The sequence below is a fragment of the Ruditapes philippinarum genome, unplaced genomic scaffold (genome assembly GCF_026571515.1).
Source record: "Ruditapes philippinarum isolate M1 unplaced genomic scaffold, ASM2657151v2 ctg561_1_1_1_1, whole genome shotgun sequence".
Classification (NCBI taxonomy): domain Eukaryota; kingdom Metazoa; phylum Mollusca; class Bivalvia; order Venerida; family Veneridae; genus Ruditapes; species Ruditapes philippinarum.
In genome coordinates, this window is record NW_026863904.1 from 2,932 (window position 1) to 75,020 (window position 72,089).

General features: G+C 33.1%; 2 protein-coding genes across 3 annotated transcripts; both read left to right on the plus strand.

Moving 5' to 3' along the window:
- The first annotated feature begins 11,554 nt into the window (after positions 1–11,554).
- Positions 11,555–48,815, plus strand: LOC132723762 (trans-Golgi network integral membrane protein TGN38-like). Its single transcript, XM_060708538.1, has 7 exons — positions 11,555–11,613; positions 21,551–21,610; positions 30,002–30,040; positions 30,582–30,623; positions 38,879–39,006; positions 41,084–41,119; positions 43,888–48,815. Exons 2-7 carry the CDS (start codon positions 21,607–21,609, stop codon positions 44,023–44,025), a joined length of 387 nt encoding a protein of 128 aa, XP_060564521.1. The 5' UTR covers positions 11,555–11,613; positions 21,551–21,606; the 3' UTR covers positions 44,026–48,815.
- A 3,401-nt stretch (positions 48,816–52,216) lies between these two features.
- Positions 52,217–67,619, plus strand: LOC132723763 (uncharacterized). Of its 2 annotated transcripts, XM_060708539.1 has the most exons (5): positions 52,217–52,394; positions 54,354–54,527; positions 55,276–55,465; positions 62,897–63,072; positions 63,920–67,599. In XM_060708539.1, the coding sequence occupies exons 2-5, from the start codon at positions 54,356–54,358 to the stop codon at positions 64,606–64,608; spliced, it is 1,227 nt and encodes a 408-aa protein (XP_060564522.1). In that variant the 5' UTR covers positions 52,217–52,394; positions 54,354–54,355; the 3' UTR covers positions 64,609–67,599. The 2 variants fall into 2 exon arrangements, with proteins under 2 accessions (XP_060564522.1, XP_060564523.1); XM_060708540.1 differs by lacking the exon at positions 52,217–52,394 and having other exon boundaries at positions 54,428–54,561; positions 63,920–67,619.
- The last annotated feature ends 4,470 nt before the right edge of the window (positions 67,620–72,089 follow it).

Here is a 72,089-nt window from a genome sequence, read left to right on the forward strand (position 1 = left end):
GAAAAACTGTAAGAAAAAACTTTTTTTAAAAAAGGGGGAAAGACTGAAGTTTAAAAATTTTTTGGCATAAAAAACACGCCTAGTCTTTTATACAATTATTTAAAATTTAAACTATACGGAGTAGGGGCGACATATAGGGATCACTTTCCGGGGCCTTGTCTTTTCCGTCTGTCTGTCCGTCCGTCAAAAAAATTTTCCCGGACTACCCCTTTTAAAAAACTCCCGGGTGCAATTTATCCAATTTTTAAGGAATGTTTAGTACCAAGTCTATTTGTGCTTATTGTCGGGCATTTTCCGGTTTAAATGTTTTTGTCAGAGTTAGGGCCCCTTTAATAATTTTTTAATTTTAAAGTTTGTCCGGATTTACTTTCTTATACCACAATGCAATTTCAATGAAACTTTACAGGATTGATCTGTAGCTCAAGTCCTTGCGCAAAATTGAAAAGGGGTTTTTCCCTTTAAAATGTTTTTTGGGCCCGATTAGGGCCCCTTTGATAAAAAGGTTTTTTTTTTCTGTGTTTGGGCCAGATACGGCAAAAGTTTGCCCGGGGAAAATTTACCCTAAAAAATTTACTGGTGAAATTTTTAATCCAAATTTTCGGGGAATGATCAGTCCCAATTTAAAGTTTTTGCACTGCCGTCTGTCTTCCCTTTCTGAAAAAAATTTGCCCAAAACAAAAATTTGGCCACATGAGGCGAACATGTGATTACTGTTTCGTCTTGTTCTTTTTTGAATTACATAAAATTTTTAACCCTTTCCCTTTCATATAAAAAGCGAAAAAATGCATTTTTCGCCCCCCCCCCCTTTTTTTTTGGGCCTTAAAAATAATAAAAAAATGTCCTTTTTGGGGCCCCCAAACCCCTGTTTTTGTTTGAAAAGGGTGTTGCAAAAAAAATTGAGCCTTTTTTCGGCGCTTTCCCCCCACCCAAAAGATAACAAGGTTTTTGCCAAAGGGGGGAATTCCCCCCTTTAGTTAGGGGGGTTTAAAGGGGGGGGCGGAGTCCCCTCATGCCAAAAAAATTTTTGGACTTTTTTAAAGGGGCTAAAAATCCCCCAGGTCATCATAATGTAAGTTTAAACCAAAGGGCTAAAAAAACCTTTGACTCAAATTCTAAAATCCTTGGAATTTTGCAGCATTTTGGGAAAAAAATTTTTGAGGGGAAAAAATAAAGGAAAAAAAGGTTTTTTTGGCCATTTTGAGATGCCCCCTTGTTCCCTTTGGTAACAAAAAAATTTAAACTGAGCAGTCGTTTAAAAAGGCAATGGTCCAGTAAACATTTGTCCCAAAATTTTTATTAGTATTAAAGCATTTTTCAAAATTTTCATAGCAGTTTGAACTTGAAAACAGGGGGTTTTTTTCAGGGGAAAAACGGCCTTTTTTACAAAAATGCTCGGGGGGGGAAAGGGGGTTTTAAAAATCTTTTTTTAAAAAAAAAAATTTAAAGGGAGCTAGAGTTAAGATGCTAAGCTTTGAAATACCCTTCTAGTGGGGGGTCTCCCAAATTTTTGTTAAAAAAAGCCCCAAGGTCAAAATTTTGGGGGGGGAAGGGCCCATTTTTTTTCCCCTTTATTGGGGCAGTAAAAATTTTAAAAAATCCTTTTTTAAAAACCCAAAAAACCCTTAGAGCTTAGATATTTACCCATAAAAACATCTTCAAATGGGTGTCTCCCAAAGTTTTTCAAATAAACCCCCGGGGTTTAAAAAATTGGGCCCCTCCCCCCGAGGCCTAAATCCCGGCAAATCAATTTCAGGGCCACCCATGGCCCTCTTTTTTATTTTAGGTAAGTTTTGATAGTATTATTTAAAAAGTCTACATAACAAAAAAAAAAACTACTAAGTTCTCTCTTGTGGATAAATTTATTTTTAAATTTTCTTTGAAAAAATACATAGTATTTAATTTTTTTATTAGATTTTTTTTAAGTTTTAGTCTTTTTTAAACATGGAAAGCTAAAAATTTAAAAAAATAAACACACAAAAAAAATTTTTTATATTACAAAGCTGGACAGTAATTTAAATTTGTTTAATTATTTAGGGAATAGTTTACTTGTCTCAAAAAAAATTTTTGGGAGACATTGTTTTTTCCCTTTTCGCCATCTGTCTGTCCTTCTGTTGGATGTCATTTTCGTCCATCTGTCCCCCCATTAAGTTTTGCCCGGGCCCTTACAGGTAAAAATCCCAGGGGGGATTTAAACCAAATTTTCCATTTCCCTTCCCTAGTTGTGCATTAAACCCGGGCACGCTCTGTTTTCGCTGCAAAAATTGGCCACCAAAGCTGAAAAAAGAAAAATTTTGCCCAAATTTTTAAAGGGTCTTTAAAAATTTGGGGGGTTTCACCCAAAACTTTACAGGAGTGTCAGTCCCTTTTCCCTTGTTTGGCACTTTTTCTGAATGTTTTTTTTTTCTGCAAAAAATGGCTCCCCAGAGCTAAAAATAAAAAATTTTGGGTCGGGCCCTTTCAAAAGGGTTAAAAACTATGGTGGGATTTCAACCCAAATTTTTTACAGGAGGGGATCAGTCCCTTTCCCTATTTTTTGAAATTTTCCCCTAATTTTTCTCTTTTTTTGGCCTAAAAGGGCCCACCAAGTTTAAAAAATAAAAAAATGTTGCCCGGGCCCTTCACAGGAAACTAGGGGGAAATTTAAACCCAAACTTTAAGGATGATCATTTTGGGGCCACATCCCCTTTCCCAATTTTTTCCCATTTCCCCTGCAAAAAATTTTGGTTTAAAAAAACCCTTGTTCAGTTTAAACGGGTTTAAAACAACTGGTGGGATTTCAACCAAATTTTAAACCAAAGGTGTTCAGTACCATCCCTAGGTGACATCCCCTGCATTTTCCCCAAAATTTTTTTTGGTTTTTCACAATTTAAAGCTACTGGGGGGATTTCATTAAACATCACATCATTTGACCATTCAAAACAGGGCGTCCACCCCCTCCTATTTTTTCCTAATATTTCCAAATTTTTGTGCCCTTTTGGGGCTATTAAAAAATTTCCTTTTTTTCCCTAAAAATTGGGGAAAAATTTCTTAAAAATTCCTATATTTTTGGAAATGGGTTTGAAAGGTAAGAAAGGGGGAAGGAACTTTTCAAAGGAAATTTAAAAATTTTAATAAATGGACAAAGAAACCTTTTATTTTTAGTAAAAGTTTTTTTCATTCCTACGGGGAATGGCCACTCTGCCAACCCCAAACCCAGTTATAATAAATAAATTTGAAAGACAAAAAAAAAAATGCCCCCTGAAGTATTTTTAGAGTTAGAAATGACCCTTTTTTTGTTATGCCCCGGGTTTCATTTAAAAACTGATATTCTTTGCTGTATTAAAATACTGAAAAAAACAAAATTAAATATAAATTTAAAGGAAAAACTGTTTCAATGTTTGAAAATATTTATCAACAGAGGAAAACTATCTCAGGGGAAATTTTTTTGGGTTGTGCAATGGTTTCTCAAATGATTTTTTTGATTTTTCAGGGCAGGGTTATCTAAACCCTTTTCCCGGGGCTAGAAAACTCTATCTTACACCCCCCCGTAAGACAATCAAACCTTTTTTTTAAAGACGTTTATTGACGGACCTTTTATGAATGAATTGCGTTCTTTTGGATGGGCGTCACTTAACCCTTTTTGAATGAAATTGTCAGTTTTATACCCACTATAAGTAAAAAATTTCGTTATGAAATATCCGTTTTTTATTTCTTTTGAAAAAAATTTTATATTTTTTATCAAGAAAAAAAGTCAAACACCGGCTGTTCCCGGGACAGACAGAATATCTAGCTCTGGGGGAAATTTTAAAGGCGGAAACTCGGGCGTTAGCCTTCCCCCCTTACCGCCGTAAAAATCCCCCCTTTAGCCAGGGTATTCCGGTCTTTTACCGGCAGCCCGGGGAAAATTCTTATAATTTTAAAAGCCAAATTTTACCTGAGGTAGTGAATGTTGTCTAGTTTTGTTTTATACATTCAAAGTAATATGTAAAAAAAAAGTTCTTTTTGAAAATGGTTCAACTTCTTTCTCAGCAGGTTTATGTTGCACCATTCTTAAACTTTTTCTATATCATTGATTTTTTAAAATACTCATTACTTTAAAATGTTTTTGTTGCACCATAAATTTAAAGAACAGTATAAAAAAAAAAGTATAAATAAGGGCATTATTATTTTGATAAATAAGATATGATTAATGCTTATTTTTACTTGGTGTTAAGATTATTTTTGGGGGCACCATGTTCAAAGTATTAAAAAAAATTTTCTAAACTTGTATTGCATATCATTTTAAAGGGAGTTTTTTCACTTCCAAATGTAGCATGTAAGGATGTAAGTTTTTGAAAGCATGCAACATTTTGTATTGCTATGTACAAGGAAGTAACTTCCTGTAATCTCTTCCTACAAGTCACTAGTATTTTTGCAAAAGCAAAATTTTTTTTTGTACTTTAAGCTTTGTTAATTTTATATGCTGCAGTTTTTTTTCATTGATGTGAAAAGTTAAACCAACTGTTTAGTTTTTAAAATATATCAAACAGTTTTGTACTTACTGTAGGTGAGTGGCAGGAAGAGGATAAACCTACTTTGGCTTTAATTATTTCTATTCCTATATTTTCCTATATTTGGCCATGAAAAAATCCTATATTTTGATGGCATTCCAAAATTTTTTTTTGGGAATAGTTAATAAGTGGACGCCCCTGTGCCATAGTTTTGGGAGACATGTTTTTGTGGACAAAAAACCCTTCTAGTTTTCATTTTTGCAACCATTTTTTATTGACTTTTTTTATATGCCCCAAAGAAAAATTTTGAGATATTATTTTATACCCCCGTCCCTCCGTCCGTCGTCCGTCTTTTCCGTACCCAAAAAAGAGGTACTTGTGTGACTTGGGGGAAAATGGTTTAAAGTAAATTCTCTTTGATCCTATTCATTTCGTTTTTTTCTTGGGGTTCTTTTTTTTAAACCTTTTTGTTGACTAAAAAAAGGGCCAAAAAAAAAAAAGGTTCCAAAATTTGTTTTCCAAAATTTTTGAGTACGTCCCCTTCCCTCTGTCCGGCAACCAAATAGGGTTAGGGGGGCCCTCAAAAAGTAAACAAAAACAAAACAAAAAACAAAAGAGGTCATTCCGTAAAAATAGAATTAAAGGGACCCGGGCCCCCCTATTTTAAAAATACCAAAAAAAAAAAAGAAATGGGGCCCTTTTTGTCCATTTTTAAATGGCACCCTCCGTCCTCTGTTAGCAATTTTGGTTTTCCCGGGGCATAAATTAAGTTTAATTAAAGGCCCACAAAAATTTAAATTTTAAAGGGGTGATTGTTCCCTATTTGGGGAGAAAACCCCCATTGATTTTTGGGGCACAGGCAAAAGGTTTAAGGTCCCTAGCCCCCTTTAAATTGAAAACAGTTTCTGGAGCATAAATTAAAATTCCCCCTTTTTGGCCCCCCAGTATTTTAAACTTCATAGGGTGATTGTCCATATTGGGTAAAAAGACCCCTTTTTATTTTTTAAGTCAAAAGGTAAAAAATCCTTTGCACCTTAAAACTGAAAAAAAAGTTTTTGGAGCTTAACTCAATTCCATGTGTCCCAAGTGTTAAAAAATTCATAAGGGTGATTGTCCATATTGGGTTAAAAAAACCCTTTATTTTATTTTCGGGTCACAAGTTTAAGGGAGCTATTAAACCCCAAAACTGGAAAAAAGTTTCCAGAGCATAATTTTTGTTCCCTTTTGGGCCCACAATATTAAAAATTTATAAAAGGGGGATTTCTATTTGAAGGGCGAATACTTTATTTAAATTTTTGTAATGTCTTACAAATTTTCTTTATCCTTAAATAAAAAAAAAAAATTTTTGGGCCCTATTTAAAGCCCCTCTACGGTTGGGTTCCTTTTTTCAAAATTTTTCCCAATTTTTGTTGGTTTTTTTGCTATTCCCGAAAATTTTTTAAAGTTGGCAATTATTTTTCCATTCTTTAAAGGATTGGGATTCATTAAATTTTCAAAATTAATCCTTCGGGGCAATACCTTCGAGAAACCCGCCTGAAAAAATTGGGGGGGGCCCCCCTTGATTGATTAAAAGGGAATTAAACCCTTTTTGGGAAATGTTGGTTTTCTTGATATTTTAGATCATCTGAGGACAGTGTCCTCAAAGGGGGAGTTTTTTGATGGCCCATTGGGCCCTTCGTCCATTTGGGCCCCTGTCTGTGCGCAACAAATTCTTTAAAACAATTCTTTTTTCCCAACCCCAAAGCCCAAAATTTTTTTGAAAACCCTTTTCAGAGTTTTTCCTTGCATGAAGCTCCCAAACCAAAATTGTTCAAAAATTAAGGGTTCCCTTTAAAACACTCTGTTAGCCGGGAACCAAAATTTTATTTTTTTTTAAAAAAATTTTTTAAAAAAACTTTTTTTAACAATCCGAAAACACTAATTTAAAAAAAAAATATTTGGGGATAAAAACCCTCTTTAGTTGGGGCCTTAAACCCAAATTTTTTTTTAAAAAAAAAATCCCAGGGGCAAAAATTGGGTCTTTCCCCAGGGGGTCATTTATTTTCCCTTTTTTTACATTATATGAGAATCTTTAAAAAATTTCTTGTGAAAATCCAAAAAGGGAAAAAGCTTAGATTTCTTGGGCGGGTTTTATTTTTTTTAAAAAGAAACCCTTTAAGTTAAAACCATTTCCCGAATTGGGCCCCTTTTCTCATGAATGACCCTTTACATTTTTTAAAGGGCAAATGTTTGAATGTGGTTGAAATTTTTTTTTTAAAAAGGTTTTCTTTGTTACTTATTTTTGATTTTTTTTTTATCTTTTAAAACCCAAAAATCCCGTGGACCCTTTTAAATAAAACCAAATTTTATAACCAAATTTTATTATGGCCTTCACCCTTTTTCAAAGACCTTGAAAAAATTGGGTGGTTGATATTTTTTTTGATTTTAAAAAAGTTTTTTTGCTCGAAATATTGTAAGAATAAGTTTGAGCTATTTTAGTCACCGTCAAGGGTTAAGGTGGAAACAGACACTTTCCGTGGGACTCACTAAATGTTCATTTAAACAAAGTTATTTTTAGTAATAATTGTTATTTATTTAAATCTTTGTGCATTAAAATGTCGTTGATCATCATAAAAAATAACATATTTGAAAAAAATGCCTTTGTAAAAATGATTGATTTTGAATAAAAATCCTAAAATTTTTAAAATCGTAAATATCCAAAGTCATTTTTTAATTTTTTTTGTCATCAAAACTTTTGGAAAATAACCATACTTATATTATCTAGGGAAACCGTGTCTCAAATTTTTTCTAATCTTTTCTCAAAAAAATATTACGTAACGTCAAACATTTTACTGCGACTTTTTTCACCATACATATTACGCAATTAAAGATATAATTAAGTTGCTATTGAGCAAACAAAAATCCCTGACACGGTTCCCTCCGTAAATGAAATTCCCTTTCATGTGCTTTAAACCGCCATGTTAATTGTTGATTATTAAAAAGTTATGCCGATTCAAAGTTAGTCCGACCCGCATCAAACGAAGTGTCATAAATCGGCTTTCTCTCTCGGACCCCTACGTTTCACCGCTAAATAATTGCATAATACACAAATATCGCGACCAGAAGAGGGTCACAAGTTGCCAGGGGTAACATACTCTAACAAATTTTTATGACCCATGACATCTGACCAATTAAAAAGCTGCTGATTAATATCAGTTTTATAGCCGAAATTTCTTCAATTCTTAACGTGATTTACTGTACGTCTGGTATTTGTCGCACATGTCACGTGACTTTGGTAAAATTTGAGGCATCAGTGGGGGAAATGGAACGCATTTTTGCGCCCCGCTAGCGGGGTATTTAATTGTTTCCTTTTTGAAGTTTATTATTATTATTCACAGCATTATTATTGTATTATACCAGTGTCACTCTGCCTGTGTATTCGTGTATGAAATTCCATTAAAAATATAAAATAAAATAACAAAAAACTAAGCTTCTGACAGTCTTTTAAAGTCCATGGTAGCATGTACAAATAAGAACGGGGATATTATATATTTTTTCCACGGAAATTGATAAATGCTTCACATATTTTAATAGAAATAAAAAGGTATTACCGATATTATGATCTGGCCCTTCCTTGACTTCTATTATGAATATCATCTATGCACGGCATAGAGATCCAGTTTCTTACCGGGTAGACAATAAATTTCATACTTTGTCCCAGATTTTATTAGTACTGTGTTCGATTTACTGGCCCGAAAACAATTTTATGTTTCACTGAATAATATTTTAATTTAATCTTTTTTGTTGTTTAGAGGGAAATAATCATCCTTAGACAATCTAAAAATGGTTTAGAAATTTGTCAGGGACACCTTACCAAAAGTCACATAGGCGTTCACAAAAAAAATCGTTGTCTGTTTTTGTTGTTGTTTTACTTGACATTGTTAGAAAACGAGGTTGAATGTAAAGTAAGCCCTTGAATCCGTACAAAAGTCTATCAACTCAACGTAATATCTATTAGATTAACGGGACAGACAAATTATTTTCACACATTATGGATATTTTCCGCTATGCTTAACTAAATTTAAACTTAAATTGGCCGACAATTTCTTAATTTATAAAAAAGGCTAAATGTTGAGATATTCATAAAAGATGTACGTTAGTTGTACGATACATGTATTATGAGAAGTATGGACCAGTATGGACCTGTAATTCACGGATATATGGGAACTACCGATTTCCCTCATTGATGCTCTCAACAGGGGGTGGAGCGTTATCGATAATCGACCAGGTTACGGCGAAATAGCAGATACAATAGTATAGGTTCCGTTTTAAAACGTTTAAAAACACATTTTTTGGACTAACTGCTTCCAAAATTAAATCACGAATGTGTTCAGAAAAGGTTGATAAATCCACTTAGCAAAAAATCTCATTTTAGGTATTTTCAGTGATAATTGACTCCGTTGTCACCTTAACCATTTATGTTAAAAGTCCATTGACATATGACTTTGAAACTTACACTTGTTCATCATCATGACCCTTACCTGTAGACAGGAGGAGGTAACTGTATCAAGCATTTTGACAGAATTATGCCCCTTTTTCGATTTTTCGAATTTACGTTAAAGTTTTTGTTATATGTCAAAAATATTTTCAAAGTCCATTGACTTAATTATAGCTTTTGAAACTTTGCACATTTGTTTACCATCATGACTCCAACCTGTTGACAGGTAGAGGTTAACTGTATCAAAATATTTTGACAGAATTATGCGCCTTTTTTGTGTCGCTTGAAAAGGCTGACATATAGGGGTTATAGCGGCGGCGTTCTTAGTCGGCGTCGTCAATGTCGTGTCGGCGTCCGCTAAAAGCTTGTCCGGAGCATAACTCAGTCACTATAAGTCTGATTGACTTCAAACTTGGTATGCATGCTTTCTTTCAATGACCCGAAGTGCAGTGCACAAGGACCGGTAACTCTGCAGTTCTTATTTTTTGAGTTATTGCCCTTTTGTTAATTTTCATACTTTAATTTTGTCCGGGGCCATTTCGAAGAAATTTCTTTCAACTAAAAAGCTATGGACTTGAAACTTCATAGGATGATAGATCTCATTAAGAAGAAATGCAGTGCCACAAGAACCAGTACTCTGCACTTCTAATTTTTGAGTTATTGCCCCTTTGTTAATTTTCATACTTTATTTTTGTCCAGGCCATTTCTCCTAATGTATAAAAGCCATGGACTTGAAACTTTTCATAGGATGATAGGTCTCATTAAGAAGAAAGTGCAGTGCACAAGAACTGGTACTCTGCATTTCTTATTTTTTGAGTTATTGCCCTTCGTTTATTTTCATACTTAATTTTTGTCCAGGCCATTTCTCTGAAAGTATAAAAATTATGGACTGTGAAACTTCATAGGATGATAGATCTCATTAAAAAGAAGTGCAGTGCATAAGAACTGATACTCAGCATTTCTTATTTTTGAGTTATTGCCCTTTGTTGCTTTTCTTACTTTATTTTTGTCTTGGGTCATTTTTCCTCAAGTAAACAAAACCAAAAAAAAGGGAAAGCCAAAAAAAAAAATGAAAGGGCGCCAAGAAAAAAAAAAAAAAATGGACTTGAAACATCATAGAATGATAGATCTTATTGATAAGAAGTGCAGTGTACAGAAACTGCTGCTCTGCACTTATTATTTTTTTAGTTATTGCCCTTTGTTATTTTTCATATTTCATTTTTTGTCCTGGCCCATTTCCCCTAAACTACATTGTTTACAAGGCGACACATCCGACTCGCTGAGTTCTAGTTTTTTTACTTAGAATGTCCGTTAAAGTTTTTTGTAATACCTCAAATATTTTCAAAGTCCATTGACATAATTATAAGCTTTGAAAACTTTGCACATTTTTTACCATCATGACCCCAAACCTGTAGACAGGAGAGGTAATCAAATATTTTGACAGAATTATATGCGCCTTTTTTTGACTTAGAATGTCCGTCGTTAAAGTTTTTGTAATACCTCAAATATTTTCAAAGTCCATTGACATATGGCTTTGAAACAAGTTGAAATTTTATACTCTTCTTTGAGAGCATAATAGACTCTCTCCAAGGCCTATAACTGTTAAATGGATTTAAAGAAAAATTTTACCCTTTTGTTTACTAAAGTAAAATTTTACATTTATCAAGGCTTTTTTACTATCAAGCACTAAGAAGAGTCGAGCGTTGCTGTAACCTACCCGCAGCTCTTGTATGCTATAATTTGGATTAATGTACAAATTTGATCTTGACCTTTATTTGACCTTGGTCAAATTATTGAAATTTACTGTTTATTTATGGATATCATTCATACTTGACAAAAGAACACACTTGACTAAATGGACATGTTGAATTATTTTGATATATGACTTTGAGCTTTGTTTGACCTTGACCATCAAGGTCATATTTTTAAAATTTGGTTAAATTGCCATTACCTTTTTACTTACAGATTTAATGAACCTTTTCAGTGTTTACAGTTTTATGTAAATTGGCTAACTTGTTATCCAATTGCTACACTGAGATAATACATAGTCACTGGTTGACCTGGTTTGCACAAAAGAACACATGGTTATGTTTGTGATACTGTTTGTGAGCAGTTAACCTAGCAATGAATGGAAAATATATGGCTAAATATTCCGCTACGAAAAACCGGAAAGGTCCATTAATACTTTGGACAAAAGAAAACATATTACAAAACCAATATGTTGAATTTTTTTATATGACCTTGGCCTTGAATTAACTTTGACCACCAATGTCATATTGTTGAATATTGCTTGACTTGTCATACTTAAAGATTTCTTTCAAAAGAACACATATGATAAAACAGACATGATTTTTTTCTGACCTTGATCTTTAATTCACCTGAACTGTCAAAGACATAATAAATTATATGAAATTTGAATTTTATTTGTTGTAGAAATATCATGTTTTGTGTAAATACTCTTTACAGTTTTTTTTGTGATATTTTAAACAAGATTGACACTGTATATTAATAACTTATATTGCAATTTATTTGTAAAAAACTTAAATCTAACATTAACATTAAAGATTTGATCAAAGCTTTTTGTAACTTTTAATCTAAACTGACATGTTTCTTTCTATTTAGCACCAACAACGTCTTCAACAGATGAATCATATTCTTATGATGAAGGTAAATTGTCATTTCAATTAATAGTCTTACACTTTATTTTTTTTTTGTACAAAGTTTTTTCTTTTCTTCCTATGTTGAAAATTCTGGTTGCTATGGCAACAAATAGACTGAAAATATGGCGAATTTTACACATAAACTGGATCCAGTGATAACTCAAAAAGTACTGAAAATATTTTTATGAAACTTGAAATATGGGTAGATGACAGTCTGGAAATTATGCACATCTTTTTATTTTCTTCCTACTTCTTCATTCCTTATAGGATTTACTTTAAAATCCCACATCGTAATAATATGACAAGGTTTATAAATCTAGAATCCATATTTCCAGAATTACCTCCTCCTTTGAATTTTTCTTATTCATTCTTTAACTTTCTCATCTCTTCATGGATTTTCTTCAAATCCAAAATAAACATTCATGATATCAACACCTACATTATATTTTTGTTTTAATTTTCATCTTTGTTACTTACTATACATAATAGTTAATGCTATATTTGAAAATTGTTTTTTTAGCTCACCTGTCACAAAGTGACAGGGTGAGCTTTTGTGATCGCTTTTCGTCCGGCGTCCGTCCGTCCGTCCGTCCGTCCGTCGTCCGTCCGTCCGTAAACTTTTACTTTAAATGACATCTCCTCATAAACCACTAAGCCAATTTCATCCAAACTTCACAGGAATGTTCCTTTGGTGGTCACCTTTAAAAATTGTTCAAAGAATTTAATTCCATGCAGAACTCTGGTTGCCATGGCAACCGAAAGAAAAAACTTTAAATACCTTCTTTTAAAAAACCATAAAAGCTAGAGCTTAGATATTTGGCATGAAACATCTTCTAGTGAGTGTCTACCAAGTTTGTTCAAATAAAAGCCCTGGGGTCAAAATTGGCCCCGCCCCGGGGGGTCATTGATTTTCCCTATATGCATATAGTAAAAACTTAAAAAATCTTCTTTTAAAGAACTCAAAGAGCTATGGCTAAGATATTGAGCATCAAACATGTTCTAATAGGTGTCTACCAAGTTTGTTCAAATAAAAGCCCTGGGGTCAAAATTGGCCCCGCCCCAGGGGGGTCATTGATTTTTCCTATATGCATATAGTAAAAACTTAAAAAATCTTCTTTTAAAGAACCAAAAGAGTTAGAGCTAAGATATTAAGCATGAAACATGTTCTAATAAGTGTCTACCAAGTTTGTTCAAATAAAAGCCCTGGGGTCAAAATTGGCCCCGCCCCGGGGGGTCATTGATTTTCCCTATATGCATATAGTAAAAACTTATAAAGTCTTCTTTTAAAGAACCCAAAGAGCTAGAGCTAAGATATTAAGCATGAAACATCTTCTAATAGGTGTCTATCAAGTTTGTTCAAATAAAAGCCCTGGGGTCAAAATTGGCCCCGCCCCAGGGGGTCATTGATTTTCCCTATATGCATATAATAAAAACTTAAAAATATTCTTTTAAAGAACCCAAATAGCTAAAGCTAAGATATTTAGCATGAAACATGTTCTAATGAGTGTCTACCAAGTTTGTTCAAATAAAAGCCCTAGGGTCAAAATTGGCCCCGCCCCGGGGGTCATTGATTTTCCCTATATGCATATAGTGAAAACTTATAAAAGCTTCTTTTAAAGAACCCAAAGAGCTAGAGCTAAGATATATAGCATGAAACATCTTCTAATAGGTGTCTATAAAGTTTGTTCAAATAAAAGCCCTTGGGTCAAAATTGGCCCCGCCCCAGGGATCATTGATTTTCCCTATTTGCATATAGTAAAAACTTATAAAATCTTCTTTTAAAGAACACAAAGAGCTAGAGCTAAGATATTTAGCATGAACCATGTTCTAATGGGTGTCTACCAAATTTGTTTAAATAAAAGCCCTTGGGTCAAAATTGGCCCTGCCCCGGGGATCATTGATTTTATTTATGTGTAAAGCAAAAACTTATAAAATCTTCTTTGAAAAAACCCAGATAGCTAGAGTTAAGATATTTAGCATGAAACATCTTCCAGTTAGTGTCTTCAAAGTTTGTTCAAATAAAGCGTTAGTGTCAAAATTGGTCCTGCCCTGGGGGACATTGATTTTCCTTATATGTGTATAGCAAAAACTTAAAAATCTTCTTTTAAATAAAACAGAATAGCTAGAGTTTAGATATCAAGCATGAGACATCTTCTAGTGAGTGTCTCCAAAGTTTGTTCAAATAAAAGCCCTGGGATCAAAACTGGCCCCGCCCTAGGGGTGTCATCGCTTTTAACTATATGTGTATAGTTAAAACTTAAAAAATCTTTTTTTAAAAAACTCAACGAGCTAGTCCTTAGCGTGTTTAGCGTGAAATATCTTCTAATGGGTGTCTACCAAGTTTGTTCAAATAAAAGCCCTGGGGTTTAAACTGGCCCCGCCCTGGTGGCCTATATACAGGTGAGCGACTTCAGGGCCATCATGGCCCTCTTGTTTTACTTATCTTCTTTGTGACTATAAATGGTATCTTTAAACTTAAAGTAAAACTCTTTATTTATCAATGTTCATAAATCTAGCATCGTTATTTCAAGAGTTATCTCCTCTTTAAGAATTTTGTATTTAAATATGTTATATTTTGGTAACACGGATGTTTAAAAAAATAACTTAAGAGTCTCCTTCAGTCTGTCTGTCTGTCTGTTCATAAAAACTGTTTCGACCTGATTTTTCCAACAAATTTACTTAAATTAGAGAAAAGTTGAAACATTAGTTATACTTATTCAACTTGAGAAAATTGGACCTTTTGATTATCTATTGTATAAACATAATTTCCAGACTAGGCAGGGAAACTTAACACATTACTATGTAAAAGACAAACTTAGAACTCAAAAGATTTAAGTTCATTTTTGTCATTCATTCACTGGTTAAATTGAATGGCCAATGGCCCGTCAGAATGTTGCTGGGGTTCTCACGTGTAGAGGACTTATAGATTGCTTGCAATACTATGATAATTGCTTGTTTCATATTATGATTACTATATACATTTTAGCATTTGTTAAAATTTATTAAAAAAAAATGCTTTGATAAACTTGTAATCGTTTGCTCATTTTGAAATAGAGTATTTAATAATTTTCACATTGAGTAATAAAGAAATGTGTCTCGTCATCGAGTAACAGGTGATCACCAATGCCTCTCAATTAGATCTATTTATCTATTTACAATAACATATAATCATTCAATAATTAAGTTACTTCTAAAAGGAGAAGATGCATATTTTGACATATGGCATATGGTTGAAATGATTCATTTTATATTAAATGTTGTATGATTGTGGTAGAGTGATACATGCATGCTCTATGAAGGTTTCAAAAGTGAAGATACTTCTGTATTATAATTATTACTACCTGTATTTTTATAATTAATGTTCTATGATCAGTTTGATGGGCTGTATGCACTTTTAAGTAACTATAAACTATGTATATTTGATGAATATATAATTGCCATTAATTGGTTTGATGAGTGATGTTGATAAAATATATTATTAGATGCTCATATACCAAAGTTTTCATGCTAAATATCCTATTAATTTTGTTTACACTTGCTCAATTATTAAAATAACAAAATCAGTAAGACTGCTTATAATAGTACAAAAGTACAAAATGTATATTCCTCGCCTTGGATTATGTTAATACATAAATACAAAATATATATTCTGCGCCTTTGCTTATGTTAATTTGTTCATTAGTCATAAAATTTACCTCGGTATAAATTTCTATGGAGTTTCTCTATGCATCAATGAATTATATTTAGATTACAAACTAGAAAATGTTTGAATATTTTATTAAAGCAGTGGCCCATTATATTGTGATTTGGCAGAGATTATATTTTAAAGGAGCTCCACAGAGGTAAAAAAGTCCCCCCCCCCCCCCCCAAAAAAAAAAAAATTCTTACGTAGATCAAGCATTTAAAATAAAAAAAAAATCTGCAAAGGAGAAGTTAAAAATATACTCAGAATTAAAGGCTCATTATGCCTTAGAAGTGCTTTTGTTTTTATTTCCTCAAAGCATTTTAGCTCATCAGAGTCGAAGACTCCGGGTGAGCTATGAGTATCAAAGGGGGATACTCCGGCGTCCTGCGTCAACAATTCTCTTCTACTCTGAAACTGCTGGGCAGATTTACCTTAAATTTGGTCTGTAGCATCCTTGTGACAGTCACACTTAAATTTGCTTATGTCATTTCAATTGGCTTTTTTTAGGGGTCAACAGAGCTAAAAATAGAAAAACCTTTAAACATCTTCTACTACAGATCTAAAAGATGCATGATCACCAAACTTTGTCTGTAGTATTCTTGGGTAGTCTTTTATCAAATTTGCTCATATTAATATGATTGGCCCCTTTAAGGGGTCTCTAGGGCTAAAAATAGAAAAACCTTTAGATATCTTCTTCTACAGAACTACTTGATGGATGATCCCAAAACTTTGTCTTAAGCATTCTTGGGTAGTCTTTTATCAAGTTTGCTCATATTAATTTGATTGGCCCCTTTTAGAGGCCACTATAGCTAAAAATAGAAATACCTTTAATTGTCTGCTTCTACAGAACAAATTGATTACCTTTGTCTGTTGCATTCTTTGGTAGTCTTTTATCAAGTGTGCTCATATTAATTTCATTGGCCCCTTTAAGGGGTCTCTAGAGCTAGAAAAAAGGGGGAAAACCTTAAGACATCTTCTTCTATAGAACTAATTGATGGATGATCACCAAACTTTGTCTGTAGCATTCTTGGGTAGTGTTTTATCAAGTTGGCTAAGATTAATTTCATTGGCCCCTTGTAGGGGTCCCTAAAGTTAAAAATAGAAATACCTTTAAATGTCTTTTTCTACAGCACTTATTGGTGGATGATCACCAAACTTTGTCTGTAGCATTCTAAGGTAGTCTATTATCAAGTGTGCTCATATTAATTTGATTGGCCCCTTTTAGGGGTCTCTAGGGCTAAAAATAGAAAAACCTTTAGACACCTTCTTCTACAGAACTAATTGATGGATAACCACCAATCTTTGTAGCATTCTTAGGTAATCTCTTATCAAGTTTGCTCATATTAATTTGATTGGCCCGTTTTAGTGGGCTCTAGAGCTAAAAATAGAAACACCTTTAAACATCTCCTTCTACAGAACTAATCGATGGCTGTACACCAAACATTGTCTATAGCATTCTTTAGCAGTCTTTTATCAAGTGTGCTCATATTTATTTGATTGGCCCCATTTAAGGGCCTCCAAAGCTAAAAATAGAAAAACCTTTGAACGTCATTTCCTATTGAAATCACCAAACTTTGTCTGTAGCATTCTTAGGTAGTCTTTTACAAGTTTGCTCATATTTATTTGATTGGCCCCTTTTAGGGGCAGCTAAAGCTAAAAATAGAAATACCTTTAAACGTCTCCTTCTATAGAAGTAATGGATCGATGATCACCAAATTTTGTCTGTAGCATTCTTAGGTACTCAAGTTTGTTCATATTAATTTGATTAGCCCCTTAACGGGGCCACTTAAGCTAAAAATAGAAAAAACCTTTGGCCATCATTTCATACTGAAATAATGTATAGATGATCACCAAGCTTTGTAGCATTCTTAAGCAGTCTTTTATCAAGTTTGCTCATATCAATTTGATTGGCCCTGTTTAAGCTAAAGCTTAAATGCACCAGGTCATGGCATTTCTTCAAATTATTGTTTAAACATATTCTATGCTCAAATTTAATATTAGAAAATATTGACAATGGACAATTTCCAACACTGTAAAACAATTGTTTCTGGTGAGTGACTAAGGGCCATCATGGCCCTCTTGTATTATTTAATTATGTGTAAGTAAACAATTCAGTATGTTATATTTTAGTATTTGAATATATTCCAGCGGTCACAATTTATTTTATTTTCCCTATATATTCAAAAAACTATATTAGCTTTGCTGCTCAGAGATATTAATGTTTGCTGTGTTGTCTTTATTGTTCATATATGCTGAATTTTGTGTTCTGTTTAAGCATTCTTTTGTTTGTTATTGAAGTCTGAAACTACATGTAATTATATGACTTACAATAATTTTCCTCAACTTTATGTATGCATATAGGCTAAGTCAGTTGTAAGATTTGCTTGAGATACTGATTTTACTTCTCACTCACTGTCCAGAGTCCATTGTTCATGTATGTTAGGTCATCCTTCAAATTAGTAATGAATTCTGTAAAGTGAATGCACATGTGGTCTATAAATAATTATATTAAAGCAGCATGCTTCCAGATTCGTACTTATTTTCATGAAAATATTGAAAATGTATTAGAAAATAAAATAATGTCCAGTGACTAAAGAAAGTTATTAACACATTGCAAACAGTGCCTTAAATCTATGAAAATTACCAGTATGAGGTCAATAGAATATGCAACGATAGCTCTTACTATGTTAGTCTTGCTGTAGTGGTAAAAATATTGCAAAATCATGTTAATTGCACATAACATGAAAATTTGCCTTGAATTGTGAATATTTTTGTGCCCCCACGTAAGTGGCGGGCATTTAGATTTACCCTTGTCCGTCCGTCCTTCTGTCCATCCGTCCGTTCACTTTTGTGTCACACATAACTCAAAAAGCATGAAACTTTACAGGAATGTTGATCAGCATGTGTAGTTGTGCACCTGGGTATTTTTGTCTGGATATTTTTAGTATTTTCAGAGTTATTGCCCTTGACTTTTTCAGAGTTATTACCCTTGACTTAGTAAAATTTTGCAATTTTCAACTTGTGTCGCATGTAACTCAAAAAGTATTTGCCTTAGAGTCATGAAAATTTACAGGAATGTTGATCAGCATGTGTTGTTGTGCACCTGGTTATTTTCGTCTGGATATTTTTAGTTTTTTCAGAGTTATTGCCCTTGACTTAGTAAAATTTTGCAATTTTCAACTTGTGTCGCATGTAACTCAAAAAGTATTTGACCTAGAGTCATGAAACTTTACAGGAATGTTGATCAGTATGTGTAGTTGTGCACCTGGGTATTTTCGTCTGGATATTTTTAGTATTTTCAGAGTTACTGCCCTTGACTTAGTAAAATTTTGCAATTTTCAACTTGTGTCACATGTAACTCAAAAAGTATTTGACCTAGAGTCATGAAACTTTACAAGAATGTTGATCAGCATGTGTAGTTGTGCACCTGGGTATTTTGGTGTGGATATTTTTAGTATTTCAGAGTTATTGCCCTTGACTTAGTAAAATTTTGCAATTTTCAACATGTGTCGCACGTAATTCAAAACGTATTTGACCTAGAGTCATGGAACTTTACAGGAATGTTGATCAGCATGTGTAGTTGTGCACCTGGGTATTTTCATGTGGATATTTTTAGTATTTTTAGAGTTATTGCCCTTGACTTAGTAAAATTTTGCAATTTTCAACATGTGTCGCATGTAACTCAAAAAGTATTTGACCTAGAGTCATGTAACTTTACAGGAATATTGATCAGCATGCGCTGTTGTGCACCAGGTATTTTCGTCTGGATTTATTTAGAATTTTTAGAGTTATTGCCCTTCACTTAGAAAATTTTTGCAATTTGCAAGTTACTCAAAAAGGATTTGACATAGTCATTAAACCTTATGGGCAGGTTGCTCAGCATATTTAGATTTGCACCTGGGGTTTTTGCTTGTGGATTTATCCAGTATTTGTAGAGTTATTTCCCTTGACCTAGGAAAAAGGTTGACAGAACAGTGGCGCGGTGGGGGCACCCGTGTCCTATGGACACATTTCTAGTTTACTTTTAAAACAGCACGCCTCCAGATTCACGCTAATTTTCATGAAAATTTTGAAAATTTATTTGAATGTATAATATTGTGAAATAACCAAAAGGAAGCAATTTGAACAGTATCAATGGCACTTACAACCTACATGTATTACCAAAAAGTTGTCAAAATATGCATAAATAGCCCTTAATGCGTTAGTCACGCAGTAGAAATATAGTTGTAAATATTGAAAACTCAGTCATTGACCACACATAACATGTAAAATATTACTTGAATCTTGAATCATTTTACATTTCCTGTAATCGTAGTACATATTTCTCAAGTTTGATTTTATTGAAATATTTTGGCTCACCTGGAGGCATGCAGCTTTAGGCTCACCTGAGTACAAAGTGGTCAAGGTGCGCTTTTGTTTCCACAATTTGTCCATTGTCTGACAGTGCATCCGTTGTTAACTTTTTAGCTCACCTGAGCTTGCTCAGGGTGAGCTTTTAGGATTGGTGAATGTCCGTCGTCCGTCGTACGTCCACAATTGCTTGTGAACACTCTAGCGGTCGCATTTTTGCTTCAATCATCATCAAACTTGGTCAGGATGCTTATCTAGTTGAAAGCTCGGATGAGTTCGAACATGGGTCATCTCGGATGAAAAACTAGGTCACAAGAGCTAAAAATAGAAAAACCTTGTGAACACTCTAGTGGTCACATTTTTGAACCAATCATCATCAAACTTGGTCAGAATGCTTGTCTAGTCAATTGCTTGGATGAGTTCGAACATGGGTCATCTCTGATGAAAAACTAGGTCACAGGAGCTTAAAATAGAAAAACCTTGTGAACACTCTAGTGGTCACATTTTTGACCCAATCATCATCAAACTTTGTCAGGATGCTTGTTTAGATAATAGCTCGGATGAGTTCAAATATGGGTCATCTCGGATGAAAAACTAGGCCACCGGAGCTATAAATAGAAAAATCTTGTTAACATTCTAGCGGTCACATTTTTGCATCAATCATCATCAAACTTGGTCAGGATGCGTATCTAGTTGATAGCTTGAATGAGTTTGAACATGGGTCATCTTGGATGAAAAAGTAGGTCACAGGAGCTATGAATAGAAAAACCTTGTGAACACTCTAGTGGTCACATTTTTGAACCAATCATCATCAAACTTGGTCAGAATGCTTTTCCAGTCAATTGCTTAAATGAGTTCGAACATGGGTCATCTCGAATGAAAAACTAGGTCACAGGAGCTAAAAATAGAAAAACCTTGTTAACACTCTAGTGGTCACAATTTTGACTCAATTGTCATCAAACTTGGTCAGGAAATTTGTCTAGGTCATTGCTGGGAATAAATCGAACATGGGACATCTCGGATGAAAAACTAGGTCACAGGGGCTAAAAATAGAAAAATCTTGTTAACACTCTAGTGGCTACTGTTGTGATCCAAATATTCTGTTAATTGGTCTGAAAATTTGTTTTGATGATTTCTAAGTCAAGATCGAACATGGGTCATCTTGGATGAAAAACTAGGTCACACTGCCCAAATATGGAAAAACCTTGTTAACATTCTAGTGGTCACATTTTCGACTCAATTATCATCAAACTTGGTCAGGATGCTTGTCTAGGTAATTGCTTGGATGAGTTCGCAATCGCATGTGAAACTAGGTCACCAGAGCTAAAAATAGAAAAATCTTGTTAACACTCTAGTTGCTACTGTTTTGATCCAAGTATCCTGGAAATTGGTCTGAAAGTTTGTTTTGATGATTTCTAGGTCAAGTTTGAATATGTGTCACCTGGGTAAAAAACTAGGTCGCACTGCTCAAATATGGATAATCCTTGTTAACACTGTAGTGGTCACATTTTTGACTCACCTGTCATGAGACTTGGTCAGAATGCTTGTCTAGGTAATTGCTTGGATGAGTTTGATAAGTCAGGTGAGCGATCTAGGGCCATCATGGCCCTCTTGTTTACATTCTGGTGGAGTACTCTGCAAAAATTGTTTAAATTAAATCCCTTGTTTCAGTGACAATAAGCCTGATGGCTATTTTCTTGTGTGGTTGTATCCACTGATTTAGCATTTGGCAGTTACTTGTAACATTATAAGTTAGTACTTGTTCACTCCAGTATTTTGTATGTGCCAATTTTTAAAGGATAATTATTTATGAACTATTTTAGCGAAATATAAATCATATGCTTCTGTATGTGAGACTGATTGGAAAACTTGTGTGATACTCTTATACTGATATATTCTTTATTGTCAGATTATTACACAGATTATGATGAGCAATTTAGAGATCCACCTCCATCTCCAAATCAAATGGGTAATATAGTAGAATATATACACAACTACCTGGTACATTTACCTTATTTAAGTGGGAAGTGCCATACACCATAAATTACGAGGGATGTTCGAAATGTATTGCTTATTTCTATCTGAAGTTTTCAAATTTCAAGTTAGCTCAAAATTGTTCATTTCATGCCCTCAAGTACTATCCACTTCTTGAAGGTGTCACGGTATGCTGATTTGGGCACAGTAATAAGGTACTGATGAATGGCAGATCCAAGTGCCTGTCGGGACTTGTATTCCGCCCAGCAAGGAATGATTTCAATTTTTGAAACAAAAAGAAATCACATGGGGCAAGGTCTCGAGAATATGGGGGGTGAGGCAAAACAGTTACTTTTTTTTTTCAAAATGCCGAAACTATTGCGGAGGTATGAGCGAGGTTATTGTCATGTAGAAGACGAATTGCTTAAAACTAGTGACAGGGCATTGTTTCTTATAATACTTTTTCAGTTTCTTAAGTACTATGTCTTAGTAGTACTTCCCAGAGATACTTTTGCCCTTTTTCACTGGCACTTTTATTGCGACTCCTTCACCAGAGAAGAAAATTGCATACAAAACCTTCTTTGCACTCAATGACTGTTTGGCAATTATTGGGCATTTGTTGAGTTTAGTGGCCCAGATTTTGTTGCTAACTTTTCTGACGGGCTCAAAATAATGGACCCAAGTTTCATCACCTGTGACGACATTGGCAAACTGTTTTTTGTCATATTTTGGAAACATTTGAAGCAGCTTTTTGGCCACCTTAACCTGTTGCCTCTTTTGCTCATTGGTCAACAGATGTGGTACCCATCTAGCAGAAATTTTTCTGACTTTCAAATGCTTCTTCAAAATAAAGTGAACCGTTGATAGTTATATGCCTATGGTGCATTTTTGGTGCATTTTTGATGCACTCTACACCAGACTCAAATTTCTTTTTCCATCGCCTCACTGTGTCATAAGATACACAAGAAGGCCCAAATGCAGTAGAGAGTTCAGTCATCAACTGCTTCAAAGAGCAACCCAGTTTTGAGTGTTCTTTGTTGTAAGCCCGTATTTTATCTTTTTTGTCCACGCTTCTACCAACCATTTTTACTACAGTGGTCAAGGTCTGTGTGTATTTAAATTGCAAGTTGTATGTCTTACACTTAGTCTAACATGTACATTTAAATTACACCTTTGTGTAGGTATTGAATTACCCTATACAGGTATGTATTGGTTTTTATCATGTCCCACGTGGATCACGAGATAGAGGACAATAAGCAATTCTTTTCGAACAGCCCTCGTATATATGAATCACTTTGTATTATTACTTTTTATTTTCAGTTCAACTGTAGGAGTGCTTATGTAACTGATACCTATTTCATATAATTACACTCTTTATTTTGTTCACCTAATTTAAGTGGGAAGAAGACAGGTGTCATACACCATATACATGTATAGGATTCACCTTGTATTATTATTCTTTATTTTCAGTTTAACTATTGGTGTGCTATTTTTATGCCCCCGGGCATATAGTTATTGAACCGTACGCCTGTCTGTCCGTCTGTCCGTACAAGGTTAACCTAGAACAGCAAGTTGGATTTTTCTTAAGTTCTACCTGTACCAATGGCTTCATAATTTACACACTTACTAATTCGTACAAAGTATATGATCTGGGCAAGTTACATACTATGGCTTCCATTTGCACCAAGTTATTGCCCTGGTTAACCTAAACCGGCAAGTTGGAAATATCTTATGTTCTATCTGAACTAATTGCTTAATAATTTCCACACTTACTTATCAATACAATGTACATGATATTGCCAAGTTATATAGATGTGCCATCCATTTTCCCAGTAATTTCCCTTTTTATCACTTTGAAAATAGGGCCTTGTATGGTTAACCTATTCCGCCAAGTTGGATTTATAAAAAAATTTCACCTAATTACTTAATTTTTATGCCACCGCAGCATCTGCGATGCGGTGGCATATAGCGATTCACCTGTGTGTATGTGTGTGTGTTTGTGTGTGTGTTATTTAGATTATATAGTGAACTTAAAAAATCTTCTTGTGAAAAACCACCAGTCCAATTTCAACCAAACTTGGCAGGATTGTTCCTTGGGTAAAGGGCTTACAAAGTTGTTCAAAGAATTTCATTCCATGCAGAAATCTGGTTGCCATGGCAACCAAAAGGGATTATAAGAATAAATTTAAAAAATCTTCTTGTAAAGACCCAAAAGGCCCAGAGTTTAGATATTTTTCATAAGGCATTGTCTGGTAGACCTCTAACAAGATTGTTCAAATTATAGCCCTGGGGTCAAAATTGGCCCCGCCCCAGGGGTTATTGATTTTCACTATGTACATATAGTAAAAACTTGAAATACCTTCTTGTAAAAACCCAAAAGGCCTAGAGATTAGATATTTTGCATAAGGCATCATCTGGTAGACCCTTACCAAGATTGTTCAAATTATAGCCCTTGGGTCAAAATCGGCCCCCGCCCCGGGGTCATTGATTTTCGCTATATGTACATATAGTAAAAACTTAAAACACCTTCTTGTAAAGACCCAAAAGGCTTAGAGCTTTAGATATTTTGCATAAGGCATTGTCTGATAGACCTCTACCCAGATTGTTTAAATTATAGCCCTGGGGTCAAAATCGGCCCGTCCCAGGTCATTGGTTTTCCTTATATGTATATAGTAAAAACTTAAAAAAAATTCTTCTAGCAATTGACAAATGCTAAAGGTTAGATATTTTGCATGAAACATTGTGTTGTAAAACTCTAGCAAGATTGTTCAATTATAGCCCTGGGGTCAAAATTGCCCCTGCCCTGGGGGTCATTGATTTCAATATATACATATAGTAAAAAATAAAAAAAATCTTTGTCTGAAGGTACAAGGCTTAGAGCTTTATATTTGTTAAATTATATCATCTAAAGGTACTCTACCAAAGTTGTTCAAATTTTGCCTCTTGTGTCAAAATTAGCCCCGCCCCTGGGAGCCATAGGTTTATCCTATATGTATATAGTTAAAACTTAAAAAATCATCTTCTGTAAATTTACAAAGGATAAAGTAAAGATATTTTGCATGAAACATTGTGTAGTGAACCTCTAGCATGATTGTTCAAATTATAGCCCTGGGGTCAAAATTGGTTCCGCAGGGGGTCATTGATTTTCATTATGTACATAATTTATTATAGTGAAAAAAAAAAATTTTGTCTGAAGGTTCAAGGCATAGAGCTTTGATGTTTGATATATAATATCATCTATAGGTCCTCTACCAAAGTTGTTCAAATGTCAAAAATTAGCCCTGCCGGGGGACAGTGATTCTCATTATGTACACGTAGTAAAAACAGAAAATAAAACAAATGTTTTCTGAATGGGAGAAAGCTATAGCATAGATATTTGACTTGAAATGTTGTTTGGTGGACCTGTATCAAGATTGTTATTAAACCCTTGGGTCAAAATTATGCCTTGCATAAGGGGACATTGACCTACTTTCTTGTCCTTTGATGTACATCAATGACATTTAAAAATTGAACTTTGACCTAGATTTTGATGATGCGACCTACTTTCTTGTCCTTTGGTGTACAGCTATGAAATTTGAACCATGCGGTGGCATAGCATTTTTCTCAAATGCAATCTTGTTTTAATGATATCTTTCATATTTGGTAGGTGGATACCTTTAACGGTATTCTAATTTTTTGTGGAGTCCGGCGTCTCTAGGTCAAGGTCATTTGTGTAAAAAAAAACAACTTAACATTTCTGCTCATACAGCCTTTATTTTTAAGTTAATGTCTTTCATGTTTATAATAGTCATACCAAGGGAGGTCAGGTCCTCTTCCTTTTCCTTTAGCAAGGGGTCATTTGGGTCAAGGTCACCAATGTCAGAAATAGATTTTTATGCTCCCCGAAAAATTTCGGGGGAGCATATAGTCGCCGCCTCGTCCGTCCGTTCGTCTGTCCGTCCGTCTGTTCGTCCATCCCCGTTTCTGGTCCGGGACATAACTTTGAAACAACAAGAGGTATCAACATGAAACTTTGTAGGTAGATAGATCTCATTGAGTAGGTGTGCAGTGCACAAGAACCGTAACTCTGCCTTGCCTAATTTTTGAATTATTCCCCTTTGTTTATTATTACACTTTGAACTTTGTCCGGGACATAACTCTAAAACTATAAGGGGTATCAACATGAAACCTTATAGGTAGATAGATCTCATTGAGTAGGTGTGCAGTGCACAAGAACCGTAACTCTGCCTTGCCTAATTTTTGAATTATCCCCCTTTGTTTATTTTACACTTTGAAATTTGTCCGGGACATAACTTCAAAGCTATAAGAGGTATCAACATGAAACTTTGTAGGTAGATAGATCTCATTGCGTAGGTGTGCAGTGCACAAGAACCGTAACTCTGCCTTGCCTAATTTTTGAATTATCCCCCTTTGTTTATTTTACACTTTGAAATTTGTCCAGGACATGACTCTAAAACTATAAGAGGTATCAACATGAAACTTTGTAGGTAGATAAATCTCATTGAGTAGGTGTGCAGTGCACAAGAACCGTAACTCTGCCTTGCCTAATTTTTGAATTATCCCCCTTTGTTTATTTTACACTTTGAACTTTGTCCGGGACATAACTCTAAAACTATAATAGGTATCAACATGAAACTTTGTAGGTAGATAGATCTCATTGAGTAGTTGTGCAGTGAACAAGAACCTTAACTCTGTATTGCCTAATTTTTTAATTATCCCCCTTTGTTTATTTTTACACTCATTGAGTAAGTTTTCAGTGCACAAGAACTGTAACACTGTCTTGCCTACTTAATTTTGGGGTTATTGCCCTTTGTTCATTTTGACACTTTGAACTTTGTCCGGGATATTACTCTAAAATTATAAGAGATATCAACATGAAACTTTTTTGATAGATATGTCTCATTGGGTGGAAGTGCAGTGCTTAAGAATCATTACTCTGCCTTGCCTTATTTTGAAGTAATTTCCCTTTGTTTATTTTTACCTTTTTGACTTTTGTCTGGGACATAACTTTAATACTATTTGAGATATCAACATGAAACTTTGTAGGTAGCTAGATATAATTGGATAGAACTGCAATGCTTAAAGAACCTAAACAAAGCCTGGTCTAATTTTGGAGTAACTGCCCTTTGTTCATTTTTACACTTTGAATTTTACCCGAGACATAACTATGATATCGTCAGGAAACTTAATAGATAGATAGATCTCATTGAATAGAAGTGCAGTGCAAAAAAACATAACTCCGCTTTGCCTAATTTTGGAGTTTTTGCCCTTTGTTCATTTTTTTATACTTTCCTGTAGGATGATAACTTACACTGTATTTCTCCTTTGGATGGAGTAAGAGGCCAGTTGGGTCAAGGTCACCAGTGCTAAAAATAGATTTTTACACTTTTGCCCATACAGCCTTTATATATTGACAGATTTTTTCATATTTAGTAGCAAAATAAGTTGCATGATATTCTTCCTTTGGATGGAGTTAGGGGTCAGTTGGGTCAAGGTCACCAGTTCTAAAAATAGAATTTTTACACTTTTGCCCATACAGCCTTTTTAGCTCGACTATTTGATAAGAATAAGTAGAGCTATTGCAGTCACCCAAGCGTCGGTGTCAGTGTCGGCGTCTGCGTCGGCGTAACCACTTATGTTAAAGTTTTTGTAATAGTTCAAATATTTTCAAAGTCCATTGACATATGGCTTTGAAACTTTGCACACTTGTTCACCATCATGACCCCAACCTGTAAACAGGAGAAGGTAACTCTATCAAGCATTTTGACAGAATTATGCCCCTTTTTCGACTTAGAATTTTTGTTAAAGTTTTTGTAATACCTTAAATATTTTCCAAGTCCATTGACATTATGGCTTTGAAACTTTGCACACTTTTTTACCATCATGACCCCAACTTGTAGACAGGAGGAGGTAACTCTATCAAGCATTTTGACAGAATTATGCCCCTTTTTCGACTTAGAATTTATGTTAAAGTTTTTGTAATACCTCACTCAAATATTTTCAAAGTTCATTGACATATGGCTTTGAAACTTTGCACACTTGTTCACCATCATTACCCCAACCTGTAAACAGGAGGAGGTAACTGTATCAAGCATTTTTTTTACTATCAAGCACTAAGAATAGTCGAGCGTTGCTGTCCTATCGACAGCTCTTGTTTTAAATATTGTTACTGATTAGAATCTGAGTCGGGGGCATTTGTGTTTAACAAACATGTTCTTGTTCTTAATTTAATGTTACAGGTAAATTCCAATGGATATTTGTATAAATTTCCTTGGGCAATGTGAATTATTTTATTTACCATTCATGTTAAGTAAATTATAGAATTGAAAGGAATTATGACCAGATGTAAACTGATTTTGATTTTGACTTCCAAGATACCTGCTTAAAAGAAATATGTTTTTATATTTCCGGAAAAGCAAATATGGGTCATGCATAAATAATTGCTGCACAGTTTAAATCCTACTAACTGACATTCTATGTAACAACTTTTTTGAGAATCAATCTAATTTCACTCTTAAAACATTTTATAGAAAAAATTCATTTAAAACATCCTTTAACCCTTTCCCCCATGAGCATTTTGTGAAAAATGGCCGTTTTCACTGAAATCCACATGTTACAAGTTCAAATTGCTATGAAACTATGAAAAATGCTTCAATACTAATCAAACTTGGCGCAAATGTTGACTGGACCATTGCCTTTGTAACGACATGCTCAGTCTTAAATTTCCTGTTACCATGGCAACAAGAAGACATCTCAAAATTGCCAAAAGTCACTATTTTGCCTCGATTTTTTCCATCAAAATTTATTTCAAAGTGCTGCAACTTCTCAAGGGATTGAGATAGAGTCAAAGGCTTTTCAGCGTTGGTTACACTTTACATTATGATCGACCTGGGGTCATTTTTAGCCTCTCACAAGTCCAAAATGTTCTTGGCGATGAGGGGGACTCTGCCCCCCTTCAAACCCCCCTAACAGAAGGAGGCACATCCCCCTTCTGGCAACCCCCTGATGTATCTTTTGGATGGGGGGCGGCGCGAAAAAGTGCTCATTTTTTTTAACAACATTTCTCAAACCAAAACATGTGTTTGTGGCCCAAATAGGACATTTTTTCACTATTTGAGGCCTAAATAAGGGGGGGGGGGTCGAAAGTGCATTGTTTCGCATATATATGAGGTAAAGGGTTAAACTATCAAAATTAAGAAATAAGAAGATCAAATGGTTCTTATGGTATGATTATTGAATAAAAATGTCTGCTATATCTATCTATTTTAAAGAACAGAGCTTGATCATTAATTTATGAACTATTGGTTTATCAATATTAAGACTAATAACAATTTTCCCCAGTTCAATGATGATTGGCCCCATTTCTTTAATCATTGTGGCATCATGTTCTTTCATTTTACTTCAAGAATGTTAAAATTAAAATTAAAATAATCTTGAAAAAGAGGAATTTTACCAATTAGTGGTATGCATTGAAATACTACATGTCTTTATTTTAATTAAAGGCCTTCATTTACTTATATATAAATTCAAATTTCTAGTTTTAGAAAATTAAGTAAGCCATTGTCAATAATATATAAGTCTCTGTTCTAAATAAGGAATAAACAAGTGTAAATTAAATAATTATCACTAATCTATAATTATTAGATCTTTTTAACCGAAAATTTCCTTATTCTATCTCAAAATTAAATGTTATTTTTAAAACGAATACCAAATGAATGCTAAAATATGCAAACCATAAACATTTGACAATCCAAATGAGTAAAGAAATGTTAAGTATAATGTGGGGCTAATCGTTAACTAAAGTTGGGTAAGTCATTATGGGGCGAATCGTTATACATTGTATAACCATTTAGATACATTGTATAACCATTTAGATTATGATATTAGCAGTGTTTGGGGAATATTCTTGTTTTTCAGCAGTTTAGTCTCTTGTAGGGATGATAGAGTCCTCATTCCTGTAGAGTTATATTACCTATATTAATAACTAACCTATGTTTATTATTTAGTTCAGGAAAAGAGGTGTTTAGTTTTTGAATTAATTATCTTGAAATCACTACAGGAAATTCAATGGTAAATTCTGTTTTCTTTCTCATCACTACCAAAGGTAATTAATCAGCCTTGTCTAATATTCATGTGAAAGGAGGTAGTTTTCTTCAATTCTAAAGATTTTATTACTTTGATAACCTTGAAGAATAACTCATGTGTGCAGTTTTATAAACATCCTTTTTCATTCTACAAAGGGAAGTTTATTTACTGAAAATTTGAAAAGAACATTACGCAATATGCCATATAATTTAGATTTGATACACCCAAGTTATTCTTCAGTAAAAGAAGAAAAAAAGAAAAAAAATGCATTTTTATTTCATTTCTTTTTATTTTTTTACAGATAATACGTTGGAGGACAATAATGCACCAAAACAAAATAGTAAGTTAATTATACACATACCACCAAGGCTACTAGTATATTAATCACTGCTTCTTAGTTTTACAACAGTTAGTATCACTTCAGACTTCAATTTTTTTGTTATTGCCCTTTGTTAATTTTCATACTTTATTTTTGTCCAGGCCATTTCTCCTAAAGTATAAAAGCTATAGTCTGTAAACTTCATAGGATGATAGATCTCATTAAGAAGAAGTGCAGTGCACAAGAACCGGTACTCTGCATTTCTTAGTTTTTGAGTTATTGCCCTTTGTTAATTTTCATACTTTATTTTTGTCCAGGCCATTTCTCCTAAAGTATAAACGCTATGGACATGAAACTTCATAATGATAGATCTTATTAAGAAAAATGCAGTGTACAAGATTTGGTACTCTGCACTTCTTTATTTTCTTTATTTTTGTCCTGGCCATAAATTCACCTAAACAATATTGTTCACAAGGCGACACATCCGACTCTCGTAGTTCTAGTTTTCGGTCATTTTAAGTTGAAATAAAAGAAAATAATTGCAATTTTATATTTATTTCAGATGAAGTTGTGGAGAATAAGAAACCAGAACAATCAAAACATAGTAAGTTAATATGTACAAATCACCAAGACTATATTTAAATCACTGCTTTATTATCCCCCACCGAAAGGCGGTGGGGGATATAGAAATAGTCTTCGTCTGTCTGTCTGACCTTCTGTCCATCCCTCCGTCTGTCCTTCCATCCGGCATTTTTGTCCGGAGCATATCTAAAAAAGTATTTGAGGTATCAACTTGAAACTTCATAAGTGGATAGATCATATTGAGTAGGAGTGCTGTGCACAAGAATGATAACTCTACTTTGCATAATTTGTGAGTTATTGCCCTTTGTTATTTTTCAAACTTAATTTTTGTCCAGAGCATAACTCAAAAAGTCTTTGAGATATGAACATGAAACTTTATAGGTGGATAGATCTCACTCAGGAGGTGTGCAGTGCACAAGAATGATAGCTCTTCTTTTCATAATTTATAAGTTATCGCCCTTTGTTATTTTTCATACTTAATTTTTCACCTGGTTGGAGCATTACTCAAAAAGTCTTTGAGATGTCAACATGAAACTTCATAGGTGGATAGATCTCATTGAGAAGGAATGCAGTGCACAAGAATGATAACTCTACTTTGCATAATTTTTGAGTTATTGCCCTTTGTTATTTTTCAAACTTAATTTTTGTCAAGAGCATTACTCAAAAAGCCTTTGAGATATCAATTTGAAACTTCATAGGTGAATAGATCTCACTCAGGAGGTGTGCAGTGCACAAGAATAATAACTCTACCCTTCATACTTTTTGAGTTATTGCCCTTTGTTTGCCCTTTTTTTTTTTTTCATACTTTATTATTTTTCATAGTGGAGCATAACTCAAAAGGTCTATGAGATGACAACATGAAACTTCATAGGTGGATAGATCTTATTGAGGAGGAATGCTGTGTGCAAGAATGATAACTCTTCCCTTTATAATTTTTGAATTATTGCTCTTTTTAGCTCACCTGTCACAAAGTGACAGGGTGAGCTTTTGTGATCACTTTTCGTCCGGCGTCCGTCCGTCCGGCGTCCGTCCGTAAACTTTTACTTTAAATGACATCTCCTCATAAACCAATAAGCCAATTTCATCCAAACTTAACAGGAATGTTCCTTTGGTGGTCACCTTTAAAAATTGTTCAAAGAATTTAATTCCATGCAGAACTCTGGTTGCCATGGCAACCGAAAGAAAAAACTTTAAATATCTTCTTCTAAAAAACCATAAGAGCTACAGCTTATATATTTGGCATGAAACATCTTCTAGTGAGTGTCTACCAAGTTTGTTCAAATAAAAGCCCTGGGGTCAAAATTGGCCCCGCCCCGAGGGGTCATTGAATTTCCCTAAATGCATATAGTAAAAACTTAAAAAATCTTCTTTTAAAGAACTCAAAGAGCTATGGCTAAGATATTGAGCATGAAACATGTTCTAATAGGTGTCTACCAAGTTTGTCCAAATAAAAGCCCTGGGGTCAAAATTGGCCCCGCCCCAGGGGGTCATTGATTTTCCCTATATGCATATAGTAAAAACTTAAAAAGTCTTCTTTTAAAGAACCAAAAGAGTTAGAGCTAAGATATTTAGCATGAAACATGTTCTAATAAGTGTCTACCAAATTTGTTCAAATAAAAGCCCTTGGGTTAAAATTGGCCCTGCCCCGGGGGGGTCATTGATTTTCCCTATATGCATATAGTAAAAACTTAAAAAATCTTCTTTTAAAGAACCAAAAGAGTTACAGCTAAGATATTTAGCATGAAACACGTTCAAATAAGTGTCTACCAAGTTTGTTCAAATAAAAGCCCTGGGGTCAAAATTGGCCCCGCCCCGAGGGGTCATGTGATTTTTCCCTATATGCATATTAGTAAAAAACTTAAAAAAACATTCTTTTTTAAAGAACTCAAAGAGCTATGGCTAAGATATGAGCATCAAACATGTTCTAATAGTGTCTACCAAGTTTGTTCAAATAAAAGCCCTGGGTCAAAATTGGCCCCGCCCCGGGGGTCATTGATTTTCCCTATATGCATATAGTAAAAACTAGAAAAGTCTTCTTTTAAAGAAACTCAAAGAGTATGGCTAAGATATTGAGCATGAAACATGTTCTAATAGGTGTCTACCAAGTTTGTTCAAATAAAAGACCTGGGGTCAAAATTGGCCCCGCCCCAGGGGGTCATTGATTTTCCCTATATGCATATAGTAAAAACTTAATAAATCTTCTTTTAAAGAACCAAAAGAGTTACAGCTAAGATATTTAGCATGAAACATGTTCTAATAAGTGTCTACCAAGTTTGTTCAAATAAAAGCCCTTGGGTTAAAATTGGCCCTGCCCCGGGGGGTCATTGATTTTCCCTATATGCATATAGTAAAAACTTAAAAAATCTTCTTTTAAAGAACCAAAAGAGTTACAGCCAAGATATTTAGCATGAAACACGTTCTAATAAGTGTCTACCAAGTTTGTTCAAATAAAAGCCCTGGGGTCAAAATTGGCCCCGCCCCGAGGGGTCATTGATTTTCCCTATATGCATATAGTAAAAACTTAAAAAACATTCTTTTAAAGAACTCAAAGAGCTATGGCTAAGATATTGAGCATCAAACATGTTCTAATAGGTGTCTACCAAGTTTGTTCAAATAAAAGCCCTGGGGTCAAAATTGGCCCCGCCCCAGGGGGTCATTGATTTTCCCTATATGCATTTAGTAAAAACTTAAAAAACATTCTTTTAAAGAACTCAAAGAGCTATGGCTAAGATATTGAGCATGAAACATGTTCTAATAGGTGTCTACCAAGTTTGTTCAAATAAAAGCCCTTGGGTCAAAATTGGCCCCGCCCCAGGGGGTCATTGATTTTCCCTATATGCATATAGTAAAAACTTAAAAAACATTCTTTTAAAGAACCAAAAGAGTTAGAGCTAAGATATTTAGCATGAAACATGTTCTAATAAGTGTCTACAAAGTTTGTTCAAATAAAAGCCCTAGAGTTAAAATTGGCTCTGCCCCGGGGGGGTCATTGATTTTCCCTATATGCATATAGTAAAAACTTAAAAAATCTTCTTTTAAAGAACCAAAAGAGTTAGAGCTAAGATATTTAGCATGAAACACGTTCTAATAAGTGTCTACCAAGTTTGTTCAAATAAAAGCCCTTGGGTCAAAATTGGCCCCGCCCCGGGGGTCATTGATTTTCCCTATATGCATATAGTTAAAACTTAAAAAGTCTTCTTTTAAAGAACTCAAAGAGCTATGGCTAAGATATTTAGCATCAAACATGTTCTAATAGGTGTCTACCAAGTTTGTTCAAATAAAAGCCCTGGGGTCAAAATTGGCACCGCCCCAGGGGTCATTGATTTTCCTTATGTGTATAGCAAAAACTTAAAAAGTCTTCTTTGAAAAAACCCAAATAGCTAGAGTTAAGATATTAAGCATGAAACATCTTTTAGTGAGTGTCTACAAAGTTTGTTCAAATAAAAGACCCGGGGTCAAAATTGGCCCCAGCCCGGGGGTCATTGATTTTCTTAATATGTGTATAGCAAAAACTTAAAATCTTCTTTGAAAAAACCCAAATAGCTAGAGTTTAGATATTAAGCATGAAACATCTTCTTGTAAGTGTCTTCAAAGTTTGTTCAAATAAAAGCCGTGGGGTCAAAACTGGCCCGGCCCCAGGGGTGTCATTGTTTTAAACTATATGTGTAAAGTAAAAACTTAAAAAAAATCTTCTTTTAAAAAGCCCAATGAACTAGAGCTTAGATGTTTAGCATGAAACATCTTCTTATTGGTGTCTACCAAGTTTTTGCAAATAAAAGCCCTTGGGTTAAATTGGCCCTGCAACGTTGGGGGAGATGGGTTGGGGGGGGGGGCCTATATACAGGTGAGCGAACTCAGGGCCATCATGGCCCTCTTGTTTATTTTTCATACTTTTTGTCCAGAGCTTATCTCAAAAAGTATTAGAGGTATCAACTTGAAACTTCGTAGGTGGATAGATCTCATTGAGGAGGAGTGCAGCACACAAGAATGATAGCCTACTGTGCATTATTTTTCAGTTATTGCCCTTTGTTATTTTCAGCTATCAGATTTCACATAGGTTTCAATAGCTTTTATCACTCCAGCCATAAGTTTTCATTACCAAAAGACCCCTTAAAATTGAACTATTCTGCTCTACTACATATATATTCTTCCAATGAGCAAACACATTCAGCAGGGGATGGCCATGATAACATGGCTCTTGTTGGTTTAACAACAGTAACTTAAGTTTTTAAGCCCCCAGGCATATTGTAATTGAACCGTCCGTCTGTACAAGTTTAACCTGTATCTGGGCAAGTAAATTGAGAAATTTTCTTCCTTTGGATGGAGTAAGGGGTAAGTTGGGTCAAGGTCACCAGTGCTAAAAATAGATTTTTACACTTTCTTTTCCTGAATTGACAAAGGCTAAAGGTTAGATATTTGGCATGGAACATTTTTGAAGTGGACCTCTACCAAGATTGTCTAAATTATATATTATATGGGATTAAAATTGTCCCGCCCAGGAGTCGGGCTTTTAGGTTTTCCTTATATGTTCATAGTAAAAACATAAAAAAATCTTCTCCTCTGAATTGATAAAGGCTAAAGGTTAGATATTTTGCTTGAAACATTGTGTAGTGGACCTATACCAAGATTGTTCAAATTATAGCCCTTGGTAAAAAATTCGCCCCGCTTCCTTTTATGTGTGTAGTAAAAACTTTTAAAAATCTCCTTGTTGGAAGGAACAAGGCTAATAGCTTAGATATTAGGCATACAATATCTATAGGTCCTCTACCAACATTGTTCAAATTTTGCTCCCAGTGTCATAATTAGTCCCTTTGGAGGGTCATAGGTATTCCTTATATTTATAGATAGTAAAAACGTTAAACAAAAATTTTCTCCCCTGAATTGACAAAGGCTAGATGTTCGGTATCTTGCATGAAACATTGTACAGTGGACCTCCACTGAGATTGTTCAAATTTAGCCCTGGGGTCAAAATTGGCCCGTCCCTGGTGGTCATAGGTTTTCATTATATGTATATAGTAAAAACTTCAAAAATATTTATCTGAAGTACTAGGCTTAGAGCTTAGATGTTTGGTGTATGATATCATCTGTAAGTCCTCTACCAAAGTTCTACAAATTTTGCCCCTCGTGTCAAACTTTGCTAGGCCCCAGGAGTCGTAGGATTTCCCTATATGTATAATTATAGTCAAAACTTAAAGAAACTTCATCTGAATTGACAAAGGCTAGAGGCTAGATATTTGGCATGAACATTGTGTAGTGGACCTCAATTAAGATTGTTCAGATTATAGCCCTGGCCCCGTGTTCACAAAGATTTAAGGATCAGGATCAAGATCAGGATCAAATTTAAAAACTCAAATATTCTCCTTTATTTATTATCATAAATTATATATTCAGTATTAAATTGATAAAACTGGACTTAAATAGCATATTAATGCAAGTTTAGAATAAATTTATTGTCATTTTATACAAGAAATGGGCATTTTACAGTTGATCCAAATTTTGATCTTGATCCTAAAATTGATCCTTATTTTGATCCGATTATTTTTGTATTTGTTTCGTAATTAGTTGATTTTATCCAATAATAAGTTGGTTTCTTTGCAAATAAGCAATTATTTACAATTCGAATGTGTACCATTTAATTCTAGCATAATACGATCAATTTTAGTTTTATAAAACAATGGAAATAAAATCAGGATCACCTGATCCTGATCCTGATCTTTTCTTTGTGAACACGGGGCCTGGGGTCAAAATTTGCCCCACTGGGGAGGGGGGATGGAAGATAAGTCATTAATTTTCATTTTGTACTTGTAGTAAAACTGAAAAATTCTTCTTTTCTAAAGGTACTTTGATATTTGTTATATAATATCATTTATAGGTCCTCTACCAAACTTGTTCTAAGTTTGGCCCGTACACAAATAAAGTCTGTCGTCAGGTTAGCCCTATGGGGTCAATGGCCTCCTTGTTTGAAAAATTTTTACTGACAAGAATATGAGTGGGGACATTAATGTGTTTAGCAAACACGTTCTTGTTTCAGACTGAGTTGCATAAATTTAGTTTTAAGGAATAGAAATCATATCATATTAATGAGTGCAGTAAAGTTATGTTCAAGTTGTTGTCAGTGTATTAGAATGTACTTTAGGGCTAAAAATCTTATTTTTAAGATACTGACATTAATTATTGGTACCCATGTTCACCATTAGCTTGAAATCATTCAACACAATCATTTCTGATGTCTAGCCTGAATGTTTGTATTCACAATAAAATGTATAACAAAGATAACTGCAAGTAAAGGCTTGTTTTTAGTTTATTAGCTCACCTGTCACAAAGTGACAGGGTGAGCTTTTGTGATCGCTTTTCGTCCGTCGTCCATCCATCCATCCTTCGTCCGTAAACTTTTACTTTAAATGACATCTCCTCATAAACCACTAAGCCAATTTCATCCAAACTTCACAGGAATGTACCTTTGGTGATCACCTTTGATACTTTGTTCAAAGAATTTAATTCCATGCAGAACTCTGGTTGCCATGGCAACCAAAAGAAAAAACTTTAAATACCTTCTTCTAAAAAGCACCAAGAGCTAGAGCTTAGATATTTGGCATGAAACATCTTCTAGTGAGTGTCTACCAAGTTTGTTCAAATAAAAGCCCTGGGGTCAAAATTGGCCCCGCCCCAGGAGGTCATTGATTTTCCCTATATGTATATAGTAAAAACTTAAAAAATCTTCTTTTAAAGAACCCAAAGAGCTATGGCTAAGATATTGAGCATCAAACATGTTCTAATAGGTGTCTACCAAGTTTGTTCAAATAAGAGCCCTGGGGTCAAAATTGGCCCCGCCCTGGGGGTTATTGATTTTCCTTATATGTGTATAGCAAAAACTTTAAATCATCTTCTTTCAAAAAAACCAAATAGCTAGAGTTTAGATACTAAACATGAAACATCTTCTAGTGAGTGTCTACAAAGTTTGTTCAAATAAAAGCCCTGGGGTTAAAATTGGCCCCGCCCCGGGGGATCATTCATTTTCCTTATATGTGTATTGCAAAAACTTTAAAACCTTCTTTGAAAAAACTTGAATAGCTAGAGATATTAAGCACGAAGCATTTTCTAGTAAGTGTCTACAAAGATTGTTCAAATAAAAGCCCTGGGGTCAAAACTGGCTATGCCCCAGGGTTGTCATTGTTTTTAACTATATTTGTAAAGAAAAAACTTAAAAAAATCTTCTTTTAAAAAACCCCACGAGCTAGACTTTAGATGTTTAGCATGAAACATCTTCTAATGGGTGTCTACCAAGTTTTTTCAAATGAAAGCCCTGGGGTTTAAACTGGGCCCGCTTCGGGGGCCTATATACAGGTAAGGGACTTCAGGGCCATCATGGCCCTCTTGTTATTATTTTTAAAGTTATGGAATCTTAGAAATATAGAAGTCAGAGATGGCTTCACACATGTATGTATTATGATCTTGTTGAATTTAATAAGTTGTTAGGTATAAGTTAATGAAATGGTTCATCTTGTTCTTACATTAACCACATTTAACAAATATAAATCTATACACTGACATCTGTTTCAAAGCATGTATTATGTGTCTGGTAATTGATAAATCAATTAGTTAGTTTTTCATCATAATCTTCGCTTGTCTATACATTCTAACTTAATCATGTGACACACAGCTTAAATCAATCTTGTTATGGGTGATATTTGTGTGTGACATACATTGTAACATTAGGTTTCTTAGCTATTATTTAAAAAAATATATACATTTCTTACATTTAATCAATAATGTACTGTTTTCAAATAGCAGATAGATAAAATAGTTTAATATGATACGATGCAATTGTTATATAAAAAAAATTAAATTTTTGTTTCAAGTAGGGCAATCAATTGTCAACAATATCAAACAGTGTAAATAGGGAAGTTAGCTATAGCATGTCACTGTATAGTTAAGTTACAACATGATTTATAATTAATCAAACATTACATTGATACTGCATTATCATTAACTGTCACTGGTAAAAATGTAACTGGATTTACCTTAAGTGGATTTCACTAGGCTGGATCTCATGAGGCAGTTTAACACTGAAAGTGATCTGTTCTAGTAAAATCCATGGGAACAGATAAAGATACTCCTATAATAACACTTTTATTTGTTGGTATTATAGATGCCAGCAAGTTCATGTCAGATCAACTCTTTGTATTTAGGGGGGATCATATTTGTGTAATTGATTATGATACATGCATTAAATGTTAAATAAATTTATGTACACGTAATAAAATATTATAATTACAGAGGAGGTAGCGAGTATGGGTCATGCCGTAGATGAGGATGAGAGTTCAGGAGGTCACTTCATGGCATATTTCCTTGTCTTTATTGTACTCTCTATTGCTGGCTATATTGTATTCCATAATAAACAAAAGGTGAGTATATTCTCTAAGTATCTGTCTTATTTATAACTACTCCTAATCAAATGTTTAGTTGATTTTTTGTTAAACTGTTATATATTATTATACCCCCGAAAAGAAGTTTGGGGGGTATAGAAGGGTCACCCAGTGGTCGGTGGGTCCAGCGGTCTGTTGCATTTGTCCGGAGCATAACTTGAAAACTAATGGTTGGAATTCAATATAACTTCATACAATGGTCAAGCACATTAAGAGAAAGAGCACAAGAACCATAACTCCATCTTAACTAAGCTAACTGAGTTATTGCCCTTTGTTACTTTTCCTTATCCGGAGCATAAAATTAAAACTAATGGTTGAAATTCAAAACAACTTCATACAATTGTCAAGCACAATAAGGGGAAGTGCAGTGCACAAGAACCATAACTCTATCTAAAGTAATTACAGAGTTATTGCCCTTTGTTACTTTTCCATTGCTTTCTTTTGTCCGGACCATAACTTGAAGACTAATAGTTGGAATTCAATATAACTTCATAAAATGGTCAAGCACATTGAGAAGAAGTGCAGTGCACAAGAACCATAACTCTATCTGAAGTTATTACAGAGTTATTGCCTGTTGTTACTTTTCCATTGCTTTCTTTTGTCCTGACCATGACTTGAAGACTAATAATTGGAATTCAATATAACTTCATAAAATGGTCAAGCACATTGAGAGGAAGTGCAGTGCACAAGAACCATAACTCCATCTTGACTAATTACAGAGTTACTGCCCTTTGTTACTTTTCCTTGTCTGCAGCATAACTTGATAAGAACTGGTTGGAATTCAAAACAACTTCATACTTTGGTCAAGCCCAATAAGGGGAAGTGCAGTGCACAAGGACCATAACTCCATCTTGACTAATTACAGAGTTATTGCCCTTTGTTACTTTTCAATTGCTTTTTTTGTCCGGAGCATAACTTCATACAATGGTCAAGCACATTGAGAGGAAGTGCAGTGCAGAAGTACCATAACTCCATCTTGACTAATTACAGAGTTATTGCCCTTTGTTACTTTTCATTGTCCGGAGCATAAGTTGAAAACTACTGTTTGGAATTCAATACAACTTCATACAATTGTCAAGCACATTAAGAGGAAGTGCAGTGCACAAGAACCATAACTCCATTTTGACAAATTACAGAGTTATTGCCCTTTTATGATACTTTTCCTTGTCCAGAGCATAACTTAAAACATACTGGTTGGAATTCAAAACAACTTCATACAATGGTCAAGCACAATAGGAGGAAGTGCAGTGCACAAAAACTATAACTCTGCCCCAAGTAATTATAGAGTTATTGCCCTTTGTTACTTTTCCATTTCTTTTTTCTTGTCCAGAGCATAACTTGAAAACTGCTAGTTGGAATTCAATACTATTTCATACAATGGTCAAGTATATTGAGAGGAAGGGCAGTGCATAGAACCATAACTCTTTCTTGACTCATTTAAAAGTTTTTGCCCTTTGTTACTTTTTATTGTCCAGTGCATAACTTGAAAATTAATGGAAGGAATTCAATGAAACTTCATACAATGGTCAAGGGCAGTGAGATGAAGTGCAGTGCACAAGGACCATAACTCCATTTGGACAAATCTTCAATATTTATAGAGTTATTGCCCTTTGTTCCTTTTCCTTGTCTTTCTGGACTTATTACAGAGTAATTCAATAAAACTTCATCAATAGCCACCGCATTTAAAGGAAATGCAACATAAAAGAACCACAACTATCTTTAATTGCCCACAACCATAACTCTATTTCAATTCTTTTACAAGGTATTCTGTTACTAGTAACATCCTCTTTTCCGAAGCAGTCTTGCAGGGGTATTAATCACATTTAGTGATAGTTCTAGTTTCTTCATTTATGTTCACCTACATAACATTTTTCATGTAACAATTGTGGTCTATGGTATTTGATAGTGATATGGATTATATGTAGATAAAGAAAGCTATGATCAAAAATTCATTGGCATCAGTGCTATACAATATACACTTAATTTATATTGTTTTGGTACAATTAAACAGGATGTTAGTTTATAAGGTTAGACATAATTTTTGTGCTTAAATAAGTTTAAGGGAAGAAGTCGGCATAATTATAAGGATAATGTAAGTTAATTTATTGGAAGTTCTTTCTGTCTTGACATTTACTTATCGTTTTATTCTCCATCTTCTTCTTTATCTTTGCTTTTCTTAGCAGTGCTCTTGTAGTTTTAATATTGGCATATTTACAAGCCTTGTTGCGGGTTTTATAAAAGTACTTGTAGTAGATATTTAAGAATGTAGCTTCTACTAAAGCTAAAATTATGTAGGCTTACATGATGAAAAAATCACATAAATAGGCAAAAAAGTGAAAACAATTATTATCCTATTGATGAAGGAAAATTCCTCACCAATAACAATACTATAATCATTTTTCCTGAAAAAAAAAACAACAACAACAACCTAACTATAAATGTAATAATAATTATGCATTGATATACATGTATACAATGTATGCTTGCATTTTTATAATCATTAACTTTGATTGACTTTACATTTGTTAACTTATTTTTTATCATGTCGTTATGCTTTTGTTTCAAGACTTTGGGATGGTCAGGCAGCTTCAGCTTATGTATACATGTATGAGGTTCATTTTTAGCTCGACTATACGAAGTATATGGAGAGCTGTCCTACTCGCCCCGGCTTCGGCATCCGCGTCCAGATTTCAGATTAAAGTTTTGGTGCAGTAAAATATTTTTCACTATAACTTTGTCATTTCTTAAGGTATCAACTTCAAACTTCAAATATATGTTCCTTATCATCATCCCCATCTTATGTGACAATGTTCATAACTCTAGCACCAATATTTTCAGATTTATCTCCCCTTGAACTTAAAATTTTCCTTAAAAAATACTATTTTTTACTGTTACTTCTTTATTTCTTAAATGATCAACCTCATACTTTAAATATATGTTCCTTATCATCATCCCCATCTTATGTGACAAGGTTCATAACTTTAGCACCAATATTTTCAGATTTATCTCCCCTTGAACTTAGAATTTTCCTTAATTTTTTTTATTTTTTACTGTAACTTATTTATTTCTAAAGGGATCAACTTCATACTTCAAATATATGTACCTTATCATCATCCACATCTTATATGACAAGGTTCATAACTCTAGCACCAATATTGCAAGAATTAACTCCCCATAAACTTAGATATTTTTACTAGAAAAATGTTATTTTTTACTATAACTTTTTTAGTTTAAAGGTATCTACCTCAAACTTCAAATACTTATTCCTTATCATCAATTACATTTTATGTGACAATGTTCATAACTCTTGAAGCAATTTTTACAGATTTATCTCTCTTTGAACTTAGGATTTTCTTTAAGAAATATTATAACTTCTTTACTTTTTAAGGTATCTACTTCAAACTTCAAATATATATTTCTTATCATTACACACATGTTGTGTGACAAGGTTCATAACTGTAGCGTGACTTTTTCTAGAATTATTTCCCTTGATCTTGGAATTTATGTTAACAAATGTTTTTTTTTTTACAATAACTTAATACTTAATTATACATAATTGATTTTTCTTTCATAGTTTTGTCCTCCTTACTGCGTACAGTATTTCATTAGTCGAGCTCGGCTGTCTCATGTGACAGCTCTTGTTGAAGAATGCATTTACAACTTTCTCTATGAACACCAAAATATGTAATGCCAGTTTTTCACAAGACATATAAAACATTTATTTCTGGGTACTAAGCAAGGGGAGCAGGTTGTACAATTTCCATGTCTGTTGTACATTGTACAGATGCAAAATTGAACTCTTGCCTCTCTGTATAAGAAACCAATGAAATTTTTTGTATTTCCTAATGGTTTTTAGGATAACTTATTTAAATCCATTTAAATCAGCATTCAATGTAATATATTCATGTATCAATACTTAAATCTAGTATTCAATGTTCTTTATTACATGCTTTTTGGTGGTTTATAGAAATATATCAGTGATATAAAACTGATAATTTCACTGTTTTGAATTTAAGCCTCTTACATTGTTTCAGTGAAATACCAGCTTGCACAGTACTGGGAACCAACTTAATGATGTGACATCGTAAATGACGTCACATATTATTATTTGGCGCGCTTTTTCGTTCAGTATTAGGTTTAATGTCTTTTTAAAACGTTTCTTTGCATATAATAAAAAGGAAATTTGTTTAGTTTAGTGTAAGATCAAAATATATTTCACCTTGTGAACACCAAAAGTTCATATTTCGCTCATGGCTGCGCCACTCTTGAAATATACTTTTGGTGCTCACTCGGTAAAATATATTCCGATCTTACACTGAACTAAACAAATATCCTCTATATATTCATGTAACATTACATAAATCTAGTATTCAATGTTCTATATTTATGTACCATTACATAAATCAGCGTTCAATGTAATATATTCATGTACCAATACTTAAATCAGCGTTCAATGTAATATATTCATGTACCAATACTTAAATCAGCGTTCAATGTAATATATTCATGTACCAATACTTAAATCTAGTATTCAGTGTTCTATATTCATGTACCAATACATAAATCAGCATTCAATTTAAATATTGGCTAGGCCTATGAAAACAAGACTTGGGGAAATCATAGTTTATTTGACATAATGTATGCACATGTCTTTTGTAAAAATGGGTTTCTGCCTTATTCAAACCATAATATGTTTATCTCGACATTTCGTTATCTCGATACTTTTAGGACGGTCCTGATGAATTCGAGATAACGAGAGTCGACTGTATACTGTATGAATGATAATCTTTTTGTATCATTATTCACTGTTGTCTTACATTTATCTTAACCTATTATTTAATTCCAATTTTCTGCTTTCAGATTTTTGCCATTATTATAGAGGGTAAGTCTGGGAAAGGGGGTCGAAGACCTAACACTAAAGATTACAAGCAGTTGAAGACCGATGATGTGATGCCATCACTCGAGAAATCAGCGTACAGCAAGGACTATGTTTTCTAACTTCCATTGGCAGAATAAACAAAAATCTCCACAGAAATCCATCCTGAACAATCATTTCTCGTTTCTCAAACAGTTTTATATCAAGAAGACGTAAAATATTCTCAGTATATGAGCATTCATCACATATAGAGATTTGTTGACCTGGTTTTTATATGTATACGATTTTATACAAATAGCACCTGTATTATTGGCTTTCATGTAACCAGTAACATTCAAGTATCCAGTTTTCTGTATAAATTTGTGGGAAAGTTTCAATTGGGACCTCTTATATAATAGTAGTAATATACAAATAGATATGCATATATATAAACAAATATGAATATAATTGATAATGATATAAGGTTTCTTAACATTCGTTTTAAACTTGCCATTTAAATGTCATGTTATATAGTAGATGTTTTTATGATGTTACTTCATACCTTGTGCTGTTTAATAGAAAGATGTTCAGATGAAGGAAATTTAAAATTATGGTTTTTAGGTTTATATTGCCTGCACAGATTGATAAGATATGTTTTTTGTTACCATTTAATCTATCACATTGTACAAGCTATCACTCTACATGCAATCTATTTTAAGTGTGATCAATTTCCTGCATTACGTGCTTTCATTAATATTCATTGTTTAGAAAACAGTCTTTACTTTTAGCATACAAAGGACAGTATTGTTTAAAATTCTCAATGTTGATAATTTATTTTATAGAATAAAACATACAAATGGTGAATAATGAATAGTGAATAGGTACAGAAAAGTTAGTTCAGTGTGTTTAAAGTATGTCATTATTGTTCTGCCCTTAATAAGCAGGTTAATGATTATTTTGTGCCATTTCTTTCTACTAGATTGTTAAACTGTACAGTAGAAGCATTAAACTGTCATTGGAGCATAATATTAAAAGTAAATATTGTATTGGCTGTTTCATATATGCAATCATCTAGCTTTTTCATTGTTTTTAGCATTCTGTGATAAATTATGATCTTTGTTTAATTCCATATTGTATTCTGTAGAATTATAAATATTTATAAGTCAATTATTTCACCTTTAACCTGCTGTAGTGAGGGACTCAACTGACGTTTTTTTTTGATGCAATAGGATTGGAAATATTTGCAATATTCATTTGAGGTTTAATTTCTGTTTACTATAACTTGAGTGCTAAATTTCAGATCTCACTCCTTAACCTCAGAATGATCAATTTTACTGTGCAAAATGACCAAATAAATAAAAAAAATGAGCCACGTCATGACAAAACCAACGTAATGCGTTTGCGACCAGCATGGATCCAGACCAGCCTAAGCATCCGCACAGTCTGATCAGGATCCATGCTGTTGGCTTACAAAACCCTATAACAAGTAGAGAAACTGATAGCAAACAGCAAGGATTCTGAACAGACTGTGCGGATGCGTAGGCTTGTCTGGATCCATGCTGGTTGCAAACCAATTATGTTGGTTTTGTCGTGACACAGCTCATATGTTAAAATGCTTTTAACTCGAATCTTGCTAAGAATTGCACTAAATGTTGATTTTCAATTTAATTCTTATTACATTTCTTTATTACCTTTTGCATGGCACTAATTGGTCTATGTAAAAATGTCATATTTTATATTTTTAGCTCGACTATTCGATAAGAATAAGTAGAGCTATTGTAGTCACCCGAGCGTCGGCGTCGGCGAACCCACTTATGTTAAAGTTTTTGTAATAGTTCAAATATTTTCAAAGTCCATTGACATATGGCTTTGAAACTTTGCACACTTGTTCACAATCATGACCCCAACCTGTAGACAGGAGGAGGTAACTCTATCAAGCATTTTTATACGCCCGTTTGAAAAACGGGACGTATTATGGGAACGCCCCTGGCGGGCGGGCGGTCGGGCGGCGTCCAATTTTGTCCGGAGCATATCTCCTACATGTATGGAGGGATTTTAATGAAACTTCATAGAAATGTTCACCACTATGAGGAGCAGTGTCGCACACATGAACCAGGTCTCTAGGTCAAAGGTCAAGGTCACACTTAGAGGTCATTGAAAAATGCTTGTCCGGAGCAAAACTTCCACATGTATAGAGGGATTTCAATATTACTTGGCACAAATGTTCACCATTGTGAGGCGGAGTGTCGCGTGCAAGATTCAGGTCCTTGCGGCCAAGGTCAAGGTCACACATAGAGGTCAAAGTTCAGATAAAAATATGAAGATGTGTATATGGACCATTTAGTCATCATTTATTGAGGGATTGTAACACAAATGGTCATTATCAAGACTATGGCTGTGATACATATAATTTAGGTCAATATATACAAGGTCAAGGTCACTATAGATGATGAAATATCCAGATTTTGTAAATAGAATTTAATCAAAGGGCAACAACAAAGTTATTACTTTGTTCATAAATGACTTACACAATTACTCCCCTTGATCTACTTTCACTTTCAATTCTAAAAATAGAATTTAATCAAAGGGCATAAAATAATCCTCTTTTCTTGGACTTGAGTATGTTCTAAAGAATGTAACATTTATTTACACATGTTTCATTCATTGGTCAAGATTCTTAACTGTGATAACTATGGTGTTCTGTAGCCTTGGTATTTGTTCAGAAAGATCATACAGTAATTACCTTATCAAATGTAAATACTTTCTCATAGAAATTTAATTATATTTTAATTTTCAAGTAAATATCAGTTCAGCTCATTCAAAGATTAAGAATTGTAATGAAATGTATTTCCCTAGAATAAAATCTTAAATCAGAATTTTTTAGTTATTAAATTACAATTACATGTACTTTTTATCTTCCCTACTGATTTGTTTTAAGGTTCATTTAACAACACAGTGCCAAGGATAAAAACTTGCTTGCTAGATAACACTTATCCATAATGCCCCCATCTGCATCTAAAGCTTTCGTAAACGGGCGTATTTTGTGACTATGGCACCCTTGTTCAACTTAGAATTTATGTTAAAGTTTTTGTAATACCTCAAATATTTTCAAAGTCCATTGACATATGGCTTTGAAACTTTGCACACTTGTTCACCATCATGACACCAACCTGTAGACAGGAGGAGGTAACTGTATCAAGCATTTTGACAGAATTATGCCCCTTTTTCGACTTAGAATTTACGTTAAAGTTTTTGTAATAGTTCAAATATTTTCAAAGTCCATTGACATATGGCTTTGAAACTTTGCACACTTGTTCACCATCATGACCCCAACCTGTAAACAGGAGTAGGTAAATGTATCAAGCATTATTTTTTACTATCAAGCACTAGAATAGTCGAGCGTTGCTGTCCTACCGACAGCTCTTGTTGGGCATTCTAATCTGAATGGAGTTCCTTAAAGATATGGTTTTTAACAACATTTAGGATGGCCATGTGTATATACTAATATTGGATATGATATGTAGGTGTTGACCACATATTACTTATTTATTGTTTACACATATGAGCCAGCAGTGTCTGTAATAATTGCACATTTGTGAATTTAGATTTTTTCTTGCATATTGTTTATTGCTTTCAAACATAAAGATAACGACTTGAGACTTAAAAGTAATTGTGATTTTACAGAATGACTGAGGATATTATAAATGAGAGATTGTGAGTAAACATGGTCTATTTACTTTCATATATGTAAATATTGTTGTGGCTTGAAATGTTTACCTTGCATGATGTTATCGTATTATTTGGGGAAGATTTGTATTCAATGGTACTTGAATGTCTTATTTTGGCTGTTTTAGATCACTAACTGTTGTTTAATGACCTCCGAGGATGACTATCGATAATTCACTTACTACTCAAGCTGACCACATGCCAATGACAGAAGATCTATTGTATTGAGTGGAATGGGGTTATTTGAGGCGATATGGTCACTGACTTGAAATTACTTACACTTACCTAATCATTAAATGATTGATCAAAAATGTTCTGCAGATGCCAGAAATTGTTATGTTGTAATATATAACTTAAGTTACAGTAAACTTCAAATTCAAGGGAAGTGTTCCAAGTTCGGCATTGAACTTTTGTTTATATGTTTTTTTATAGTTATCAGCAAGTATTTCAGGATAAGTAATAAAGTCAGTGTCAGCTTCTCTATACTAATTGTAGTAAAATTTTGCATTTATATTTCAAAATATAAAGTTCAATATTCATAATAGTCCTACTAGTGCAATTTTTATATCACATTGTAATATTAGTTCCTTTAAGGATTTATGGTTTGAACAAATGATTTATAACAAAGCTAAATTTGTGATTATGACATATGCGGCAAAGTGTCATATTCGACAAACTGTTGTATTTGACGAGATGTCTTTCGACAAAATGTTGTGCACCAAGTAAAGTGGAAGAGTAACTGATTAGTAAATTATGTTGTAACTGTCACTATTTTGTTATGAACAGATAAATGAAAGATAACATTTATAGAGTGGAGGTGTCTTATAACTTCCTAAAGTTTTTTTACATGCTTACTGATTTCACAACTTGTTTTGCTCAATTGATAAACAGTATCACTGTTGTTTGTTGCACTATTTTTGATACATGCAAAGTATATTTAAACATTCTCATCTTAATTTTATGTGTTTGTTTGTGTTTCTGAATGTTGGAAAATTGTATGTTTTGTTTTTTAATTAAGATTAGAAGACACTTAATCAGTGATGATATTCTGAAAATATTTTATCACAAATGAAAAATTGTTAAAATGGTGTAAAGCTATGTCTGGTGAAATATGCCAGAACAATATTTCTAAAATCTTAATTTTCTTCATGGTCATATTTTGAGATAGTTTCAGTTAAATATGTGGTCACATCTCAAGATAGTTTCAGTTAAATATGTGGTCATATCTCAAGATAGTTTCAGTTAAATATGTGGTCACATCTCAAGATAGTTTCAACAAAATATGTGGTCATATCTCAAGATAGTTTCAGTTAAATATGTGGTCATATCTCAAGATAGTTTCAACAAAATATGTGGTCACATCTCAAGATAGTTTCAGCCAAATATGAGGTCACATCTCAAGATAATTTCAGCCAAATATGTGGTCATATCTCAAGATAGTTTCAGTTAAATATGTGGTCATATCTCAAGATAGTTTCAACAAAATATGTGGTCATATCTCAAAATAGTTTCAACAAAATATGTGGTCATATCTCAAGAGAGTTTCAACAAAATATGTGGTCATATCTCAAGAGAGTTTCAACAAAATATGTGGTCATATCTCAAAATAGTTTCAACCAAATATGTGGTCATATCTCAAGATAGTTTCAACAAAATATGTGGTCATGCGGTCATATCTCAAGATAGTTTCAACAAAGTGTGATCAAATCTTGAGATATTTCTGACAAAATTTAACACATTTTTTTTATAAGGAAACAGAATTTTTTACCAAATATTCTATTGCTTGTTTTAGTTTTTAGTAGGTTTAGTAATTATTTTGCATTGTGCCACTGCATTCTTTTATTTTATAAACTTCTTCAAAATACAGACAATTTTTTTATTCTGCTGATAACAGTATTTGCTGATATCAGATAGCCCAGTATAGATAGCTCAGTTTAGTTTTATACCCTTTATAAGATTTTTTTTTTCAATTAACATTTAAATTGTTTCTGTTTTTTTTCTGCTGGGAAGTAATTAGTGATAAGATGAAATATGTAACAGAAATTTGTCATTTTAATACAGATTAGATTTTTGACAACTTTGTAGATACCTGATAAACACAAAGAAGGAAAATTATTTTGTAATTAAGTGGTACTAGAACCCTAAATAAATCAGAAATAAGTTTTGTGTTTGTTAATGGCTGTAATGTTTGCATACATGTAGTTATGATGTTTTTTTGATGTTTTTTGATTGTTTATGTTTAGTTTGCACAATTTTCTATTTCAATATGCTTTGGGTTAATTAAAAGTTGATTATGTAAATATTGGTTTGCATATCATTATGTAAATAAAGCGGCTGAAACTCAAACATGTTGTTCTTATGACCTATCATAAATACAAATGAGAAACAATAATTCACAGGCTATTCTACAATGGAGTTATGTACCTATTTACAAATGTACTTATATTGTGATGAATAATATGTTTTGTTGTAAATAGAATGCTCCCGAATACTGACATTAACATGGTATACATGACATCTGGTTGGATGGATGTTTCTTTAGAATCGGGGTTAGCAGTTCCATAACTAACTAGGCACCCAATTCTTCTCTGCATTATACAAACTGAGCATGGGTCAACTTGGACAAAATTGATATAAATAATAATAACATGCATTATTTTTGTTATTTTCTGTTCTGATGAGCTAAAAAATGGCATAATTTTGTCATAATTCAGGAGTTTTGCCTCTTGCCTAGAAGTAGGGATACTGGTTATAAACAAATATTCAAAATTTCAAAGCAAAACCTTGGAGGATATAGAAAAAGTGGGGTGATATTTATAACCAAGTGTTATGCAGACACTGATGCCCTGGTAAGCAGGATAGCTCTCCCACAATGCATAAATAATAATAGTTAAGCTAAAGACTTATTAAAGTTACAATTATTCATAATTTAGATGCAGTTGTTCCAAGATTTTTCTTTACTAGCTCCAATGTTCTTACATACAGACATAAAATTTTGACCAGGGGTGTAATTTCTGATGCTGAATAGAATTTTGATTGCAGTTGACCTACTTGTGATATTTTTGATATTTGACCAACTTTCTTGCTTTTTGATGCACAGACATGAAATTTGGACCAAGGGTGTAATTTATGATGCTGAATTAAATTTTGATATCAGTTGACCTTTTTTTGTTATCATTTGACCTACTTTGCTGGCCTATTTTTGATATTTTTTACAATGTTAGACCTATTGTCATTTTTTGACGTACTGTGTCGTACAGTTATGTTACCATATAGAATTTTTTTAAAAATTAGTTGTCCCAAACTGTAAACTTCAACGACTACACCTTACATATGTTGCATGTGACAATTTGTGTATTCATTTACAAAAGTTACAAAAAAAATTGTCCAATCAAAAAGGACCCTGTTATGTGGTCATTTATTCTACATAGTCTCATTCGAACACACTTGCAACATAGATAACAAACATTAACAAAGCATTTCCAAAATATTAGGACAAAATATTTCAATTTATATAGTGAGCAATGTAATGGTGGGTAAGATGAATGATCTAAGGCCATTTTGGCCCTATTGTTTATTATGAAGATGAAACGAAAAACAATCAGTGTTGTCATGGAGCTAAATATATATATCTGTGGTGTAACTAGAGGGGCAAGTTAAAGTTAAACTTTACTTGCCTTTCCGCAAGTTGACTTGAGAAATAATTTCTAACACTGAAAAATAGATGTTTCTGGTGAGTGACTCGGCCATCGTGGCCCTTTTGTTTACTTTTTATACCCATTGAGATCTTACTATGAAACTTTCACAATCCCCACTTTCAGATAGATTATTCCTCCGTTTATCAACTAAAGTTTGATTAACTTTTTGTACAAACCGCTTATTTTTATACCCTGTGAGGTATTGAACAAGACCATTATCCCTACTTCCAGACAAGAGGACATAACTCTGTCAAGAATCTTTACTAAATTATACTCAAATGATTTTTAAGTTACTTTTTAAGTGATAAAATCCTTTTTACATGTACACTTCAGTTGATACAACTGTTCAGCATAATATATGTCAAATATAAGTTTTGCCTTTCTATCTGAAAAGTAACATCGTTTTGTTGATCACATCTGCAATTATTTTAGAGTCAGACTTCATTGCAGGCAAGTTTCCTTTTACTATTTACTTTGACAAACATTATAAGATTTGCATGTACATGTGATAACAGCTGACTTATTCAGTAGACCTATCCTTTGAATATGTCGTGTGAATATGACATATTTATATGACCTTGTCAGATGCAAGATGATGATACAGAACGATATTAGAACGCAAATGCTTATTACTTGCATTGTACAGTAAACACTAGATCTAATGGAATGTCATGTAAATAAAGAAATAAATGAATGAAGAAGATGTATGCTGATGGATTCTAGATGTACCCTGGGTTAGGTTAGATGGTTACACAATGTAGCTCTAGGCCGGACTGATCTTTAGCTTTAAAGACGCTCTTAATATCTGTTTTGATTGTTATTGTCAAAATGTCAAAAAAAAGAAATCATTTTTTGTTCTGTTTAAATGTTATTTTTTTTAAACTATGTGAAAATACCCAGCTTGACACGTTGTATTATAGAAAATTATGAAGTAAAGGTTGTCTCCCTTTGTTATAAAAACTCCAAATATGATTGACAACGAAACCTAGACTGGGGGCAATGCAAATACCTTAAAGTTGTGGCAAATTAGATCTACTTGTTCCTGAAGAGGCCACGAGTCAAATTTGCGTGAATTTCATAAATAAGAAGTAAGTAGGTACCGGTATTCAAACCTGGCCTTATATTATGTTTTATTTTATTTCTCTTTGTCAGTTTGTGTGTTACAAGATAATATTTATTTATTTATAGTCGGTTCAATAATATGTGTTGCACGTGTGCGTGTGTGTAGCGTCTGTGTTTCGGGGAGGGGTTATAACTACCCCTCCCCCGTGGATCCGCGACTGAATTGCATGTACATCTCCAGTTTGTAGGCTACTGATGTAGATCTTTTGTTAAATTATAATGAAAACAGAATTATTTGATAAAACATGATGGATATAAGTCATATAAAATTAGATAGTTATTATATTGTTATTCATTGCTGTAAGTATTATTAAAAGTTAAATACAATCTATTTGCTACATACAAATTCATACTACAATGTACATCAATGTAGATGTTGGAACAGAACACAATAGAACAAATTTATACTTTAATAGATTTGTACATTGTACATCCTCTATCTAATACAATAATATTTACAAACATAACATCAATATAATGGTAATAGAAGTCATATTTTTCCCATTTCATAATTAAAATTTATTAAGTAACAAGAACATTCATTAATAAATGTATTTAATACGAAATAAAAAGTACAGACATACGAAAATGAGAATGGGCAATTATGATGTTTAACGCTCAACTTGTAACATTGTGTTTCTCAAAGTAAGGGCTTCTTTAACAAATTTGGATAACTGAATTAATTCATATTTAATATTTGTGTTCAATAATTGTAAAAATTTATAATTGACGGGTTTCTGACATATTTCATTTTTAAATATTGTGTTAAACCCAGCATTTGACCCTGCTCTGCATTATAACAACGGCATATACAAATATAAAATGGTATTCGTCTTTGAACAGTGCCTAGCTGAAGTATTACAGCATAAACAACACATTTCTTCTGAAATAATCATATTTCTAGAATATCTGCCTGTTTGTTCTCACAAAGACAAACTACTCATTCTTTATCTACAGAAATAAAATCTAAAACATATTTGCAAGATGTCCAAATAAGGTTCATACTTTAAACTGATTTTAACAGTTTTATACATATACAAATACAGTATTATTTTCTAAAGAAGCATGCTATTCCTGTTTAAAATAATCAATAATACGACATCTAAACTCATATTAAACTATATTTTTATCAATAGTATTAACATTATCAAACACATATGAAAATCCTTAATCATAACAGATACGTATGTAATTTAACAATTCAAATCTTTTGGAGTATTAATGTCTTTATCTAAGCTAACTGTCTAAGTGAACTGTTGGGCTACTTCTAGGGGAGGACAACAGTATAAGTCAAACCTGTTAATAAGCACTTGCTTAAAATGAAACACAGAATGAATTTTATTGTGTTAGTTATCGTGTTACTTGTTTCATTTATGAAACGAAACTAAAAGGAAAAGAAATAAAACAACAGTTACAACAAACAAGTGTAACAATATGACTTATGATTTCTGCTTAAACTCAAAATTTCACCATTTTCATCTTTAAATGGTGAATTCTGCGTAAGCCCGTATTTGGGGACATGGAAGGTAGCTTCAATGGCGCAAAACTGGTAATTTCCATTTTTTCTGTCAATTTGGTTTTCAATCATGATTCTCTTTAATCATCCAAAGTTTAAGGTAAATGTCTGTGCTAGTTTCAATTTTACTTCTTTAAATAAAATCTAAAATTTTCACATTTGGGACCTGCTACCATAAACTGATATTTATTTTATAATTTATTTCAAATTTATCCTCTGTAATAATTTTGTGTACGAATCCTGTAGTATATTTTTTCTTTTCTTTCTTTTATATTTGACCGTTCTCGGTCTCTTTTTAATTGTATTTATTTTAACAAGTAGTAAAATCATAACTCAAATGATTTATATAAAATGGGACATACTTTGCTTGTTTTGTTTTTTGTTTTGTTTTTTTTGTTTTGTATTAAAGTAATGGAGGAAATTCCTGTAATGCTAAGACAAGCTGTGACAGATGATGTGGGTTTCCTGCTCGACTTTATTAAAGCCGATGAATGGGATTATTCAGAGTATGATTACAATTGCTCCTTTGCAATCGATCCTGAATTCCTTGTAACTGCGGTGGACTGTTCCGGTATACCAGTCGGTAGGACAATTGCTGTTTGTAAAATCATCTGACGGTAAAATGATGTTCAGTTATTGAACAATCGCATTGTAAAAAGTAATAGAACATTATTATTATTATAAATATGTCAAATATAGATGATAAAAAAAACCAATCAACCTCTGCAAATACTCAATGGACCACACAGTATGGGAAATAATGTTGTCATTTGCATTTAAAGGTATTTGCATGACTTGCATCGCTGCCATTTATATTTTGAAGAAAGGCTTTCTTATATATGAAATTGATGTTCATTTATAGTTTTTATTATTATTACACAAAACAAAAATAATTCAGTGATTGATGGAAGCTAAGTTTTAAATATAACACCCCAAACATTCATAATGATAAGGTGACAACAAAAAATGTGAAATATGATGATATAGATACAATTGTATTATCAATATATATCAATAATGCTTGCGCTAGCAACATTGCGAAATGTAGTGACAAAATGATTGCTTAAAATGAGGATTAGTAGAATTTAAATTATGGTGTAATATAAGTTGGATAAATTTGATATAACACTACCGTGCTATATTTCTTATTGTTTCTATGTTGCAATATGGTAATTGATATTTTTTTTCAATTTTTCGGTTGTATTACAAGGGTTGCGCCATATGTAAATCTATCATGTACTAAAAGTATGGCGTATTTTTCCATTGTTTTTGGTTGTTTTACAAGGTTTCTGCCGTCTGTTATGCACTATAATTATTGCTTTTCTTTCCAGGTTTCGGGGGTATTACAAGGGTTACGCCATCTGTTATGTACTTAGATACATTAATAGTGAAAGATGATCTTCGGCACAAAGGAATTGGCAGTAAAATATGGAAGGCTGTACTTCAACGGGCCGGAGATACCAATGTTTGCCTTGATAGTGTTTATGAAAGTCTCCAGTGGTATAAGGAACAAGGATTTATGTATGAGACATTCAAATTGCATTCTTATTCTACTGTTGTTACTAGGGAAATGAAAGGTGCTTTTAAGTCCTCACCATATGATGTTAAGCCTTTGTCTGAGAATATGTGGCCTAGTGTTATGGAGTATGATAAACAAGTGTTTCTAGATGTAGACCGCGCGAAATATCTACGCCTATCTTGTTGTGGAGCTCAGGCATTTGTAGTCATACTTAATGGCAATATTGTAGGGTTAGGATTTATACATAAGAAATCTAATAAAAACTATGGTATAAGAAATTTGCTTGGAGACAACGAGGCTGTAGTTGAATCTATATTACAACACATGACAACACAAATACCCGATGGATCGGAAATAGTTTATTCATTGTTAGTCCAGTCATTCTAGCTCAAAATAGAGCCAAACCTCAAACAAATTGCAACAGAAAATATTTTGAGTGTTTTGAAACCCCAGACCTATATTGTATAACATATCAAAAGTCTAGAAAAATCTAAATTGGAGAATGTTTTCAAAAATTGAGATCAAATATATGGGTATCATTGTATTTATTTTTTTAATTTGAACTTAATGTAATACACCCATACAATTTTCCAATCAGTTTTATATATAATATGCTTAAAAATATAGCTTAATCTATCCCTAAAGTAACATAAAGTAATCAAAAAGTTGTTTTTGTTTAAAGAAACTACTTTTACCTTTCTAAAATTTATTAATTAACTTAAGTGGGTGGGGTAATATTATATTTTTACATTGCTGTAGATCAACAATTTATTGAAAGCTCTATGTTATATGATATTAAACAGAAAATACATAATGGTTTACGTACATGTGAAAACTGTCAAGTTTCAACGTTTTATGAATTTAATTTACATTCCATCAATATTTAATGCATATATTGAAATATTTATATTAACATTGTACAGCTAGTGGGTGGGGTAAATTTATACAAAATAAAGAAACATTAAGGAAATCTATATTATCTATGATAATAATATTGAGTTTTATATTAACTTGAATACTTTCAAGCACATCTGTTGTATTTTTTTCTGAGTCATTATATAACATCATGACATTGGGTCAAAAGAAGTGACAATGACCTTTTGGAAGGTCAATTTCAAATATTTGATACACAAGAGCATAAAATGTAAAAAAAAATATTTGCAAATTTTAATTTGTAAAATATCTTCGCTAAGCATAAGCACAAGAATGTCATGACTTTTACAAAGCGTCACTCGCTTCTGTAATTTCTGGTCGACCAATCTTTCACTTTTTATCACTAGATGGTAGCACCTGAAATTCCCTGGTATATCTTTTCCAGTTCTGAAATTAGAGGAGCATTAACATGTTTGATGGTAAAGAGCATCGACTACAAGCAAGTCGTGAACCTGTTCTATCCTTGCTCTCACTGTATCAGACAAACAGTCATTCCTCTGTATACATATTCAAAACAGTAGGTTCTAATGTCCTTACTGGCGAAACATCACACTTCCTTGTTTTACCCTTACTTATTAAAGATTGACCACAATATAAACAATCTTTTTTGTATGAAAACTTATCAGTCATTGATCTAAATGGTGGCATCAGTGTTTTCTTTTTCTGTCTTAGTGTCTATTTTAGTGTAATGTGGGTTACAGTACATCTTTCTACACCCAATGTGAATATATTATTCGGATTCAACTTCTAAACTGTCATTTTATTTCTCACTGGCAGCATTTATTCCCATGCATTCCTTTTCGTTGCCTTTAACTGTCTTTGTATGATCATCAAACAGCCGTTAACAAATCCGACAGGAATTCATCTTGAAAAAAAAACAACAATAACTGATATTGTAAGATTTATAAAATCTGTTTTTTACATTATAATTATGGAGGTTGATCCAGAATTACCCCAAATTTGTTTATAATTCTGATAACTTTTTATGTTTTCTTCATTAACTTTATAAATGCGCAAAGATCGATGTTTCTTCTATTTAATTGCCAAATATAATTGATTATAAACATCCAGTACCGTCTCAGGCCGCCTTAAATAACCCTGGATACACCACAGCAGCGCAACTCAAAGAACACGATGTTCGTTGAAATTTATAATACACCAAAGTGTCCGACACAAAAAGGGATCATGTCCAATATTTGCCGAAGGTTTATGTAAAGCCTGCTTAAATTTCACGTCGTTTGAACATTGTATTATTGTGTAATCATTTGTAATTGCAACGTTTATTTATGCAAAAACGTCTTCATTAAGGCGTCGGAAAACGGCACTTTCATAAACATTTGTCAACTGTTTAGACAGCCTACCATAGAAACATCTAATATGATAAAAGACATTCGACACAAGTATTTTGTTAGTTATGCATACAAAACTTTTTGAGGGGTAAAGAAGTTTTTTTACCAGACTGTTGGTAAATACATATCGTTTGCGGCATAGAAGAATACGCCTGAAGTTAACGTTCTCCGTCGCTGTGGCGATTGAAAAATACAAATATGAGCCGCGTCATGACAAAACCAACATAGTGGGTTTGCGACCAGCATGGATCCAGACCAGCAGGCGCATCCGCGCAGTCTGATGAGGATCCATGCTGTTCGCTTACAAACCGTATAACAAGTAGAGAAACTGATAGCGAACAGCATGGATCCTGATCAGACTGCGCGGGTGCACAGGCTGGTCTGGATCCATGCTGGTCGCAAACCCACTATGTTGGTTTTGTCATGACGCGGCTCATATGATGTCATATGCGGCCTTGCACAATTTCAATGCGATTTAAAAAAAATAATTATAAGTGACGATTATGTGCTGTTTTTCATACTTTATTTGTTTTCTTTTACATGCACTTTTTATCTAATTAAATTAAAAGAATCATATATTTTATGCCTTCAACTTTAAGATGATCATGTGTATGAATCACAGCAATCAAAGCAATTAGCAGTTCAATAGTCATAGGTTTAGGTTGTTAGTACACTTACAGTGAATGGCATCGGGAGGATTCCCTATGTATAAGAACAATAGAACATCAACCTTTTTTGCATAATGTGACAAATCCTATGTTGGCTTATATGGTAGGCATACTGTGTTTAATTATCATATTCTTGTTTCCTTGTAAAGAGGATATATTACGCAGTAATAAAGTGTTTGTTATATGAACTTTGAATAAATATTATTGAATTTATTGTTTAAATTACGGGTATTTCTGGATCATCCCTTGCATTCTTGTATTCTGGTTATTGGTAGCTGATTACGTATTGTTTCAGTTATCCCAGAACAGTATGTGTTATTATAAGATGTATTTTTCCTAAAAGGCTGTCCTTAAAATTGTTTAGGTGTATTTATTTGATCCAAATTGCTGATATGACACACTTTTCTTGCATATCAGACTGGCGATCCCGTTAGTATTACCCATGCCGGAAATTTCATCTGGCATAGGGGGTGCCAGATGAGTCGCGTGCTGTACAATGTCACGCTTAAGCCCCAGTCACATTAGAGCTTACGACCAGTGAAGACCAGTTCACAATCACCAGTGACCTCTGGTCGCGGACAATCTTTAAAACGTCTTACGACGGTCATCGGTGATCTTTGACAGTCGCAGGCTATCTTATTTAGGTCCCACTACCATTTCAGTCGTAGAGAGGTTTTTGAGCTTGCACAAAAACCTCCTTGGGATCAAACAGGTCGCTAGTGATCTTATAAGGTCTTAGGCTGTCGCACGATGGTCATTCAGAAGTGCGACAATCTTACGACAGTCTTTACAAATTGCCACTATTCACTGATAATCTTGAGTAGTCTTTAGTAATCGTGTGATGGTCGTACGACTAGTTGTAGGTGATCGCATGACAGGTCACGGGTAGTCGTAAGTAATCCCACACAATCTTGAGACCATCGTACGTTTGCTTATGACCTGTCGTGCGATTGTCAATGATGACTGGTGTTAAGATACTCGCAAAAGTAAATTTATCTGTTCAAAAATGGTTTTGGTCGCAGACAATCGCTGGTGATCGTCAGTTTTACAAGTCGCCGGTGGTCGCAAGTAATCTTAAGCTCTAGTGTGACTGGGGTTTCAGGATGACGTAATTTTACTGTTATGAATGAAGTTGTAATTTCATAAGCTGTTGTACGAAAATAGTTTCAGTTGTAATGGCATAAATTCCCATTGAAAATTAAGATAAAGAAATCAAAATATAATGTTATATCGTAAAATATGCAAGAAAAAATATTTGACATATGTTTGCGGTTCGGATCGGAATATCCGTCCCGAACCGCAACATATGACAGATATTATTATTATTTTCTAAGGTTTTAATCTAAAATTATAAATATAAAATACCTACTGGTAAAAGTGTTTGGAAGTAACGTAAAGATAAAGTTACATATTGAGTTTAAAAATGTCACCTTTCAATTTTAAGCATTTCTAATGCCCATCCGTGCATGCATTCAAAAATATTTGCACTGATATGTTACTATATGGAATTTATGACACACTTTAAAAGTTTGCTTATATGAGAAATATCATTAAAGTGATTTTGTGAAACAAATGTCTCAACTATGCATCTTTACCTTTTACTCGTATACATCACAGTGTCCTCAGAACACATGATCGGGCATACCCATTGGCTCTTGTGTGTTGATGAAATCTGTAACATAGAAATTACTTCAAGTTTGAAAGGATTAGAATCTTATTTTCATATTTACGTGAAATAAGGTTCTATAGAATACACAGATGTTTTATTGTTACATGTATTTGCTTAAATTTTGATTTTAAAAGTGATAAAATTATACTATAGTCAACTTAGGTGTGCATTCCGAAAGAAATACTAATATATATACTAATATATCGCTGTGAATTAATCTTATGCACTTTTTCAAAATCGCGCAGGTGCTATTGTATGCATAAAAAAAATTCTTTTAAATTATGGATCAACTGTGCATGTTTACCTTGAACTCATACACATCGCCAATCATGAACCATAACTAGAAATCACGTTTGTTTATTGATAAATTTTTCATGTCACCTCTTCATGTATAAATTTCTTCTATGTCTATTAAAAACTGAAAATAATTTCAGATATATTGAATTATGCATATGACGCTCTATTTCCTCCATGTTTAATATTCACTTAAACTAGTAAAAGATAATGTTTGATATTTGTGTTATATATTTAAAAATATTACAAATGTAAGCACAGGACAGGAAAGCAAACTTACTCATTTAGTGTACATATAGTTTACAGGATTTTTTTTATTTTCAAAATCAAGCATACATCAATGAAGACTACCTCAAAGCGGTACCCCTGAAATAATAATAACATTACATACATTATATATGTAAAACAATTTTAAAAAACTATTAAGAAATACAAAAAAAGCAACCTTGAATACACATTTAACAATGAAACATGATTAAATTATTCAGAATTTATTTAACGTACTTCGTCATAATTAAAGTGATAATGGCGTTCCATAGTTTAAAAATACTGTCGAAATTAACTTGTTATAAATACACAATTTAGGCCGTTTTTGAATGTTTACTTAGACAGGAGTTAATCAGAGTTGTAATTTATATAAATTAAACTGTTTTCCATGAAAAGTATAATACACATCGCTTGAAACACCTGTTGACCTTCAACGGATAAAGAACTGGTAAAACAAGTAACAATTTTCAACAAATACTCATAATAAACTTACGACCCCACATTAATAATTCCTATTATGATCTGTGATATTTTAAGGAAAATATACCAACCCACTTTACAGTGTACTTTACTGACATTTATTTTGTTAACACTTATTTTGTTGTTGTTGTCGCCATTATGCAGTCGCTATTCTGAGTATCAGAGACGCTTTGTTCGCCTATGGAAGACCGTTGTCGTCAGAAAAAAATCACAAAAAATAACGCGATAAAAACCCGTTTTTTTTCTATGTTGCGCAACTTAGATTTTTCTAGACTTTTGATATGATTCATGTTATTCCATATACTTTCTATACCAGGTAAAATATTTTCTGTTGCAATTTGTTTGAGGTCGATTTACAGACTGACTGGACTATGTTTGACAATAAGCGATTACCTAGCTGTTTAAATGCCAGTTGCAAGTTTCATGGCACGACCATACGTTTGTGTAATAAATCCATTCTAAAGATAAATCCTGAAAAGATATGGCTGCATAGTGTAAACAGTATTTAATAAATGAAAGTTATTATTTATCAGTCACTATTATAAGTTAATACCCATATAATTTGATGATTTAAATGTTTTTATCTTACAAACTTGTTCTATTAAATGCTCTACATTATGAACTAGTGATGTCTATAAATAGCCAATAGATGTCTATAAATAGCCAATATTTGACCTTGGCTTTATCATTTGCAAATAAAAACACTTAAGAAATGTATGTTTTACTTTATCTTTTATTTTAAAACGTTATAACGGAGTTATTTGGGTTGATTTAACACTATAAAAAGCGAAGAAGTTAAAGAATTCATAGAAAATGGAAAGGTAATTTTTCAGTCTTTTTAATGATTTTAATAGGTCAATTTTTGTCGTACACATACAGTGAAAATCGCCAATCGAATCTCAGTTACTAAAATACTTTAATAATAAGCTTTTTAATCTTCTACCCCGCCCCCTCCTTTAACGTGTTCAGCTGCAACACACCTTTTTGTGTCGCCTGCTACACAGAAGCGGCGATATATAGGGATCACTTCTATTCTGTCTATCCATCTGTCCGTCCGTTACAAAACTTGTCAGGACTTCTCCTCAAAACTACTGGTGCAATTTCATTAAAACTTGAATGAAACTTGACAGGATTTAATTGGTAGCTAAAGTACATGCGCACATTACACGAGTTTTCATTCTGAATACTTTTTAGCTGAATTATGGTCCTTGACGTGTGAATGATTTTTGTGTTGTCTGCTAAGCAGTAACTGATACATTCTAAAAAATAGCCACGTCTTACAAGGATCACTTCTTTGTCTGTATGTGCATCCAAACTTTAGTTAATATTTGTTTTGTGTTTCCTGCTATGCAGAAGCCACAGTATGCTACACAGTTGCCGTGACATACAGGGATCAAACTGGTCAACGACTTAATTGACTATCATCAGGGAACACTTGTGATCACTGATCGCTTTTGTTTATTGTTAAAGGTATATATATTAATTTAACCGGGGTCGTACTTCGCTTTCATGTAATTGCACTATGCGACCACTGAAGCTTTATAACCTCAAAATTACTCTATTTGCCATAAGTATGTCAATTGCTAAAATATGATAGTTACAATAAACACGGGAAGCAACTTTTAAGGAATTTACCTAACCAACATTTTGTTTAGCATAGTTACCAAAGACAATAGGCACAAGAATGGCACCAACTGTGACATTGCTGAGGAGCGTGAAATAAAGGGATGAGTGAAACAGAGTTCATATCATATATTTTTTCTTATCCTGTAGCAACATGGAGGCATTTCCTGTGACAATAAGACCGGCGATTCCAGGTGACGAAAAACATCTCGTAGTGTTCACAAAATCAGATGGGTGGGATTATTCAGAGTTTGATTTCAAAGCTGTTAAGTTTCTTGACCCTGATTTTCTCATTGTTGCAGCTGATCATTCGGATACACCAGTAGGTAATAAAAGTATTATTTCAAAAATACATTGTATGTGTTGTTATATAGTAAAAACGGTTTGAAATACTATTGTGCATAATTTATATGTAAGTGTTCGTCCGTGCTGTTATACAAAAATAGAAACTTCGATAGGAGCGACCGGAGTATGTTTCTAATTTCTGTAGAACAGCTACGGATGAGTACTAACATACAATGTACTTGGTGGCAAGATTTATTTCATTTTATTACGTCACTAAAAAAAGCTATTTTTACGAACGCGGTTTTATGATGCACTATGGAAACTAAAAGGCGACTATGGACGGAATTTTATATAGTATTGACTATTTTTCTTTGAAAATTAACACACATAATTTTTAAGAAATACAACATTTTCCTTGGATGACACTTATAAAGCTGGACACGACACTAATTAAGATTAAGAGTCGGTTTGCCATCAAGTAATGTCCATACATTCATTTTATTTTCCATTCTGCAGGTTTTCGGGTGTAACACATATCCTGACTAAAATGTTATTGCTTAATTAATGATATATGAGAACAAAGGTCAAAATGAAGGTCGACTCTTAAAGAACTCACCCCAACAAAATCTAGCATCACGGGACCAGTGATCCCGGCAAGGTGTCAGGTAGGGCACCAAACGAAACGGGAAAGGGGACAATAGCGAATCACGGACGAAGCTTCATTATTAACAATTCAATAAAAGCAACATAAACATTTAAGAGTTATTAATTAAAAGGCAAACACAGGGATAAGGGTGTATGGGGTGTACGGCGAGTGACGGGGTTGGCAGTATACACCTTTGATTATCATGTTACATGTATATTAATTGGAAATTTAATTTGTTCTAGGGTTTGGCGGAATTATTGATATGGGATCTAGCACATTGCACCTTGATGTCTTTATTGTAAGGGAAGACCTTCGACACAAAGGTATAGGCGGTAGGATTTGGAGGGACTTGCTCGAACGCGCTGGACAGAGAATTGTATGTCTTGATAGCCTGATAGGTAGCGTCAAATGGTATAGAAAACAAGGATTTAAATATGAATCGTTCAAGCTTCATGCCTATTGTACTATTATGACCAGTGATATGAATAACTCGATTCAATCTTCATACAATTTACAGCCAGTAACTGAGAGCACGTGGTCTTGTTTGTTGGACTATGATAAGCAAGTGTTTCTTAATTTAGACAGGGAGAAAAGTCTACGTGCTTGGTGTCGTGATGCTACAACAGTTGTAGCGTTTTCGGATAACATTGTAGTTGGCTATGGTTGTATACACAACAAATACGAGGGTGTTTATGGCCTACGAAATGTTTTTGGAGATAACGAGACTGTAGTTGAATCCATATTGCGATATTTGACAGCACAGCTGCAACATGGTTCTGAAGTGTATTTTACATTAATTGAGGGTAAACCCATCCCGAAGTTTATGGGAAAAAATTGCAGATTTCTCGGAACATCACAGCGAATGTTTAACCGATCGGTTGTTGCAGTAAATTGTGAGAAAATATGGATCCACAGTAGAAGTAAAACTTGAATCTAACTGCTTGAAATAACAAAGATAAACAAAGATTTCATATTATGTACAATTTTGATATTTTAGGTAATAGCTGTTAAAATAATTTACATGTATGCGGAAAAAAGAACCAGTAAGTGCATTCAAGTAGAAAATTTGTTCTAGGTAAAAAATATTATTGTTGAACGAAAATTTGCATCATTTGATTCATATACAGGGTGGTTGCATACTTGGTTCAAGCTGCAAAATTGACAAAATGGCGACCGAATCATGAAAGATTTAACGCCCACCCAAGTTCTGTTCAGGTAAGTGGTTTTGTTTGTTATTTTTGAAGATTTCGATGGTGTCCATTTATTAATGCAATGTATAGGACAAACGTTATCATATTTAAGTTTAAAGAGTTCATATTTGAGATTTGACATGTGATTTTGGTCGTTTTTCCACTCATTCATTTAAATCAGTAAACAAACAACATTACAAATTATATTTCTGCGGATACTATAAGATTTTGCAACCGAAATGCGCTTGATCAAGACATTTTTGTGTACTTGATCTTAAATTGGAGCATGCAAATTAAAACATTTGTACAGTATGCAAAGAAACACATTTTGCCTTGTTTAATGAACTTCAGTAAACGAGTAGAACACCGGCCAGATAAGTCACTTATCAAGTCTCAAAATATGAACAGGATCAGTTTATAAATATGATTTAAATAACTACGGCAAATCAGAATACAGGAAGCTGAAAACCTTAAACGGAATGTGTCAGATATATATCATTTATGAATGGACGTATTCAAAAATTTTCAAAATAACATAACAAACCCATTTTAACTCGGGGGTGGGGGGGGCAACAAAACAACAACAACAACAAAAACGAGCGGGCGTGAGTTGTAAATTTTTTATGACTTGGTCGCCATTTTGACAACTTTGCAACTATTTCGCTCGATTGAACCAACCATGCATCTATTTCATGTCCTGCCCAGTGATATACCTCTCATTAGAATTATTCGTAAACTAATATTGTTCAGGAGTTTCTGCGGATTGCCAAATAAATGATAATTTCCTAATCAATTTTGTTCTACCTTTTAAACAATTTATGTTAGTACTTGAGGTCTATAATTGATTCTAAATGAAATAAAAGGTAGTGTTTATTATAGAAAAAACTATATTCATTTATTTAAATGAGCCAATTAATTAATGCCTTAATTCAGTCTTGAAGTTATTTTAGTTTCTCATAAGATTTGTTAAATGAGTTAACATTTAAAATGAATGTTCTGGTAATTAATTAGAAGCTTAACTCAATCTGTCAACAATCAATGTTTACTATCTTACTGCTAGCCTACTGGTACAAACCTGGAAACCTATTTTTTAAATGAAATTATCAACAAAGTTAATTGATATTGTTTTTTTTTGATGGAATTAAATATTTGTACGTTTTAATGTTATAAATGGACTATTTTCCACTATCGACTTAAACAGTTTTTAATACTGAAAGTGTTTCCAAATTCGAACATCTCGGAGATCTTTAAACTTGTACTTTTTCAAATTTGAAATGTTTTACTTTTCGGTCTAACAAAATTGACGAACATCTTGAATACATTTCCACATGTGGAGGAGAATTAGCTTGGTATTATATAATGACATAATTATTATGCGGAAGTCACCATTTTATGCAGTTAGATGTTCGAGTTAGATGTTATCGAGTTTGTTTATTTATTGTTTTTTTAGGACAAAAAATACATCTTTTTGTCACTTTTAAGTGTCGTTTCTATCAGCATTTTTATTGCTATAATAACTTATATACGTATAAATGCTTTGGAATAAACTGCGATGAAATTTAACAATACTATTCAATTTATTTTACTAGAAACAAGGCAAACACTCCTACAAATTTTGAAAATTGACGAACCGGCGAAGGCGATATAATGCCTTTATAAATAATTTAGATAAACCCTCTGAAATAACACCCAAATCTAATAGTGTTAAAATTTCAGTACCTCATAAACTTGTTAAAATGGGTTAAGTCTAAATTAACTTTGTTCAACAGTTTATTGTTATCAACATGTGCGTAGGAATCAAACACCATAGCGTTTGTATTCTAATTGTAATTATTTAGAGAAACTATTTTGGGGATCTGAAATGATAACACAATACAGTTTGTATGAATTACTTCATTTTTATTATAGTTCAGATAAACTTTACCGACTTATAAAACAGGAAATTATCTACGTGCTACTTAAGTTGGAAATTTCAAAAATACAAATTCAGTATTTCACAAATAATATTTATGGATACATACATATTTCATTATTTTTTAAAGCGGTGACGTCAAAAACATATTATAATGTGAAATAATAGCCGCTGTGAGGAGACCAAACAAAACGTTTTTGTTGTTGTTGTTTTTTCTCTTAAAATTTTGTTTACCTCATGTATACATTATTGGTTAGATATTTTATTGATACTGTCAAAACACTTCGCGATTATATTTTATTATAAGAAAGCGTCTCTGGTGAATTGTTTCATTTTGCCACATAGGCGGGGCAATATGGTCCTTAATGAAGTAAAGCATTTTAAAATGACACCGGGAATGTTTAGAATTTATTTTTCCGTCTGTCCGGACATACAAGTATTAATATACTTAAGAGATTTTTTACCAGTAAGAAAATGTACATTTTAATAAGGACTATTGTAGGAGTCGAGCTCTATCGGTATACGTTAAGTTTCCCGCACTTTGGATGGTTACATGTGGGAAAGCTATCCAGCTAGCTTCGGGACGTCGTTGCCCGTTCGTGGCCTGATTATACACGGTGCGGTACTTGGGATCTTCCTCCACGAAGAAAGCTGGAAAGACGCCATAAGATCTTTCCAGTGTTCGTACGACGAAAAACAAGCCAAATAAACTCTATATAATCTCTCGAAACTGTAGTGAATGACGAATGACCTCGGTTATATTCCACGTCTTCAAACTAGTGAACTTGGTCGTTCCATACTGGATTGTTCGTTCATTTATCTTGATCTTTTAGAACAAGAAAAAGGAAGTATCAAATGAAAAAAAAAACAAAAAAAAACAACAACAACAAAAAAACACAAACACATTTTTCGTATTGAATTCTTAAGTGGATGGGAATGTCTTTTATAGACTGGTAACTGAACATTAATGTTATAAATGTCATGCAAATCTTTAACTGGGGATCTTTTCTATTTTGCACCAACTTGTAAGCAAACTGGAATTAGATCTTTACGTGATGAAGAGCAAGTGATTAAAAATCGGCCACGGAATACCCCTTAATCAAGCTTATTTAGTACAGGAAATATATCTCAAGCGCATAGCATCGTAATGTTTTCGACAGAACCCTTGCATTTTAGATACAATGTTATAGTTTAATTATTTGTGATAAGAACATTGTTTACACCTTAGCAGTGTAGCAGCATACTAGTTAATTGACAAATTCATACAAAAAGGTTTGAAAAACGCTTCGCTTCAGCAGCAATAATGAAATGCCCAATAAATAATCAGTAATATCCATATAACACTAGAATTGATGCAATTTTACACGTGCTTGTGATGTAAAAGTCCATAAATGATTCAAACAAATGTTAATATGTTACATTTATTTTGTTTTAACGTCATGTGATACGAAAACTTCATGAATAATTAACTTAAGCAGTGGAAATAACATTTTAATTCTGTTTTGTGGAAATGGAAAGTCTAATTCACCTTTTTTAACTGGATTAACTTTTTATTGGTAGAATAATGTTGGAATTCATGTATTTTTCATGAAACATATTTTTCGTATTTTCACTGGTGTCTTGCTGGACTACTTTCTTTTAATTTCAGTCAATACAAAAAATTAAAAGGGAATACTTTCTATTCATCAGGTTAAAAAAGAGAAAAGGTATACAATGAACAGAAAATTCAAGGTTTTTTTCTATTAATACAGGATTTATTTTCATCTTGTATGAAAATTATCATATTTCACTAGTGGCGGTAGTACATGTGTAACATATCCATATAACACTTCTATTCAATCATTTATGTCATATCCTCAAATTAAAGGTTACATAATCAATATTATATTTAATCGTATATTCCTCTTCTAACTGTCGGTATATGTATGAGAGTCATCCAACTAACCTAACAAATTATTTTTGTATTACGAATTGTATTGCAAATTACGAAACATTTTATTATTAATTGTAATAAAGTCCATAACAATTACATTCTAACTTTTTACAGAGTACTTTTAGGCTGTTTATAAGGTTTTTTGTAGTCTATATTTAATAACAACGGAAATAAAAGTAAAAGATAGTGTTTAATTTAGATAGACTATTTTTAATTATTTAAACGAACCAATTTATTAATGCCTTAAATCGTTCTAGAAGTAATTCTATTTTCTTCATACGTTTTGTTAAGTGAGTTAACAAGGGAATGTTCTGGTAATTAATTAGAAGCTTAACTCAAACTGCCAACAATTATTTTTACTATCTTAATGGTCCTGGTAAAAATTTATCGCGGTTCACACTTAAGAGTCAGTTTAAAAATTGTAGGTCGTTTTAAAAGGACATCACTAGTTCCGGTAAACAATCTCTTTACGAAAATCTCACCCCGTATACTATTTTAGATATGAAGAAGAAGTTTAGAAGTTTATTTCAATCAAAACCATTAGGCTTAAAAGCCCATGAGGCATACATATACGAAACTTTATGACGAACAGTTTATACATTTAACAAAAATTTCATTATAACAATATATCTTGCAAACATAATTTACTTTGGAGAAGTTTTTTTTCAACCTTATTCACCCTTACCAATTGTGTCATATTTCGAACTAAATTTCAGGTGACCACATTCCAGTTTTAAAGTCAACCTTTTAACGAAACGAAACATAAAGGTGAGTGACTGGAGTTCTTGACCAAAATACTATTTCTGTGTGATAAGACTATTGTGCTAGATATGAAAAAACATCTTAACACAATACATTATATAAAAACAGCACGATAAACTGATAATGCATTCTTTTAATTAAAACTTTACATGATTAAATGACATTATGTTCATACTTTTATAGTCAAGTTCAGCTGAATTGTCTTTATTTTTTAAAAGTTTGACTGTAGAAATGGTGTTTGACCAACAGTTGATATTGGAAAATGTTCAGGCTGTAATTTAAATCTGCCAAAAGAATAAAAAGACTGCCCCACTCTTTTAATAATCTGAAAGTTACAGGTAAATTCTAATGGATATTTACAGAACTTTTGCTTGGATCCTTGCATTATTTATTGTTTATGCAAAGTAAATTATTAAATTAAAAGGAATTATGTCAAAATAAAAACATATTTTGACTTTCACCTGTTCAATCGCTATCTATCCTTGGATAGGCAGAATGTCACTTTAACAATTTAGATAAATATTTGTAAAACATATACGTTATTTATAACAATTACCATATAATATTTCGTCACGTTTTTATAAATAGACAATATAACCAAACATTATTTTGTTAACTAGCTGAAAATATTTTTAATCATGGGAAATGGTTGATAATCGAGCATATAAAAATAGAAATATATTGTCGATACATTTTTTCAAACAGAGGTTCAAAACAAAGTTTATGTAGACTGTTTACTCCTATTTTCCAACCCATGAATATAATTTTAACGATCTTGCTAATTATCACAGCAGTGGACAATGAATGGACCTTGGGTATATAACACATGGTCAATAGATCAAGGCCGTTCCATTAAACTCTTCTGAACTCCACTGGATGACCTTTTCACAGAGGGTTGTTTTTCAAAAAGCTATTAAGATGTTTAGAATAATGAATAATCAGGCGCCTTCCTATTTATTGAATAATTTCATTTTATCATCAGATGTTCATACACGCATTTTGCGTTCATCATCTGATTTTCAACCTTACACCCCTAAACTAAATACTGAATAATTTCGTAAGTCTTTTGTATATTCTGGATCTTGTATTTGAAACGGCCTCTCTGATTATATCAAGTCTGCTATATCTGTGAACCATTTCAAAACCTTTTATTCGAGATATTATCAAACATCAATGTTTGCAAATTGACAATCTCCTGTATGTATTAACATTTATGTATTTAAATAGTTTGAATATGTTAAATTTATATTGTTCCTTGTTGAGGGCCTCATGGAAGATTGAAATGTTGTTCAAATGAGTTCTCTCGTTAAATTAAGTCTTTATTATAATTATTAAAACCAACAAAAACCCAACAAATTTCAAAAAAACAAAAACTTGATAAAACACAACAACAACTAAACAAAACTTACGAAAAGAAAACCACAGACACACGCATACGCACGCATGCGCGCGCACACACACACATTTCGTATTTAATTCATAAATGTCAGGAATTTCCTGTTTTAGACTGGTAACTGATCATTTATGAAATAAATGACATGCACAACATTAACTAGATGTTGTTTGACATTATGTCCCGCTCAAACATGTTTATAACGTGTAATTTTACTGTTTTAGGAAATGCTAATAGTGCATGTTTGTTTCCATTTTATTCACAGAACAAATGTAGTCTACACGCATGTTTGGCTCTTTAGTTATCATACATTATTACTCTTCAGTATTTGCAAAGATTATGACTTTTCTTTAAATAGTTACAGGTTGTTTTTATATCTTCGCGAAAGATTTTCTCTGCCACGAAGTAAGCCCTAACGCTATATTTTTATTGGATGTTGTACATACCTTTCTCTGAGACCTGGAGAATGTGAAAATAGCAAATTTGGTTTGATTGTGTCTCAGCTGGGTTTAAGTCTATAAGCAACTTGGATAGCTTCCTCGCAAGCCTCTGCTGGGATTCGGGATGGGGGCAAAATTAATGATTTCAACTCACAGTATTGTCATGCTTTAATTTTAGACACACTATTATAGGTTAATCAGCTGCGATAAGAACATTTTTTGCGGATAGTACATTTTCTTACTTATTTAAAGTGCAGCACAATACTTGTTAATTGGCAAATTCATAGAAAGGTTTGAAAAACGTTTCATCATCAATAATAAATGAATTGTATCAAGTTGTAAATCCAAAGCATCAATAAATTTTAAACATGCGGGAAAGGTTTATCAACTCTGTTCATTAACTACAGCAGTTATGTTGTAATCTAACACTTTTGTGTAAAAATGATTAAAACAAATGAAAGTTTGTTACATCCAGTTTTAACGTCATATGAAACGAAAACTTCATGAATAATTAACGTAAACAGTGGAAATAACATTTTAATTCAATTTGTAGAAATAAAACTTGCAAATAAACTTTCTTAACTGAATTAACCTTTATTGGTAAAATGTTGTCGCGATTCATGTTTGTAAGGATCTTACACCGGCTGCAAATACAGACTGGACTATCTAAATTTACCGTGGTAGTGAGACACTGCCGTTTATTTGCCAAACAGTTATCCGAGAACTAGATATTCTTGTCTGTGACGTCTGAGTCAGTGTTTGATTCTTTTTCTAGCAAAAAT

What these genes read in the sequence shown, in the direction of transcription:
- LOC132723763 (XM_060708539.1), top strand. Translation starts at nt 54,356, where the DNA reads ATGGAGGAAATTCCTGTAATGCTAAGACAAGCTGTGACAGATGATGTG. An exon ending in CTGTTCCGGTATACCAGTCG is followed by an intron (nt 54,528 to 55,275) that starts GTAGGACAATTG and finishes TTTTCTTTCCAG; the next exon opens with GTTTCGGGGGTATTACAAGG. An exon ending in TCATTCGGATACACCAGTAG is followed by an intron (nt 63,073 to 63,919) that starts GTAATAAAAGTA and finishes AATTTGTTCTAG; the next exon opens with GGTTTGGCGGAATTATTGAT.
- LOC132723762 (XM_060708538.1), top strand. An exon ending in ACCAGAACAATCAAAACATA is followed by an intron (nt 30,624 to 38,878) that starts GTAAGTTAATAT and finishes TTATAATTACAG; the next exon opens with AGGAGGTAGCGAGTATGGGT. An exon ending in GGCATAATTATAAGGATAAT is followed by an intron (nt 41,120 to 43,887) that starts GTAAGTTAATTT and finishes TTCTGCTTTCAG; the next exon opens with ATTTTTGCCATTATTATAGA.